Below are 66,826 nucleotides of genomic sequence, written 5' to 3'. Positions count from 1 at the left end.
GTCCCTTAAGAACTGAGTCACCCTACAAAGAGAATCTGCTTCAGTCGCTGCCTAGGGAAACAAAAGTCTCAGTACAGTTCAAGATACACATTTTGGATAATGTCCTTGGTACTATTCTGTGTGGCACCCTGTATATCCATCCACACACCCACATTCCCTCAGGCACTGAAATGCCACTGTATAGTTTGGGCAGAGTAGAGATGTAATGGAGAAGGGGTAGCATGGTGGAAAATGAACAACATTCCCTCTGGGAGAATCTGTCATGGTTTAGGATGAAGGGAGAGAGGGAATGTTTCATATCTCATAACTAGGTATGTGCAGCTGACTGGAAAGTATCTAACTGAGGTCAGGAGTGTTACAAAAGCTGGTCTCGCATATGGAGCCCTGTGGACCTTCAAAAATGGGAGGTAAGATCAACCGTCTAGTCCAAGACAGTCCATCCCAGCAGAATCCTTCTAAAGAATTTTGTTCCACAGATGCTCTCTTCAAGAAATAGAGATACGGTTCCCTGGGTAAAATTCTCCTCCTTACACATTTATTCTTCTAAACATCTGTCTAGAAACTGACTTCAGCTTATCACTTGGTGTAATATCCAAGTTCTGTGGCACACTCCCCATCAGCAAGCGATGTTCTTGTTCTGCAGTAAAAGATTCATTCCGTGGTTTCTGCATTGGAGTTTATTGCTTTATTAATTGTATAATGTCTCTGCAAAGTGTACAGGGGAAGACAGCTGAATTCTCAGCAATGTTGTGTGATGGAGACAACAATCTAAGCCCAAGGATATGTTGCTGTTCCTTGGAAGGACTGGGAACCCTGTGGGAGCCCTCACTGTCCCCTCCTTTATCCCAGCACCTCAGGGTGTAGCTCCAGCCTGTGCATCATGTCCATTAGTAACAGTAGGGCGTGGGCTGCGTCTTCCTCCATCTCTTGCACCACTTTTTTTCCCAGGAATATTTCCCAAGGGCCTTTTTCATCATTCTTCTACTTGATAGATAAACTAAGGCACCTCACCAATTAGTATATTGTGTGACTAATATTCAAAGGCAGCTGGGAGCCTCAAGTAAAAGGAGTGAGCAAAATCAGTATCCCAAGCCAAGTAAGTCCAACATTCTGATATGTTTATAGAATTAATGTCATGGCTGAATCAGGGGTCGACGAGGACAGTGAACTGTTAAAGCCCAGGCTTATGTATCTCTACACACGCAGCGATTACGCTTCTTGCAGGAGCTGTTCGTAAGGGTATTGATTTACAGGAACCTTCAAAACAGAAAGTATGTTCTGGAGCCTGGGATAATTTTCACATGAATAGGGAACCAGAAAGGAGAACAGAAAGGAAAAAGCCCATTTGTTAAGGAAGCAACAGAAAATCCTTTTTCAGATCCAAACCTCTTCTTTTGCAGCAGTGTTACACCATCACAAAAAAGGTTTCACATCTATATGTGGCTAAAATCCCACTTGATGTACTGTAGCTTCAAAAAGCTTCCAGTTGGTTTGACTCGTTCCCCACAAAAATGTGGTCTGTATTACATCCACATGATTTTCAGATGCAGGTATATAGGGAAGATCTTTTCTATATTCAGATTATGGTTCATGTGAGGCACACTGTAAATTGCAGTCTTATTTGTGGATGTGTCATGTAGATGAGGGCTGCTAACAAAGCTGGATTTTGCCTCTTAGGTTCACAATGAAGGTTATGGTTTGTCTGGATCCAAGTTAGCGTGGATTCCTTTTTTTGCATTTTCTGTGAGTCTAATGAAGAAGCAAAGTGCTTACTGCGTACTTACCCACACACAAAAGTATTCATTCCAGGAATAGACTGGGTCCAATTCAGCTATTTATCTATTAATTTATTTTGGGTTTTTTTAGGTCAGATTTAAAATGATTATATTTTTAAAAGTTAATTTTAGCCTCCAAAGCTAAAAAAATCAACAGAAAGGCAAAGTCAAGCTTCCCAGAACAGAGATCAATTGTTATACCTCCAGAGAGCTTATTAGAAAGTCTTGCTCTTTCCCGCTGATATTTTACATTCATGCCTGTGAACATTTTTTAAGTGTCTTCATGTACTCATCCAGACTCTTGCTAAAAGTACATCTTTTAAAAAACAAATTTAAACCAGCCTATTCTATACACTTTCTGTTCTTTGCCCTGGTACCAGTTACTGTAATTTAGTGCTCCTTCTGTAGTGCCTCTTGAGCTCATCTGCATTTGGTACTTGCACCAGCCTTTGTATTCTCATTATTTCAAATGCCACTTCTTTTTTCTTCTTCCTGTTTCCTTCTGTTTCTACACAGCTTGCTGACATCACTTAATGGAGTCAGTATTGGAGGATCAAGGCTAATCTGCAGGGCCATCTAGGAATTGCACTTCACTAGTATACTCTGTATATGATTAAAGGCTTGGATGTGTGCCTTGTTTTGTCACTCGAGTATTAGGGAAGGTATCTGTGCAGTCTTTTTAAATGTACTGAAAAGTGGCATAACCTTTACTGTAGCCTATCAAACCCATACTGTTTCCTGTCCATAGATGAATGCTTTGCTGCATGGCATTTGAGGTTTCCATCTGTGAATCAGTCTAGAATTTCTGTCTCAGTGAAAGTGATAGATAAAACAACCATTAAAAAAAATCCCTTTTCTCTTCTTCCCATCAGTGATATAATTCCTGTTACAGGAAGGAAGCATGTCTGATAAGCAGGAGAAGTAGTGGGCTTATTTACTGTCACAAAGACTAAATGTTATTCTCTTTATAGGAGGGTAGGAATTTTCTGTTTGTAAATGCTAGGTTACCATCAAGTGGTCACTGGAGAAACATCTTACACGTACATACAGCATGTGGTGTGGGCACACATCCATAAGGGAATGAAAGAATTTGGATTCTTTCTTTGCGGAAACGTGGGACTTACATTGATTCACTGGAAGTTGAAACAGTCCTACAGCTGCCTCAGAGGACAAGCAGCACTTTACTTACTCACTTGGGTAATATTTAACTCAAGAGCAGCCACAAGCTCACTGGAAGTGGGTAATTCTTACTAAAGAAACCATAGTAACAATCATCCCTGGGATTGCATGCTCCATTTCTGGCATTCATTCAGGTATTTTTTTCCTACACAGCTCCTATGGAAAAAACTGTAATGATAGAGTAGGAATTTTTTTTCACTGCAGAATTTTGAAATCATGACATCAAATTTATTGTGAAAATAGCTGGTGTAGCTTTTGCAAAAACCTGTTTCCTGCTAATTATGTGTTTGGTCTGCTGTAAGGGAATCATTACTGTTCTCCTTAGAAGAGGAAAAGCTAAACCACAAAGGTCTTGGTGCAGAATGAAAACATTTATTCGTGGAGTTAGTACTGAATGGCTACCATGCTTCAGTGTCACAGCTTATCTCATGTGAAGCAGCTTCCTCATGTAGCCAAAGAGAAAATGACATCTGTAAAAGATGTGTTTGCTTTAAGCCTGCAGTAGGAGAGCTTTTATTGTATGTGTTCAGTAGGTTCTACAGAGTGCCAGTAGAGCTTGCTACACCCATCTGGGTGCAGTCCAATTAAACCTACCCCAGACCATTCCCCTCAGAGCACAGTGTGGATAGATGTCTCTAGTCAGGTGGAGAACTTTCTCCTTCAACTGTCTCATAATGAGCTTGTTGTCATGTTTTCATTATTCTAAATTACTAAAATATCGAAGGTCTTGAAATTCTAAGCAAGGGTTATAAGTAGTCTCTCCTGAGATAAGCAGATTATTAAAATTTGTCTAAACTAAATCTTGAGAGTACTAATTTATTATCTATCTTAGGTAAATAATTGACAATAAGGAATAAGCAACAAGACTCTGCTTAAATATTTGATACAATGCCATACAAGATACAATTGCTTCAGCTGGAGATGTTGTGCAAGAACTGGAAAATAGAACTGGCTATTGAAGCTGTAGAATTAGCTGAAGGAAAATGGCAAGTTATTTTTGAAAAGGGAGTTATCAGGCTAACAAATTGTTTATAAGTCTCGAGGACTGATCACAGACCTCTCTTGTTCAGTATCTTTGGTAAAGACTTTGGATACAAAGGGACCATTACTACAGAAGAAGACTGAAATATCCTGCAAAAGAGACTGCCTGGCCTTGCAGATGAGAATACAAATGCCATTATTCATAGAATCGTGGAGTCACGGGACAGCCCATGTTGGAAGGAATCCTGAAAGATCATCTGCTCCAGCATGTTGGGAACAAGGGAACCCAGATGAGATTATCTAGCGTCCTGCCACGATGCAAAGTGTACAGTCACAAACTTGAAGAACAATTCACAAGAATTTCTGTCACAAGGTGGAGATTCCTGAGTCAGAAATGCCAATGGAATGAATGAGGAAAAGCATGTTAGCAACTGATGCTGAGGTGCCAATGCAGAGGGGCAAAAAGGAAGACAAACAGGCACTCAGATGCATAGTGATGGGCTTATTTCTTTATTTGTGTTCTTAAAGAGAGAAATATCAATGTAATTATGCAAGAGTCTGGCCAAACCTCATCTGAAATACTGCATACATTTCTGCTCAACCATGATAAGGAAAGATGAACCAAAACTAGTACAGGTACATAGAAGGGCTACTGGGAAGGTTAGGGAGAATAAGAATCTTTTTTGGTTTTTTGGTTTTGTTTTTTTTTTTTTTTTTTTTGGTTGGTTGGGGTTTTTTTTTTTGAGACTTCAGAGACAAAGTCTGAAAAGTGGTGGGATCATTGTCTATGTAATAACATCAGAGTAAAGATCATGTTAGGGAAAGAGCTGTCATAGAGAAGTAGTAGTGTTAGTAGAAGAATAATAAATAGGTATCATTTGTACTTGGTTTTAAGCTATAAATGTGAAGAAGTTTCTATCTGTCAGAAGAAAGACATCAGAAAGGCTTCCAGCAGAAATGATGTATATGAGCAATTTTGTAGGTTGGCATGTGTGCGTGCAACCCACTTAGTTTTGGGATGAAGGTCGTGTATTTCACGTGGGACAAATTGAATACAGTGGTGATCCAAAATATTTCCTCCTGTCCCAATGTCCTTATTCTCTTTGGAGAAGGCTTGCAATTGAAAGAAAGCAGATCTTAAAACAAACAAAGCAATCGCCTGAGATTTCATTATCCGGAAACTTGTTTTGATAGGAGGTCAGATGTCAGATTTTGTCTGAGGCAGGAGTCTCTTATCAAATTGAATCACTTGATTAGATCCGTGTAAGGAATGAGCAGAAAAGAAAGGGAGTTTTCTTTTCTAAATGCCTAGCATTTAACCATGGTATGTTCCCAGAAAAAAAATCAGAACACTGTTCACAGAGAAACAGAAACAAAATCTAACAGGAATTTGGGGAATTTCCCAAGCTGTTTAGCTGTTTACTTTAAAAGCTGAGTTACTCCAACTTTGCAAATATGCATTTCACAGAAGATTGCAGGCCATTTTTGTTTGTCTTACATCAGTTCATTGATTAAATATATAAACAGGATGTCTTTAAGAGCAGAAAGTTTTAAAACAGGATTTGATACTAAGCAAGAGCTCTTTTAGTTCCCTTTTAGCTATTTGAGTTTCATCTTTGCTTATCAGAGCTGTTTTAGGGTACAGTAATTTCCAAGTGCACTATTGGGTTGTGAGGTAAATAATCTCTAGAGATGAATATTTTTTCTTTCTTTCTTACTGTAAATGACAATAGTACACAAGCTAGAAATTTCCCTTGTAAATTCTGGTCATCCCATTTGTTTGCTAAGTCCCAGTGTGGACTCAGGACCTCTTCTGTCAGTGCACTGAGAGGTTATGCACCCTCGATCATGCCTTTCTAGGGGTAGGTGATTCATCAGCTCTCTTTAAGGACTTGATTAATAGCCAAGAGCAATCAAATATGAAAGAATCTTTTTGATCATACAGGTGAGGAAATTACTGACCACAACTTAGGTATTGTTTATATAAGAACAGAAGTCCTGTTTTCCAGGTGAATAAAATGTTGAGGGAGCCTTCCTGTGTTTGAACCTTTGTCCTGCTGGTACTTCCACGCTTCTTCCGTCTGGAGTTTCAGATCAAAGAGGCAGTGAAGTCGGCCCACGCAGAGCAGCTTGCAGCAAGGACAGGATCTTCCTGTGGACACAATTCAATAGAGGAGCAGAAATGGGAATATGGGTGACTGAGGGCTGTAATATAAAGTTACATAACCAGTCAGGCTTTTCATGAGAAATGCTAAATGAGACTTACATGTGAACTCACCTGTATTTTTACCATCGTGTTAAGAGGCTGTGTAATCAAAACATTTTCTCCATAAATTATTAGATTACCAGCTTTTTACATAATTTTGATTGATATTTTGCAAAGCTCAAAATACTGTATTTAATTCACATGAAAAACAATTCCCACAGTTTTAATTAATTGGTTTTCCATCTTTTCTTTTTTCTGTACATGTCCAAATTCACGAAACACGTATTTGTAGAGAATTACTTTGATACTAAGTTATACATTTTAAAATGTTCAGGAAAATTAAAATAAGGAAAATTAAATTATTTTACTTTTCAAGTACCAGCTGTATACATTCAAAAGAAAAGCCAGATGATGAGTTTTCAATTTCACTTTTATCTCAGTATCTGACATCAGATGCATATGCAGAGACTCTTGGCTGTCGTTTTCCTGGGTTGCTCTCAAAAACTTGAGGAATATACTATTACAAATGATAACACAAGGATATTAAACTGTTGCATTAATAAATTAGGATTTGTTAATTATTAATACATAATATTTCTTAATACAAATCTAATTACATGTCTGCTGCTTGTTTTATACCGAAACAGTGTTTTATATGACTAACATTTCAAGAGCAGTGATTCAGTTACTGAATGTAAATTGAAAATACCAGTGAGTGAGAAAGCAAAAATCTATCCCAAGTCAATATGCAGAGCCTCTACTTTTTGTGCTTAGGAACATTCCAATTTCCCTAACATTACTGACTTTTTTTTTTTCTTCTATGCTATGCATTTTCAACTCCTGTTTAATGAGCAAATGTTCTTCATTTAGGTCCATCGTGCTTTGCAAGGTACATTTCTGTTTGTCATTTATCAGGTTAAATATATATCTTCCCAGCACCATCTGCCTATATTTTTTTGTGTGTATTTTACCTACTAATACAAGTTCTTCAAGGCAGGAGATTTGTTGCACTGAGTAGCAATTCAGGGAAATGTTCCAGTACTTTCCTGGTCTTTCCATGCCCTGATACACCTGAACAAAACTCCTCTGCTCTTACTCATGCTTTCTCATGCAATAACGATGGCTGTGGGAACATCAGGCTGTGTCATGTAACCTGGAATGGTTGGTTCTGTGTTTCATGGACTGAGGCTTCCTAATAATTCAGTGATGCTTTCCAAAGCTTCCTGTCTTTTTATCAGCCATATGCCCTGCCTGTGACAGCTGATCCCCTGTATGAGTGTGCTTTGATTTGTTTTTCCTTACCATCCCTTAAGAATACGTAGTGTCTGTTCATGCTTGGCTCAGGTTGTGATATATCAACCATAATAATTCATTGGGATTTCATTTTCACTGCACTGAGATATTTTCTTAGCTACAACAGAATCACGTCCATGTTATGCTCAAATAGTGCAAACTTCCTCAAATAACCTCTGCCCTTGCTTCATCCCCTTCACCACTGCATTCAGCAAGACTCTCATCAGCCACATGGCACCCAAAAGGCAGGCCATGGAATATGGCATCTCATTTATAGATATTACTGTGTGTTAAAAAATGTGTCCATTCCTGCAGCACATTCAAGAAACTCGGCACATCCATAAGATATTGGCAGAACCTACTGCTCTGTTGTAGGAGCAGAGCCTGGAGGACTATGCCTTAATGTGAGAAACAAAAAAATGTAATTTTCTGCTTTGGGGCTCCTTTTTGTTGTTTAGAGGTTGGATTCCTGCATTATATCTGTTCTCTCTAAAATGGTTTTATTGCATGCAATGTTTGCCAGCACGATATTAAATGGTCCCCAGACACCGTTTAAACTCGCTCGTCATGTTTTCTACACTATACCTCTCTGTGTAATTACTGCCTCCCATTGCCAATAATTCATGCCCTCCAGAAGGCCCTGTTTAGGTCTGAGTAATAAAATACTGAGAGATTAATATTCAGTTGATGACAGATCATTTAATGCAACTCTTGACAAAGCTCTCCAGCATCTAGGAAATTGGCAGAACACAGCTGATGTCTGCTTTCTGATGTCATGCAATTAGCAACCCAGGGTTAATTCTCTGGGGTTATTCTCTCGAGTTTATCGGAGCAGACTTCTTGTCAACCTTCAGTCCACACAGGGAATTGTATGAGGAAAGTTTAATTCATGTGTATTTGGCCTGAAAGTGGACTTCTTAGATTGCAAAAAAAGATCTGCATTACAGCACTGCAGTTAGCAAATTTAAATATTATAATTTAATTGTGTGCTGATACTCCCTGTGAGGGCAAAAGAGTTTTGCATGCACAGATCCATATCCAGGCTGTGAAGCTGCACATTGCAGTCTAGATTTTCTCAAAATCTTAGGGAAAATTGCAAACAGCTGTGTATGTTGTTAAGTGCTTGGATGATTCACCTTGCTTTTCTCAAAATCGTGGTCCTACCAACCTAACTAATAAAAGAAAACATCAAACCTGCTTCTTTCCCTATACCCCACCTTTATGCCATCTTGGCAGTACAAAGGAGTTTTAAAATGGGTGTGGATGACAGCTAGTTTACAAATTGATCTCAGTAGGGGTGTTTATGTGGGTACATTCCAGCTGAGTAAGAGCACAGATAAATAGCTTCTGGTAAATGTAGCAGCCACAGTTTTGACTGCATGGATGTCACTCTGCTCCTCTGCCCATTGCTTACCAGAACTGACAGAAAGGGACATACCTCTGCTTAACCCACTTCAGTTCTCACTCAGATGTCTTGGTTCTTTGAAAGGCCACTGAGGCTTTAAGGTAAGACATCAAGTATGCTTACTTGTGGTTTATTTCTGGTGGAGTCAAAGAGTGAGAAGTTTTGGTTTTAATCTTGTGAGAAGAGCCAGGGTGAAACCTACTCCTCTCCACCCTTCAGGCCAGTGGTATTTGTCATCAGGGAATGCCTTTCTGCCAGGGTTTCAACCAAGGTGCTCTGCTCCTACTCAGTGGGGAGAGAGAAAGGGAAAGGGCAGAGACTTCAGCCATCCAGAGGAAAAAATGACCTTTGGTTGTCTCTGAAAACTACCTAGGCTAGAATTTCAATCCTTTGCATGAGAGAGTAGGTGCACATACAGTTTTCTAGGTGGCAACACCAGCTAAAGCAGGTTTTAACCTCTCGCTCCCACCCTTCTCCCATATTGCTGCTCTCCCTCTGTTGGCAGCACAATGTTTATAGGCTGTGTAAGAAACTCAGCCATTGAACTGTAGATGGCTGAAAAGAAATCTTGTGTGAAAAAAGAGCTTTTTTTTGAGCAACAGTTGCCTGATACTGTTTGGAATGACTTGGCAAACAGCAGAAATGGCACAGCTGAAGGAGGGGAGCTAGCTATGTCAGAGAGACAGAAGTAAAGGCTGGGGAATGCCTTGAATTAGGAGGTCATGCTTGCTACTGAGCACATTGTGTTATGAACCCCTTCACCCTCATTTGGCATCCAACATTTGTATGCATAAACTGGACAGATCATCTGTCATTTGATAGCTGCATAAATATCTCAGCTGGCTTGTTAACATGCTTTGGTAATAGCTGGACTCTTGGATGCTTGTGGGCGGTGGTGGTGCTGTCACCGATCTCCTGAACTGACCACTTTGACACAGATCACAGAATCACAGAATATCCTGAGCTGGAAGGGACCCATCAGGATCAGCAAGTCCAATCCCTGGCCCTGCACAGGACACCCCCAGGAGTCACACCATGTGCCTGAGAGCATTGTCCAAACACTCCCTGAGCTCTGCCAGGCTTGGTGATGTGACCAACTCCCTGGGGAGCCTGTTCCAGCACCCGGCCACCTTCGTGTGAAAAGCCTTGTCCTGATACCCAAACTAAACCTCCCCAGACATGTTTTCTTGAGTCCTGTCACTGGTCAGGAGAGTGAAGGGATCGATGCCTGCCCCTCCACTTCCCCTCATGAGGATGTTGAAGACCACGATGGGCTCTCCCCTCAGTCTCCTCTCCTCCAGGCTGAACTAGCTGGTTACTCAGAGCTATGTCCTTAATGGCCCATGTTCCTCTGGAGCTTTTGTGATTCAGATGTAATAACCTGAAAAAATTCCTTTCCTTCTCCACTTTCCTTTGGGAATAAGCCAGGTGGAGAAATCCTTGGAAGAATTAATGAGTGATTTGGAAGTTTTCCTCTGATTAGAATGGTGACTGCTTTATTTCATACATGAAGATATTTTTTATGGTCACATCTTCTTGGGTATGTTGTGGACCTCTGGATGTCACACACAGCTTTATTTTCAAAGAAATTTGTGCCTTCAAGAGAAGGCATTAAGTGATAAACCCTTTTCACCTCTATCTTAATACTTGCTAAAGCAGTACTATCATAATACTCAGTAAGAGATTACCCTTCATAATTGTTCTCAGCATTTCAAAACCCTAAAGTAGCCTTTGCAGTAGTGTGATCACAATTTACACACTGCATCTCAATCCCATGAATCAAGCAGGATAGGCAGTCCATCCATATGCCACTCTGCAGAAAGGTTTGCCAGCACCAATAAAATGGAATAAGCTCATTTGGAAATGAGAGCTTCTTGTAGTTTCCTCATGCAGTTTTTATTGCAGAAGAAGTTGCATAATGTACAGTGGAAAAATCATGTCTTACACAGCATCTGATGTACAGAACAGTGTACCCAAGCAATGAGTCAGGGCTCCCAGGTGAGACATGAATCTATGACGTGCAGGAATATGTTCCACACTATTCCCTTAGGAGCTGCAAAACATTAACAGTTTTCTCAGGGGATGTTTAGCTCCCAAAAAGGCACTCAGAATACTAAGTGTTTTTACAGAATCATGTGTACTTTCCCCTAAATATCCCATATTTCAGTTCTTTCTGATTTTTTTCAGGGATATTCATATACAAAATAAACCAATTAGCAGTATAAATTCCTTTATGACTTGTCCTCTATAATATTGTGTAAGGGTCTGAAACAATCGTATGAAAAGCAATGCCTAGGGAATCCTTCCAGAGTTTACACCAAGCTTGCTGCCTTGGGGGACAGTGCTTTAGCCCCTGAGTGTGTGTTATTCTTGCTGAGTAGGCATGATCAGTGCACTCCCGGATTTATGCGTCTCTCTAAGGGAGCTCCAAGTGTTGACTGAAAAGGAGTGAATGAAATGTTGGCTGCAGATTGTACAAGTAGCTGTACAAGTAAAATTCTATAAAAGCATTAAGATAAAGCTGTTAAAAAGAGAAATTGCACTTGATATGAAATACATTCTGCTCCCAAATGGGAGAGAATGACTGCGGGTAATGTTTTTCCATTTAACCATTTTGTTACCGAGTTTACATGCTTGCTTTTAAGGAGCAGTTACATATTCCTTTGGTCATCATTTCAAAGACAATGTGGCTTAAGTTGTAGGGGGCCACTCCTGTCAAGATGACCTTAGAGAAATTTGTTGCTCCCTTCTTGCCAGAAGTTTCCAGTTCTCTAGCAGAATCAGCAGACCAGATTATTGTTTAATAATGATCAAACTATTCCTTGAGCTGCCTCCCAATCCTTGTACTAAAAGTGGCTACCAAAAGATGATGTGATTTGTTACACGTACTCTCTTCTGAGTTGCTTACAGAATCACTGTGCATGCTTGCTCCCCGAGTGCACCTATAAACCGAAGATCAAGTGTGTGTGGCACAGCTCAGTGTGCAATAAATGAAAAACCTCTGTGTGGGAAGCAATGCAGATGAATTGACAGGATGGGATAGTTAGCCTTGCTGAGCAACAGAGCCAATAATAAAGGCTTTTTATTATTCAGGACTACACTGGAACAGTGCTGGTGGGGAAACTGCACAACTGTGAAGTGTTTTCAGTTTTGTGACTTTGGCAAGATCGATGTATAGCAATTCTTGTGCTACAAAAGTCCGTGTTTGCTCTGATGGCCATCCCACTCGGGGGATTTGAGCTACTGCTTCTGTGTGTGCTCTGAGGACACCTGTTAAAGCTGTTGGCTCAGGATTAGCAGTTAGTCTGTAATTCTGGTCCACAGCTCCTGTTCAGTGTGGGCACACAGCAGTGGCTGTGCAGCTATCACTGGAGATGCTTGGTATCTCACGAGTCGTTTTGGTATCTTATCCGTGCAGTGGAATGGGCTCCATGCACATAGAGTGTTTTGCTGCCTGTCACCGCTGTCATCTTCATGCTCCACTCTAGTTAAGGCAGCTTGCTGGGCAATACCTGAAAGCTTTCAGAAAATCCCACTGACCCGATGATCGTTAGTCACAAAACACAGTCTATAAATTGCCGTCAGGGACTCTCCATCCAGATAACTAGCACGGTCAGAATTTTCATTTACTGGATCCGGGCTCGCTGAGATGAGGGGAAGTCCCCGTGCGTGCCATAGAGCGGCGCAGGTTTGACATGGCTGGAAGTCACACGCTGGGACGTGCAGCCCGTGCGCTCCCGCCCCGCTCGCACGGGTGTTCCCCGGGCAGGATCTGCACACCAGCCTCCGGACCCCCGGCCAGAGTCCCCGGGGAGGCACAGCCGAGCGCTGCCGGGTGACCGGACAGGGTGTCCCAGGGCAGGAGGCGAGTGGGGCCGGCAGCAGCGGCTCCCGCGCCCGCTCTCCCCTCGGGCCGATGGAGGGGCTGCAGCCCCTTTCCCCGGGCTGCCGGGGCTGTGCGGGGCCGGCCCGGGCACTCGGCCCCGCCTTCGGCCGCGGTCCCGCAGTGTCCCCAGGCCGTGCCCGCAGTGTCCCCAGGCCGTGCCCGCAGTGTCCCCAGGCCGTGCCCGCAGTATCCCCTGGCCATTCCCGCAGTGTCCCCTGGCCATGCCCGCAGTGTCCCCAGGCCGTGCCCGCAGTATCCCCAGGCCGTGCCCGCAGTGTCCCCAGGCCATGCCCGCAGTGTCCCCAGGCCATTCCCGCAGTATCCCCAGCCCGTGCCCGCAGTGTCCCCTGGCCATGCCCGCAGTGTCCCCAAGCCGTGCCCGCAGTATCCCCAGGCCATTCCCGCAGTATCCCCAGGCCGTGCCCGCAGTGTCCCCAGGCCATTCCCGCAGTGTCCCCAGGCCGTGCCCGCAGTATCCCCTGGCCATGCCCGCAGTGTCCCCAGGCCGTGCCCGCAGTGTCCCCAGGCCGTGCCCGCAGTATCCCCTGGCCGTGCCGGCAGTGTCCCCAGGCCGTGCCCGCAGTGTCCCCAGGCCATGCCCGCAGTGTCCCCAAGCCGTGCCCGCAGTATCCCCAGGCCATTCCCGCAGTGTCCCCAGGCCATGCCCGCAGTGTCCCCAAGCCGTGCCCGCAGTGTCCCCTGGCCATGCCCGCAGTGTCCCCAGCCCGTGCCCGCAGTGTCCCCTGGCCATTCCCGCAGTGTCCCCAGCCCGTGCCCGCAGTGTCCCCTGGCCATGCCCGCAGTGTCCCCAAGCCGTGCCCGCAGTATCCCCAGGCCGTGCCCGCAGTATCCCCAGGCCATGCCCGCAGTATCCCCAGGCCATTCCCGCAGTGTCCCCTGGCCATGCCCGCAGTGTCCCCAGCCCGTGCCCGCAGTATCCCCAGGCCGTGCCCGCAGTGTCCCCTGGCCATGCCCGCAGTGTCCCCAAGCCGTGCCCGCAGTGTCCCCAGGCCGTGCCCGCAGTGTCCCCAGGCCATTCCCGCAGTGTCCCCAGGCCGTGCCCGCAGTATCCCCTGGCCATTCCCGCAGTGTCCCCAGGCCGTGCCCGCAGTATCCCCTGGCCATTCCCGCAGTGTCCCCTGGCCGTGCCCGCAGTGTCCCCAAGCCGTGCCCGCAGTATCCCCTGGCCATTCCCACAGTGTCCCCAGGCCGTGCCCGCAGTGTCCCCAGGCCGTGCCCGCAGTGTCCCCAGCCCGTGCCCGCAGTGTCCCCTGGCCGTGCCCGCAGTGTCCCCAAGCCGTGCCCGCAGTGTCCCCTGGCCATTCCCGCAGTGTCCCCAGGCCGTGCCCGCAGTGTCCCCAGCCCGTGCCCGCAGTGTCCCCTGGCCATGCCCGCAGTATCCCCAAGCCGTGCCCGCAGTATCCCCAGGCCGTGCCCGCAGTGTCCCCTGGCCGTGCCCGCAGTATCCCCAGGCCGTGCCCGCAGTGTCCCCAGGCCGTGCCCGCAGTGTCCCCAGGCCGTGCTCGCAGTATCCCCTGGCCATGCCCGCAGTGTCCCCAGCCCGTGCCCGCAGTGTCCCCTGGCCATGCCCGCAGTGTCCCCAAGCCGTGCCCGCAGTGTCCCCTGGCCGTGCCCGCAGTATCCCCAGGCCGTGCCCGCAGTGTCCCCTGGCCGTGCCCGCAGTATCCCCAAGCCGTGCCCGCAGTATCCCCAGGCCGTGCCCGCAGTGTCCCCAGCCCGTGCCCGCAGTATCCCCAGGCCATTCCCGCAGTGTCCCCAGGCCGTGCCCGCAGTGTCCCCAAGCCGTGCCCGCAGTGTCCCCAGGCCATTCCCGCAGTGTCCCCAGGCCATGCCCGCAGTGTCCCCAAGCCGTGCCCGCAGTGTCCCCTGGCGGCGGCGCGCCCGCCCGGCCCCGCGGCAGCAGAAAGCGAAAGGCTTTCGGCGCACGGAGGGAGTTTCGGGACCACGGTGAGGCACTCGACACCGATGCCGGGCAGCATCCAAAGCCGTGAGGGCAGCGGGGCGAGAGAGGAGATTCTGCCCCTCTGTCTGCTCCACCTGGACCCCTCCTGCCGTGCTGCATCCCGCTCTGGAGTCCCCAGCACAGGGAGAACACGGACCTGTGGGAGCGAGTCCAGCGGAGGCCAGCAAGTGGGTTAGAGGGATGGAGCACCTCTTTTATGAGGAAAGGCTGAGAGCATTGGGATTGTTCAGCCTAGGAGAAAAGCGGCTGCGGGGTAACCTAATTGCAGCCTTCTGGTACCTGAAGGGAAACTACAAGAAAGATGCAGAGGGACTTTTTACAAGAGCATGCAGTGACAGGACAAGGGGCAGTGGCTTCGAACTAAAACAAGGGGGAATGGATTCAAACTAAAAGGCAGTAGGTTTAGATTAGATATCAGGAGGAAGTTCTTTGCTGTGAGAGTGGTGAGGCACTGGAACAGGTTGCCCAGAGCAGTTGTGGATGCCCCATCCCTGGAAGTGTCCAAGGCCAGGTTGGATGGGGCTTTGAGCAACCTGTCTGGTGGAAGGTGTCCCTGTCCATGGCAGAGGGTTGGAATCAGATGATCTTTAAGGTCCCTTCCAGCCCAAACCATTCCATGATTCTATGATCCAAGTGCCTCTTCCTGGTGAAGCACCAAGGGAAAGCTTGGGCCAAGCCCTGGCCCACCCCAGCTTACCGGCAGAGGGTGTCCCTGGCAATGGGAGAGGTTGGCACATCCCTCAGCTGCTGTAAGGAAACCTGCTGTGGGATTCGGGCCAAAGTAACCAAGTTTTTATTATTGGATAAAAATAGAAAATGTGTAAACTGTCTTCCAGCTCAGCCAATTCAGTCTGACTTTTGAGAATGTGTTGAGCTTTAATGATCTGCTTCTAATGATTCTGCCCAGCCTGCTGCAAGCAGCCAAAACCAGCACTGTTACAAGAGAATAATCCTCATTCCAATAGAAATTCCAGCAGCCTTGGTGTGGGTAGACTGAGTATCTGCTTAATGTTGGCTTACCATTAAAGAGCCAAACTCTGTGCAGCGTACTGCGTGCAGTGCTGTTTCAAATTAGCTAAAATACTAGAATCACATCCAGCTGACGCAAAACAGACTTATATTTTAGTGCCAGAAACATGTAAAGGTCCTGCACAAGCCGTACATAATAACTGCATCTTTTTGGTGCCAGCACTTGTACTTGTCATTTGCTGACACGGGGCTGAGTTCATCTAAGAAGCAAAATACGTAACGTTTCAAAGAATTGTGCTTGTTGTTTGGGGGATGGGAGAGGAAACAGAAAGGCTACTTACACTGGGATATTAAGTGCTAATGTGCTGTCCTATCTTTAGTCAGTGGGGGAGAAGGAATGGGGCTGCTGTGAGTAAAGTGCATTTGAAAGCTTGTTTCGCTTCTGCTTGGTGTTGCCTACTATGCAACCAGCTAGTATCTGATTACTGTCCTTGAGCTGTTCACGTGAGCTGATCTGCCAATGGTTTGATTGAGAAACACATGCTGGAAATACCACATTTCATAGAAGGAGACTGTGAGAGAAACCCTACGTTTGGGTTCTATCTTATGTCTCACTCTCCTTACTAGAAATGAAATAGCTCATGTCTTCATGACTCAGTGTTGTGCTGCTCACTGCATGCCCGCAGCTTGTGTTGAAGCGGTGGAAGTGCTATGCGTACATGTGAGTTAAAAGGCCTCCATATGAACCAGGCATTTCTGGGTTTGGGTGACCAAATCATGTACCAGAACCAAGCCACCTGTTAGAGGATTAGTAGAGGACTAGATTGCAAGAACTGAATTTTGCCTTTTGTTGTATCTCTTGAAATCAGGCATCAGTGTCATTTATGAAATCTGTCTTCATCACTCGTTGCCTATGAAAAGAAGTGATTCCACATTATCTTCTTTCCCTTTAATTGCCCACAGTCCCTAATACTTCTTTTCACTATCTTCATTCCTGTGGATGGTGAGTGTTTTCCTTAAAAAAGTCAAAGGAGATGCAAGAAACTGTCTTCTTCTACAGACTGTATATTCTGATCTGTGATTTATCAGAAATGAGGGTATTTCATGGAAGTATTACAGAATCATCTTCTGGGAATGTTAATTTCTGAGGGGGGCCTGTAATAATTTTTCTCTTTTAATACTTTTCTCTCATATTTCTGTTGGCTGATTACATGGCCATTTATGTCTGTTCCTATTTAAAAAACAGATGAATGTATTTTCTTCTGGCTTAAATAGTCTCATAGCTTTTTGGCACAATTTCCCATCTTCACCAGCTTAGGACTGTAGGATATAAACCCCAGAGCCAAACTTCAGTTTCTTGAATCATTCAATCTAGTCAGTATTTCTGGCATGTCTCTGCAGGGGATGTTTGCCATCATTTGTCTTGGTTTTTATTCTGGTAAAAGAATGTTCTTTGGTTTGCTGTATTAGGTGAATGGAGATTCACAAGAGTAGAGTCAGAGAGAATCCTCTTGCCTTGCTTTATGAAGAAATGTCTACCTCTGAGCTTTTTATGGAAAACTAATCCAGGTTTTCAGGTACTGGGAGAATGAGGAACTGCCTGCTCTTGGAGAAGTTCTGGTTCAAGACCATCTCAGGAACCTGAAGGTGCACAAGTCCAGGGGAGCTGATGAGATGCATCTGCACATCCTGAAGGAAGTGCTTAAGCACTATCCATCATACTTGAGAAATCATGGCAGTCCAGTCAAGTTCCCACTGGCTGGAAAAGGGGAAACATAACCCTGATTTATAAAAGGGAATATCCAGGGGACTACAGGCTAGTCTGTCTGACCTCTGTGCCTGACAATAAGATGGAGCAGATCCTCCTGGAAGCTGTGCTAGAGCACATGGAAAATAAGGTGATTTGCAACAGCCAGCATGGCTTCGCTAAGGGCAAATTGTGCCTGGCAAATCTGGGATCCTCTGCTATGCAGACAGGCTGAGAGAGGTGGGGCTGTTCAGCCTGGAGAAGAGAAGGCCCTGCCTCTTACATTCCAGTACCTAAAGGGGTGCTACAAGACAGCTGGAAAGGGATGTTGTACTGGGGCTGGTAGTAAAAGGACATGGGGCAATGGCTTTAAACTCGAGTACAGCGTTCAGTAAAGGAGGGTATGCTGAGGTGGGGATTAGCCTCTTCTGCTGTACCTACACTGAGAGGACAAGAAGGAGTGGCCTTAAACTTAAAAAATGGGAGATTCATATTAAATATTAGAAAAAAATTTCGCTGTTAGGGTGGTCAGGCACTGGAATAGGTTTCCCAGGGAGGTGCTGGAGTCACCATGCCTGGAAGTGTTCAGGAGTGTCTGGATTTGGCACTGTGGTTTACTGGTTACAGTGGTGGTGCTGGGTGGACTGGATGACCTTGAAAGTCTCTTTCACCCTTGACGAGTTTACGATTCCATGAAGGAAGATAGCATTAGATGAGACATTAGAAGGAAGCTCTTTGCTGTGAGGGTGGTGAGGCACTGGAACAGATTGCCCAGAGAAGCTGTGGATGCCCCATCCCTGGAAGTGTTCGAAGCCAGGCTGGATGGGGCACTGAGCAACCTGGTCTAGTGGGAAGTGTCTCTGCCCATGGCAGGGGGTTTAGAATGAGATGGTCTTTAAGGTCCCTTCCAACCCAAGCCATTCTATGGTTCTATGAAGCAACTGTTTACTGATCAAAAGCTGTGATTTGGGCTCTCTAGCTGCGTGTAACCATCTAAAAACTTAGAGCCAAGAGAAAGGTTCTGATACACATTAGCAAGAGAATGACACCTTCTTCTGGGAGATGAACTAAACCACAAATGCTCCAATTAAAGCCAGGACTGGTCAGAATTTGAAAGGCTGAATGGCACAACTTTGCTTTGGTTTGTTTCTTAACAGACTGATGAAAGATGAGGTAATAGGAAGCTTTCTGTCTTTTCCAAGGCTCAAGAAGCTGAGCTCGAGCTCAATGGGCTGCTTGCTCCTGGTGAAGCCTTACATCACAGGGGTTTGTTCACCCATGTCCAGTGGGAACAGTTATGTGGCAGTTGGAGTTTACTGAAAACTAAAACTGGTGTTGTGAAACAATAGCAATAGGTTTTTAGTGCCAGAAGTTTGAAACAGACTCTCTTACTAATTACTTTTTTTAAAGGGTTTTTTTTTTTCTATTTAAAAACAAAACAGTTTTCACTCTTAGTTATGAAATGTTCCACTGAATGAGACTGTGTGGAATACTATAGATCTCCCAACAAGCTTCATGGGCTGGGCTTCCTGTTCATTTAAGATGGGAAAACCACCTTGTGATTGAACTCCTTGGTCCTCACTCATAGATTGGGAATTGAAGCAACTCTTTGTACCATGTCTGTTTTTTTCTTGACAGGATTTTAGCACTTCAAAGAGTGGCCCATTACTTTGTATTTGTCTGCTGTTTGGTGGCATAAGAAAGCCACAAATTTATGTGTGGTTTCCAAGCAGTGCTTATTACAATGAAGACTGAGACAAGCTTAACAATGACTTATATCATGGTGTTTCTCATTGTGTGTAAATTATTCCTAAAAGAGAAACATGTGATAAAATGCTATAACTGTAGCTAATTCAGCCCTTAGGAAGCATGCAAACAAGTGTATTGGAGATGCTTAAGAGGAAGAAGTGAGGGAAGATAACCTATCTTTTTGGGGAGAACTGTTACATCTTAAACTCTTCTGTTAGTTATCCACGTCACCACATGCTGGATGTTAGGTGCTTTTGGAATAATTGCTGGTAACCATGCACTCAGCCTTCCTGCAGAACCTATGGAGCACGTGCTGAGGGCAGCACCACTGGGAAATGTGCCCGGGTTTGGAGGAACTGGTTACGCACTAGGCTGAGCTGAGAGTCTGCAGGAAAGAGCTGGTTGATAGATGTGCAGGTGGTTTGTGTTTTGAGTAGGGGGATAGGGGCCCAGAGTAGGAGGGGAGGCTACAGTAAAGCTAGGGCTGAAAAAGAGCCCTAGCTGAAAAAGAGTAGTTTTCTAATTTCTCTCACCCTTTACTCTAATACTTCCAAGTTCTGCTTATCCAGAAAGACAGAATGCAAAAGAAATGTTTTATTTCCCTCTTGGCCTTCATCTTTCTCTGCCAGAACAGTTTTTGTGACACTGTTGGGATGAGAGAGAATTTGTTTTTCAGCTTAGAACTGTAGTTTACCTGCTGAGGAGGGTAGAGATATACAATAGAGAGTGTGAAAGAAAAAACTTGCAGCCCACTGTCACAATGCTTATTATGGAGGCTGCTATTGCCATGGATATTGTTGCTCTTTGCCATCAGGCAGATAATACTGTATTCATTTTATAAGCCTGTACATGTTAAATTCATGCAGGTCACTCTGCTCAGCGCCTATCTGTGAACAGTTTGTTACCTTATGTTGATTCCCATCTTATATACTCTGAAGAGTAACCACTGAAGTTGATGATTTACGTCTCTTGGACACCAGCCTTGTAGTTTGTACCAATATTTAGTCACTGTTAAATTTGACCCACACAGTTTTTGGAGATGCATATGCCCACCCTGCTTCTGAATTTAGCTCACTGCACTCTTACTAAGTAAAAGCCTGGAAGGGACAAAAAGAGACCTCCCTCTGAAATTTAATCCAGATCACACATGTGGTGTGGTACAGAACAAGAAATACAGAGTCCTCTGCCTGTCCTAGATCTTATAAAATCTAAACACACCAATAATCACTGAGGTTATTTTTAGTTGTTTAACATGACTCTCCAAGGCACATACACATTTAACATCTGTACCTCTTTAAAGACTTATTTATTCTAATATATCACAGCTCTGGCAGTAATTTTGTGTTAATTGCTCAGAACAGGCTGAACTTTGGAGGGTTATAAATTTATGTATGACGTGTACTGTGGGTTTGGTTTTGGGTTTTTTTTCTAAATTTACATATACTGAATAGCCAGCTAACCTGACATCATTGGGAGCTCAGGATGGTTGGTGTCTCTCCATTTCACTCCACAAGTGTGGATTTATGGCCATGAGTCATAGAAGTAGAATTACCTTTTCATGAGGTTAGAGTGATCTGTCTTTCCATATAAGATGCTTCTATGGTAATGTTGATCACGTTACTAGGGTGATGTAAAAACATTAACCAAGTGTTTTACACAGAATTCATTTTAAAGGAAACTGGGCATTAACTTCTGTTCCCTTACTAATGCATATGCTTATCCATACTTAGAAATACTCTTTAGTTCTTGAATTTTAGTCTAAGCACTAAAGCACCTTGGTGGCACTTAAATCCCCAGAAGGACTTAAGCCATAATTCCAACTCCCTGCTGCCTAACCCCAAATTTCTGTTCTGTTTCTGCCCATGCACAAACATCAGGATTCATCACTTGCATTTTCATTCTGTGTGGTTGCACACACCCATAGCTCTAGTCATGTGCTGTGAGTGGGACACTGCCTTCCTGTCTGACCATCAGGATCTAACTTGCCTTTTATTTTGACCACACACACATTTCACAGAACCATAGAATGGTTTGGATTGGAAGGGGCCTTAAAGACCACCTAGTTTCAGTCCCCCTGTCATGGACAGGGATACCTTCCACTTCAGGTTGCTGAAGGACTCAGCCAGCCTGGCCTTGAATGCTTCCAGAGAGGGGCATGGAGCTATGCCTTGGGAGCTCTGTGTTTATTTAGAAGGCTTGCTTAAAAAATTCCCACTCCAACAGTTTTTCCACAATGACTACGTAAGATGGTGGTAGTGTGGGGGCTGTGCATGCTGAATCTCTCTTTAAAACTCAAGGTTCTTTATCAACTCTGGCAGGGTTTTTTTTGGTAGGATGTCTTGTCCAGCCCTTGCATTCATATCCTTCTTTCATTTGCGTGCACAGGAGTAGTACACTAATGCTTTACTACTTAAGGAGCAGTCTGGAATGCCAGACATAACTGGATAGCCTCTCGGCAGCTACGACACTGATTAAATGTCTGTGAGCAGCAGAACTAGAGGCTTGGCAAAGAGAATAGGACCCTACAGGGCATTCAGTGGCTGTGAATATTCTGAGTGAAGGGGTCAGTTGTGCAATAATTTAATTTTGTCCACTTTTGCTTGTGACAGGTCGGCTTCCAGAGGGAATCCATTTCCCAGGATATAATATTTGCGTTACTGTTTCTGAGCTATTAGTGCCCAGAATGATCTTTCCTGTACTTTAGGAAATTGTTAAACAACTTCCCCAACAATTGTGAATGCTGGTGGGGCACTATGCAAGCAATTTGGATAATGAGACAATTAAATGCATCTTAAAGTGCTTGAAAAAAACCCCACCGATTTCTGAATGCCTTTAAATGGCACTAGATTTTTGGGAAGAGATAGAAAATGGTCCTCTGTCTATATTCTATGTCCTTCTCTGATGTACTTATTGCTGTCCATGGACAGTGTACTAGGTTTGTGTGGCCAGGTTTTGGTGGCATTTCCTCCTTTTGAATAAGTGTTTGTGCAATATTTGCTTTAGCTTCCTATAGAATAGTTACCCTTCTCTTTAAGGGAACTATTTTGCTGTGTGCTATAAACCAGTTCTATAACATTCTGTTCATCTGAGGAGGGTCAAGAATGCTTTGAAGTAACTTGGATAAAAGTAACAGCAGATAAATGTGAAATAGAGTGCTTCTTGGTGTTTTTGGCTAGATGTAGAGAAGCATGGTATTAATTGAAAGGTGGGTAAATTTTTAAAAATTAATCTCTCCTTTCTTTTGTTTCTAATTTTAAGGATTTTTTTCTTTGAACCCAGTATTGGTAAACTCTTCAGAATTAGCATAGATAACTGGTTTCTCTAACCACCCTTTCCTCTGTCCATAGACAGTTTTACTGCCAACAGGGAAATGTGGTATGGCCAAACCCAGACATTCAAACAAAGACACCCCCCACACACCCACACAAAAAAAGCAGAACATTTGTTTCTAAACATGAAATGCAAACAATCTAATACGCGAAATTTATTCTATTTTCTATTGGTTTCCGAAATTAGTATACACAAGTAATTTTTCTAAGTCTTTTTTGACAGTCATGAGGAATGAGGATCCCACATCATCAGATCTGAGGCTTGGAGAATGTGTGATAAACCCATGAGGGTTAGCTACAAGTGTGGGAGTTACAAGCCCTGTGTGATCCAGTTTCAATGGTTGTAGCAAAATACGAGGGGAAGTTCTCACCATGCCAGCATCAGAGGGCTGTGCTTCTCCAAGCCAGGTGAGAAAGGATCTCTGGTTTTAGCCAGTGAAAGGTAGTTGTGCTTCATTCAGCAGAGGGATTATTGTATAGTTACTTTTTCTCAACCAATTTATCCTGTTCTCACACCTCATCTCAACCAAGCAATTGTCAATGGATTGAGAGTTTGGACTGTGGCAGTGGTTTGGATAACAGCATCCAAGGCACAGTGCTCTTCCCTCACAGAAAACTGTCTTCTGGGTGTTCAGGAGAACTCTGGCTGAACTCTTTTAGTTCTACACGTGGGCAATTCTGCAGGTAAAATAAATCCTTTGGAGGCAGGAAAATTGGCCAAATGCACATTTTCCAATTAGGTTACAAAATTGCCTGTAACTGTACTGTAACCTGGGTAACTGATGTTCTATTTGTTTTATACAGAGGATTCTTTTATCTTTTAATCCGTATTTGATTCATAGATTATTTACACTTGCGGTGTCAATATCACTGCTAGAGATAAAAAGTGTAAAACACATAACAAAAAAGCACCTGCACCCTAAGCTCCAAACTTAAACTAATAATAACAATAACAACCAAATCTAACCAAAAAGACCCCAAAACACTGTATGTTTTCTTGGGCTTGAGTGGAGTACCATTAATTACTGGTGTTTTGGATGATTTCACTTGGCTGTAAGTGGTAATCACATGGCAATAAAATTCACTCTTCTGTTCAGGAGCTTTCTAATGACTTAACACAATTTGTGAATCTTCATAAGTCTTGTTCAAAAGACCCAGTCTTCAAAAGTAAGGGATTTTATATTTCTTGGGATGAAAGAAGGGCAGAAAGGATGGTACTGGTTATTATCATTGTCTTTCAGATGGAGGAATTGAGGCATTGGGTAGTTTGTGTATTTAAGTCACATTGCATGGCAGGAATTAAAATCTGATAATTAGATGTGTAATGACTCTTTAATGCCACAGAAAATCTTGGAGTAGCTGACAGACTCTAAAAGCCTCAAATGTGGTTGAGGGTGATGAAGACCCTATTGCAGGGGACATTCAGGAGATGGCACTTAGGGCAGGAGCCTGTCAGAGGGAAGTTGGGGGAATAAAGTGGCTAAAGGAACTGAAAAGAATACTAAATCACCCTTCAGATGTATTAATAACTAACCTGTTAGAAAGTCTAGTGAGAACTGATGATGCTGTGAAGATTTTTTGCCTTTTCTTTATACCCCTGTTATACCTTTTTGCAACTTCTATATTCTTAGTGCATTTTGCCTACACTCTTGGACTTGTTTGTTCAGCTAGGAGACTAAACATTTTAGAAGCTTCGTAGCTAGGGATCAGTGTGCCCCAGACCCCAAGGTCCTCTCCAGAACACATTCTGTAAACTAAGATAGAACCATCCAGGAGAAGGCTCCTTGGGGAGGGGGGGCTCACTCGAGCCTCTCATTGGGAAATTTTTGATAGATATGCTAATTAGTAAGACCTAGAATGTTATGCCAGATCTATTGTGTGTGCGCACTGTGGTGCATTCCACCTGGACGTGTGCACCTAAGGATCCCTAAAACAAATACCAAGGTAAAATCCCTTTTTCCCTTCTAACCGTGTTTGACTCTTGATTTTAAGAGCAGGAAAAGGTATCACTGATGATCAGGGTACAAAGGGAACACTCAGAGGGCTGAGAAGCTGAAGAAACAGAGCTCATTCCCCAGCCAGAACCCTCTCCAGGACAGGGCAAAGCGAAGTAAATGAGCAGAGGATCTCTCTGAAACTGAAGTGACTATGGGTCGAGTTTTAGAGAAGAATCAGCACTAACCAAGTGTGTTTCCAGTAAAAGGCTCAAACAAAATGGAAAAAGAAAACTGCTGAAATACTAAAAACGATGCGTAACTCCCTCACTGTCACTCTGGCTTAATCTTTCTTGGAATCTGAGCACTGGAGTGTGGCAGATGTGTCACCAAACTTTATGAAAGGTTCCAGGAGAATCCAAGGAGCTACAGGCCTGTAATCTGAACAGGCAAGTTAATGGAAATTAAGATAAAGGAACTATCAATCAGTAAGTACCTAGATAAACACAGTCTTCTTGAAGAGAGTCAGAATGCATTTTTTAAAATTAAATTCCAGCTAACAGACACATCTGGAGTTCTTGGAAGGGGCTGGCAGATGTGTGGATCAGGGAGATTCAGTAAGTGTATTTTATGACACCTCTAAAGAGATTTCAGTAAATTCCTTCAACAAATAATTATTTGAAGAAACTGAATAAATAGAGAAAATACATATGTATGCATAAAAACTTGATTAAAAGATAGAAAAGAGAGTAAAACTAAGCTATGAACTCTCCCATGAGGGGCAGGTCATCCAGTGATGTTCCACAGGAACCTTTACTGGGACCTGCACAGCTCAACACTTTCATAAATGATCTGGTAAGAGTGTGAGTAATGTAGCAAGAAGGTTGGTGATGGTATAATTTTCCTCAGGACACACAGGAGAAAGGCAGTTTCAGAAGACTGGCAGGAAGACTTTATATTTACATTTTGGAAATTAAAGTGACAGATAAAATTCAATGTAAGTAAACATGAGGTAGTGTATATGGGAAAAATCAATCCTGGTATCATCTATGATACATTGGGCTTGAGTTTATCATTGCTACTCAGGAAAGAGGTCTTTGGATTATGATAGATTGTGGCATTGTGTGAGACCTAATTCTTGGCAGTCATCAAAACTGCAAACCTCACTTCTGGAGCTCTTAGGAAAGGGACAGTGAACATCAAGATCCTTCTGTATCAATCCATGGCTTGACCACAACTTGAATACTACATGTAGTTACTGTTCCTTTATGTTAAAGGGTGAGGAAAGGGTTAGGGAAAGGGTTTCTTTTATGTTATGAAAAGCCACAATTTTCCCAGGAAAACTGGGTAACAGGAATAATCAAGGATGTAAAATGGCTGCCAAAATAAAAAAATTTAAAAAAAAAAAAAAAAAGAAGGACAAAAAGAGTGCATAGGCTAGGACAAGTAGTGTCACTGGGAACAGAGTCAAACAAAAAGGAACTGTTTTCTTCTTCTAAGTGGTGATAGCCCTATGGTACTTGCTGCCAGAGGTTACTGCAGATGCTGGTACTGTGGATGAGAAACTGGTCAAACACTTGACAGAAAGATTTGTGGAAGGGTACTACCTAAAGAATTCGTGGAAAGCTTGTGTGACTCACCAGCTGAAAATAGTTGGTGTGGGAAAGCACCCAGGGGAAGCATACTTGCCCTGTTCTTATTCTTCCTTGGACAGCTGCTTTTGATCAGGGCTGTAGGAAGAGAACTGGGCTGGGTGGGCCCTTGGAGTGAGCTGGTGGAGCTGTTGAGCTGGAATGCAGGCAGCTACGTGATGTGCTAACCTGGGCCACAGAACGAGACCCGAGCTGGCTCTCATGAACCACCTCATGCCAGTAGCACCCAAGCTCCGGCCGCACGGAGAGCTCATCCTCCCGCTGGCATCAATCAGCCTGTGCTGAGATTCTTGCTGTCATCACTGGGATGTTCCCAGCACTGAGCTAGTTTATATAAAATATTGCTATTCCACACTGCTATTTGCTGCGCTGTCATTCCCACTAAGTGGGCGTGGTTGTGCACCCACTATTTCGGCAGAGTTTACAAATATAAAGATGTTAAATTCTCAAAAGAAGATAAGTGTTCCAGCTTTACTTCTCAGTTTGTTCCCATTTTCTATTTACGCATTTCATATATCTAATTTTTTTTCTGAGTGTCAGCTCTAGTACACTTACATGGGAGTCTGAAAATCATTAGGTTGCAGGTTTTTTGGTTCATGGATCACTGTCAGCAATAGTAAGTATTTGCAGCGAGTTGATGCTGTATTAAGAATAGATTCCAGTGTATTCTCTTTTTAACTGTGATGGCTTTGAAGATCTAATAGCACTGAAAATTAGCAAATAACTATTTTTAACCCTAGAGTCAGCGGTTCTGACTCAGAGTGTCCTTTAAGGAAATGAATGTTAAACAACAGGATTTAAAAAAAATATTGTCACTCATCATCTTAACTACACTTAAGAAGAAAGGCATCTATTATAGAAATGAAAATATTGTATTGGTGTCATTACAAACTAATGAAGACTGTTAGAAAGTAATTGTGTTAATTAACGTTATTGCACATTTAATCCCGGGATGATTCTCAGGGTCTCCAGCTGGGGGCACTGGGCAAACATGGAAACGTGGCAATGGCCAGCATGAGTGAGACTGGTACCTAGACCAGGACTCTGCTGACGGGGAGGAGGCAGGGGAACCAAAACCGCCAAGGAAAGTGGATGTGAGACGCAGTCATCATCCTGGATTTGAGAATTTCCTAAGACCAAGTAGATTCTGTTTTCAAAACTCTTTTGCTGCTGAGAAACAATTGTATGCTTTTATTTTCATTACTATAAATCATCCAGTTTCTTTAGCAAAACTATCCCTTTAATCAATTACTTCAAATCCTAATGGACACAGGTAAAAGGTTATTGTAAATTTAAATTTGTTGCTGCTCAGTTTCATTAAACATTTCCAGCCTTGTATGAATCATTGTCTCTACCTACCTTCAAAATTGCTATTTATTCATTTATATCCGGGAGAGAGCTATAAAAGAAATAGAAGATTCTCCTTGTCAAAGTACAGTGTAAATCCCAGTATGCTTTAAGGTCTACATGGGCATGTAAACAGAGATTTAGCATCTAGAACAAGACCTGAGGAGAAGGTATGGCATGTAATTGCTCAAGGACTACCAACTGTGCTATTAGGAATGGTGGTTTCATAGTTTCAACACATGCCATTTAAAAAAGATATACAATACCAGTTCAGGAAATCACAGCCCTAATTTTGTTGATGAGGTTTTCTAAATCAGGCCAGGCAAATGATTTTAAAGTGTGCCAATTTAGTGTTGAACTGGGTATTCAAAAGCAAAGTTTGATAGCAGGTATAGGAGAATGCATGAAAGGGTGAATGTACTTATGGGGGCTGCACAAGTGTAAGTGGATGGACCAATAAGGAAAGTAAGTATCCAGCATTGCCAAGCTCATAGTAGCCTAGATCTTCCTTCCAGATGATGTTTTTAACTGGATTTTGCAATAGAGCAATGGATTTCCTGATCCCTGGAGCTCCTGGCCTTCTATCTGGCCTGTGTATTACAAGTTATGACTGCTTGCAATGGATTGAAGCCAAAAGTTTTTGTCCACATCACTGGCTGTCAAAACACAGGGACTTCTGTCTGGGTGTGTAGATACTCAGTTTTGGAAAAGCAAGAGGGAACATTTTGTTCATCTTTTCTCATGTTTCTCCCCAGACACATCAATACATAGACACAGAGAAAAAAACCAAAGCCCTGATCATGCCATACTTCTTTAGTATCTGCCATGTAATTATAGAAAGCAGTCTAGAAGTATTAAAGCTTCACAGTAGCAAAACCATTAAACTCATTAGGGAATCAGAAAGTTGAAATAACTATCAGCTGGTAGGTTGCAAGGTTAGGAAAGGTTTAGGAGTTCTATTTTCCAGTCCTTTAATCTAAGCTGTAGGCCACAAATAAGAAGTTTGCCTGGAATTCACAATCAACCTTGCAATAACAAAATTTTGTTTACACCTTGACAAGCAGTGAACAGTACCAGTTTCACTTCATAAGACACTTATTGCTGCAAAGCTGTAAAGAGTGTTTGCTTTTTAATATCTCAGTGTTGTTTTAAGAAAATGAGGTTGCTCTTGGACCTTGAAATGTAGAACGAATTAAATGACACATGAATAAATATATATTATTTCTTTTTTATTAAAGTATCAAAACAAACTTGAGAATAGAAAACAAACTGCTTTTTAATGCATTTCAAGGGCTCTCCCGAATAAAATATACTCTGAGAAAACTCATGCAACATACCATTCCTGTCTAGCTGTTCAAACACTCTTTTCCTGGGCACAGCAAAGTGACCCTGAGTACCATCATTTCCAGAGCAGCGTGCAGGAGCACGCGCACACACACACACACATACAAAAGCAGTACAGAGCAGCTATGACTGCACATGTAAAGAAATAAAAATAGATTATCTTCTGACAATAGTAGGGGTACCATATTAACATTTGGCATGCCGAGTAAATAAGATCAAGCAACAAAAGCATGACGCCTGCGTCACCGGTGATATGGTTAAAAGCGACCATACAAATTCCCTAAGGGAGACACATGAATTCTGTCACTATAGTCTCTGTGGTAACACTTTATAACCAATTATGAGACAAACAGCCTTGTCTGCTGGTATTTGAGAGGCAAAAAGCAAAGCCAAGGCGTACGATGCCAGGATGATGCCTTGGTTTTGTATTTCCACGTTACAGAAGTCAAATAATGAACATTGTTTGACAAGTTTACTGTAGCACACTTCATGTATATCTGTTGACTGGTAAACAGCTGGCCCAATTACATGTAGAATTTGTCCTTTAAGCCAGAGAAGTTGCCACAGAGGCTCCACACTCTGCTTACAAGACATGAACAAAACTCTCACTGAAGTCAATGGAACCTCCTTCCAATATACAGAAAGATCATGGATTCTTAAGACAGAATTGGACCTAGTATGTCATCTTTGTAATACATTCACTTTTCAGATACATGAAGTCATACCTTTAACATGTGATATAGGACATTACAATATATCCAGACCTTAGGAAATGGTACTAAGTAGTTCTGTTGCAGAATATAACAATCATTATAAGGACCAGGTACAATTTGTGATGCACTCATGCGAGACTTGCGGGGTAAGAAGCTCATGGCTGAGGTATCTTCAAGTTTAGCCTTTAGAACAAACACACCATTTCAACACTGCAGAACTGGTGTAAAATATTATGCACTGTAAGCTTCACTTGTATTCTGCTTTGCTTAAATTGTGACATTGAACAGACACCACCAATGGAGATACAGAATTTTGGAAGGTACAATACCTGCACCCAATCATTCAAGACACTCAGTGCCTCATCTTCAAAAAAGATGAAGGATAAGTGTTTTTAAGTGGTGTCCCAAATACAACTGGTGAAGTTTAGGAATATATAATATTAAACACCAAGAGATAAAAGTAAAAAGACAGCGCAACACTTGTGTTCTCAGTTTTATCTTGCTCGCAGTATTTATTAGCTCTACTCATTATGATATTAGTGATAAATAAGGATAATATTTTCTTTTACAAAAAATTGTTAGGGTATACTTTATAGAAATAAACAATCTGAGAATTTCACAGAAACATCAGAATTTAAACATTCATAGCTCCAACTGTTTCATCCAGCAGCTCTTCTACCAGTTCAAAAACATCCAAGGTTAGTATTTAATAAAAAATAAAAACAATTATTCACTGCATCAAAACTCTTGCCTCCTTTAGATTCTAAGTAACACTTTTGATTGACTGTAGTTGCCACTCAAAGGTAAAACAAAAGTAGCTGCAATCATAATTTTTCCCTCTGAATCCCCTGGCAAAAGGAGGTAATTCTGACCAGGATGGAAAAAGCTTTGTCAAGCTCTTATGCCTGTAAGAGCTATCTGCATGAGCAGACCCACTGAAATCCATGGAACCTCTTCTGTGACTGAGGGGTAATAGCATGAATTAAGGCTTGTAGGATTAGATCCTAGATGAATTTAAAAAATATTTATTTTCTTCAAGGTTCAGGAGTCTGGGATTCACTCCTGCAGTTCTTTACTTGAGAAAAACCTCTATCAATACCCCTGCACAGTTAGTTTCCTCTTTCCAGTGGATCCAATTCACCAAGTCACTAAGTGATGGTACAAGCTGCTCTTCAGCAATTCAAGAAAAAACTGTAGTCCCCAAGGGGTAGTATCTGGGGTGACAGCTCATAAAATACAAGCTAGGCTACACAGATGTTTTGCAAGAAACATTTGTCACACTTTCTAGACTCTTCAAATTCAGTCACTGAGATGAGTCACAGAAAAAACCCACGAGTGTTGAGAAAAAAATGACAAAGCTTAGTTGGAACTACAGGGACTTTTTGTGTGTGTGTGTGCTAGGTTAGAATGCAACAATACACATCAGGACATTCTGCCAGAAACCATCCTCCTGGAAATTCAAAAATACTCAGTCTTCTTTCCCTACCAGCAACAAGGAAAAGTAGTGTCCATCCAGTACAGCTGTCTGTACCACGTGCATCACTGGAAGTCATAGTGTTCTAGCACAAACCTCGTGAGTGCAGATTCTGTATACTAGCAGAGAGCTAAAACTTCGGAAGCTGTTGTCTGTAGCTCCTAGGAACAGCAAGTATGACAGGTGCAAACCCTATATTTGAGGCAGAAGGCTCTTCAATTTGATTGAGACCAGATCTTCCAAGGGCAAAAATCGCTGTCAAGCCAAAATGATTCTTTCCGCTTACGAAAGCAATCTGCCCTTCCTAAAGGCTCTTGACTAATAGAATCCTACACATTATGACAGACTCCCCCATGGATTCTGGTAGCTGTTAAAAACATTATAAATTGCCGTATCACTTAACCTTGTAATGTGCCTTCTTTGATCTGTTGAATAAAAAGATTTCTTTCATCTTCAGGTGTCCTTCCGTTCTGTGCACGGACTATACACGTGGGCCTGTGCAGATTTAGCATGTATATCAAATGCTGCTTCTCGTTCTTCAGCTCCTCGATCTGGGCTTTCAATTCTGCATTGATCGTTTCCAGCTTCTCTGATTCCTAGCAAAAAGGACACACACAGTTTTTACACTGACAAGTTCAAATAGTTAGTCACAGTTTTTTCTAATAGTCGAGGTCTTTTATTGGTGGGAAAGCATATGGCTGGCAGAGAAGGGAATCACATGTACTTAGTGTGCTGTAATGATGAAACTATACATTCCCCAGTCAGTAATAATCCAAAAACCAGATTGAGAGTTACCTCCTTTGGCCTCTAGAGAATGTAATGGAAGTTGAAAAGCCAAATTCAAACGTATTCACTCACAGTATACGTACCCAAAGCATTATTGCTATCTTCTGCAAAAATATTCTGAGCTTTTTGGGTCAAAAATTGACCCAAAATTAACTACGCTGCTTCTTAACTCCCTGGAACATCAGGTCACATCTCTGTAAACACGTTAAGCTAACAAAGTACAAACATAGCTTTTTTCCCCTGACCCTAGATACAGGAATATACAGGCCTGTATACCTAGACACAGGCCTGGTGCTGCTGAAATATGGTTGTTTATCACAGCACAGGAGGTGAAGGTCTGACTGGGGTTCTAGGACAGAGAATTCAAGGTACCATACCACTCTGTTCATAAAGTAGTCAGAAATTACTGCACTGTGCAGGCTCTTCACAGTGAATATTTTACAAAATATGATTTTACTTCTTTTTGTGTTCAGGGTACACATTCAAATTAACATTATCCCCATAGACAAGATTGGTCACTGAAACAGTAATCTCTTTCCACTCCTACCATGCTTTCACTTTATGCCAGTTTCAACCAGGTTTGGATTTAATATATGGCATGTTTATTTTTTATAACTAATGTTTTGAAGGGTTTACAGAGTTTTGGGTGACATCTTTCTGTATTTCCTACTATGACAGTACCCTATGCTATCTGTTTGGATCCTGGCAGGATGACAGATTAAGAATTCTAGCCAGTCACTTACTTTTTGCAAACATTCTGTTTTTTCCTTCTTTTTGTTTCGGCACTTTGCCGCGGCAATTTTATTCCTTTCCCTTCTTCTCTTTTTTCTTTCGTCTTCTTCAGGAGAAAACTGTCCCACAAAAACAGATACACACAATCTATAGGATGTTGTAAATAGGAGACCTGTATTTCAATAACTTCTGGGTTTTTTAAATCAACATGGACAGTGCTGTCAGTGCTCACATCATGAGTTACACAAAAATGTGATTCTGACCTTGTCTTCCTTAGAGTACAAGGGTTGCAACTTCATTAGAATCGTCAGTAAAATCCAGACTGGAGTTGGGTTGTATGTAATCTATATGGTGGCTCATTTTAAATCAGTGGTACTCAAAAAACTTGCTGAATGTCTCCCCAGGCTGACTCCCAAAGCTCCATCTCTCCTCCATTTCCCAGGGAGGAAAAGGAGGAGGGGCACAGGGAGCAGAGTGGAGGATGTGTCATGAGCGAGGCAGCGAGAGTAAGTGAATTAAAGGCAGCACCAAAAAGGGAGTATTAATACACTTCCTTCTGCTTCCTGTGGAGGCTCAGACCAAGGTATAACTCTTTCCTTAACCAAAGCTATTTCTCCACTTTCAAAGAGTAATGTTTTTCAAGGATAGTATCATCTTTAAGCAAAAATATAGCATGGACATAGTAGATCCATGTCTTAGTCCAACCCCCATGGGTTCTGCTGTCCTCAGGGAAACAAAACTTCAGCAGTGACTTATTCCAAGTTCAGCTACCACTAGGCACACTAGCACTTGCTCCAATCACTGTAAAACATTGTCTGTAGTCCACAATTGAAAATAAAATATCCAACTATGAGAAATACCCAAGGGTATCCCTGAAGAACTCAGAGAGCCAAGCAGTTGGCTTGAAGGAAACAAGTATGGTACAGAAGATTGTCTATAGTTGATGCAATTACTGGTCTTTTGGCAAAACTTCGTTAGAGAATTAATCATTCACACCAAAATTCTATTTAAAGAGCCCTACCTCTGTTTTCATCATTGATGTTTCAACTGGCCTTTCAGCAACAGTCACTGTGTCCAATGTTGAAGACATCCTGTGGAACTGACGCTTGTTCTGAATGGCAAACCTCAGTTCCTCCTTCACCAGGGGGGTTAAATTTGTGAAATCATCAAACCCCAGTGACCCTGCGGGGGACAAAGTGGGAACAATTGCGGAGGCGCTGACTTCTAATGCAGATACCTGGCCTGAGTGTTGGACCATCATTTTGCTGAAAGATAAAAAGAGATAATAATAATAGTCTTTCAACAACTTTAGAAAGGCAAATAATATCTCTTAGAGGTATATTTCACACTGTGAATAATACTGTAGTTCTTATATTGCTTCAGTCCCCATTCCTCATCTACCCCAATCTCTCAACAGAGACAAGCAGTTAAGAATTTAGACACTCAAAAAACCCTCAATTTTATGTTAATTCAAAGTTAGTATTTAAAAGTAAGAATAATATCAGCACATGACATGATTTCTAGGTCTTTCTGAGACTTAATACTTGAAAAAAATTGTGTAAGAGTGTGTATACTGTTAAGTTTTAAACTGGTAGTGTGTGGCAAACGAGAATTGAGTGAATAGGAAAAGAAAGAAAATAAGAACAAAAATCAGAAAGCACATAAGTAGTATTATTATTTAAAGCATAGAAGGAGAGTAAGAGCATCTTCAGAGCTTTATCACCACAAATTCCATCTTCAAATGGACATAGCATACCTTGATCTCAGCTACACTTAGCTCAATGTGTTCTACTAGAAGCTGAAACTCGCTAACCACAAGAGGATCTGTCGCAAAATTATCACACTCAGTTTTACACACAGTTGTAGATCTGCCTATAAACTCCTGAAAAATAGTTAACGATAAGAGCTGGCACAAAGGCAAAAGTCTTTACATGCTCTGGGGCTCCACAGCACAGGCTGAGTTGGAGGGATTGACTCATGAAAAATGTGAAGCCATTTGTTTCATTCCTTTGCTCTTGTAGAATTCGAAACTGTCCTTATGTGCCCTCTACGAGAGGCTTGAAGTTCTTAAATATTTATGGCTGGATCTTCTGCTGACATAAAACAGTGTGATTGAAGAGACTTTAGGGGAATTATGCAAATGTAAACCCATGGAGAAACTTCATTTCTAGTAGATTTCTGAAGAAAATGAACCTATCCAACAGTGCTCTCTACTTCTCTCTTTTTAGTCATTCTTCTTATTTTTTTTAGCCAGTTTTGAAGGCAGAGAGGTCCTATGTGCTTTGTGAAAACTGGCGGCTCCACCGAGGGAGAAGGAGGCAAAACTCAGCAGTTAGTCATTGAAACACGGTGGGCTAGCTGATGCACACATCCCTGCAAGTCACAGCCCATCTCTCCCCCAGCAGAGGTGAGATAAGAGGGAAGAAAACTTTCTGGAAGAACACTGAGTGCCTTTTGTGTGTGGCCCAAGGGACAAAAGGTGCAAATCCACAGGAAAACAGGTTGTAATAGTTCCTTTGTTCATAAAGCGACTCGGGTTAAATTGGATTTTACTACGTTGGTTTTCCAGCTTTCTTTGGTGTGTAGATTTTGTTGTTGTAGTTGTTGTTTTGGTTTTTTTTAATAGCTGTATGGATAATTACAGTACGTGTTATCTACTCTGGATTAGAACCACAATAATTACAGAAAAGTCAGTTGTCATTAACTTAGTGCAGGTAAGCAAACAGTTGCCTCAGGGTAGCAGTGTGGGTAAGCTAAATTTCCACATGGTAGACCCAGAACTGCACAGTTCCCTGTACGTTACTTCTGGAACCCAGCAAGAAATGTCTGGGGTCATGTGCCTTGACAAGAAGATAGAATTTGCTCAGAGATATCTAAAAATACACTGTAAATCCATACTGGTGCAAATGAGAATAGAACCTAGTTCATTGCTAAGTGAGGTAAACATAAAAATCAGAGGAGAGTGAATTGCCTGTTGCTGGAAAATACCACGTCCAACTGCAGAGTCTTCCTCACTTCTTCCTCACCCAGTCACCACAGGGGAGTTGAATATTTCCCAGTCTCAGGGTGAAATCCTGACCCCAGTGAAATCAAAAGGACTTTTTCTGTTGACCTCAATGGGGCCAGGATTTCACCCATAGTTATTCAAGATGGGGAAATTGTTTGGAACAATTTGTTATTCAGAAAGACCTTGGGAAATTTATGTAATTCTCTTCAGAAAGCCCCTGCTCATGAGTCATATTTAAAGTACTGATACAGTTTAATCCTATAATCTCAGAAAGCTAGCAGTTACTCTTTTCCAGCAAGTCAGAAATGGCCCTATTAATTTCCAGCTGAAGTCCTCCCAGTATTATTTACTATTTACCAACATTCAACCATTCAACTAATTTAAACAGGCCAATTCCAGATGACACTGAACCCCTCACTGCCAGCAGAAATTTCAGTTATTTTCACTGACTCAGTCTCCTTGTATCCTGGTGACGGCTTCATTCAACAAAGTTAATTCTGTATAATTCAATCCAACCAGGAGTCTTAAAGTAACAGTAAAACTGTTTTTCCAGCCTCCAAAATAATTAGTTGGGCTAATAATTTTCAAGCTCTGGTGGTTTATTCAATTATTTTTCAGTTTAGGTGAACTTTTAATTAAGGTCAGCAGCAGCACCAGAGGAAACCAAGAATGTGCCTGAGAAATTGTGTTAATTGTAGATTTCTAGTAGTTACTGCTAAGTGTTCCACGAGCACCAACAAAACCCTACAATAACGGCTTCAGGTCCTCTCACCCACCTGTCACTACTGTGAAAAAGAGAAGTGGTTGGGTGCCCAGAGCAGGAGAAAGTGTCCTTGACCGTCGAAACTTGCTGCCCTCCTCCCCAGACAGCTCACTGCCCTCCCAATCATCCTGAAAGGCACCTCTGACTGGGGAGGGAAGGCCCACCAGGGGGCTGAGGCTTCTGTAAAGATTTCTGCTGTGAGCTGAGTCCCATTTTGCAGAGCTGTTTGCCACTGGTTTGCTTTTCTGGGACTCTTTCCTGGGGCAGTGCTTCTGAACCGTGCCTGGTAGGGCGGCTTCCAGTCTGCCTCTAGGATTGTTAGGAGCCACCACCATACAAATGACAGAAATAATCAGCCTTATATCAAAGCTCCTCAGTAAGCTGAATATGTCCTCTTTTCATAACAACAAGGTAGATGTTTTCCAGTTTCTGGGGAACAAATCTGCTTTTAGAAATCTTTTATAAATAGGAAAATCAGATTTTACAATTTTAAAAAATGCAACGAGTTGCCCTTTCTTGTCCCAGTTTTTGTACAAATTGTCCCTCTGTCTATAAGCCATCCAGAGCACTATCTCATTTCCCCTGGATTTGTAAAGGCTGGGGAAACAGTAGGAATAAGACTATCAGGCATTAAAGCGTGGTTCCATCGTGGCCTTTCTGATACAATCTCTGTTTACTTCGATAGAGCACGCACGTGGACCTGTTCTGGAGTTACTGCCACTGGAGGTGCTGAACACTTCTCAGCCCTGCACTGTTACCGGCACAGCTCGTTCCCGGGCTGAGTTAATGCTTCGTTCCTTTAACCTTGCTTTTGGAATTCTCCAAAAAGCACAGTTTTACTATTCATGGTACCCTCCCAATTCAGGTAGGTTCAAACAACTGTTCATTCGTTCTCCCCCTGCTTTTTGTTTGTTGTTTAGCAGACGATCCTTTTCATCTACAGTGAGATTTTACATCTCATCTGCCAAGATTTTAAAATCGGAACATGCTTCCTAGCTGCGCACGTCCATTATTTAAGGATATTCTTGTTTAATATTAATATTGAAAGTGACTACTTTCAGTTTTTTCTTGCTTAACAGCAGACGGCTGACTGTGCTTCTTGGTCTTATTTCTTCATACGAATTCCTTTTCCCCTGGTGCTGATGCAATAAACCCTGATAACCACTGAGGTTAATCTTAAACAGCATTAAGAGCAATTACAGTTCACAACCTCTGTGCACGCTAGTTGACCTTAAGCTTTCTGACATCCCACATCGCTCCCGAACCATTTTCTGCTGCCTTCCAGCTTCTCAAATGCTTGTTACTAGGAGGAGAATAGATTTCCAACAGGAAACTCGTTCTCTGAAACAAATTGGCTGTTGTGTCACGCCTGATTTGCTTAGGCAACAGTTTAGCAACTGCTCTACTTTCGGTCAAGACACCGAGACAGAAAGGAAAGCGAATATCCCTGGCTGTCACGAGAAGTTCTCCCTCGGTTTATGGGAATATCAGCGATAAGTCTCTGCGCGTCAGCGCGGGTTTGCCATCACCTGGGCTGTCCCGCTCCAGGACCCCCGTCCCCGCGGTGCCGCCGCCGGCTGTCCGGAGCTCCGGGCGCGGCCGCGCCGCTCGGGCATCCCGCGGCTCCCGGGGTGCCGGTGCCGTGGCTCCGCCGCGGCCGCCACCGCGCGGTGCCGAGCGGCGCTGCCGGCCGGGGGACAGCCGGGGCTGGGCGGGCTCCCCGCGGCGCTCACATCTGGCGGCAGCCTGGGCAGGGGGTTCCCCCAGATGTGAGCGCCGGCACCGAGAGCCGGCGCCGCCGGGCGGGCGAGGGGCTCCGGCGGAGCTCGGCGGGGCCGGGGGCTCTCCCGGCGCTCACGGCCGGCGGCGGCCGACTTCGCCCGGAGCGGCGAAACTTTTGCCGGGGGCGTGCCGCTGGTCCGCCGGCGGGCATCCATCCCTCCGCGGCGGGACAGCCTCCCCGGAGCTCAGCCCGTCGTCCCGCCGGCCCGGGCAGTCCCGGCCGCTCCTCTCCTGCTTCCACCTACCTTCCTCCCACCGCTGCCGCTCTCCCGGCCGGAGGGAAGGGGCTCCGCAGCCGCCCCGCCGCTGCCGTCCGCGCTGCTCCGCCGCCTCCTGCGGGAGAGCAGCTTCCTCGGCTCCCCGCTCCTCTGCCGCTCGCCCGGGTTGCATCACCCCCCTTTTATAGCCGAGCGGGCAGCGCTGGTATTTACTCTGGCGGCGAGTCCCTGGCTGATGTCATGCTATTAATAGCCTCTCCGAAAGAGAGGGAGGAGGGAAACGGGCTCGTGGCGGTGATGCAAGGCTTCCCCGCCGGCACGGCTCGGCACCGCACGGCACGGAGCGGCACCGCCGGGCCGGGTCGGGCCGGGCCGGGCCGGGCCGGGCCGAGCAGCATCCCTCGGCACCCCGACAGACCCCTTCTCCTTCCCTCTTCACCACTCTCCCTTTTATTTATTTATTATTTTTCCTGTTAAGACTCCGAGAGTTTCTTTCTCCGGGCCATTTTGCGTCTGACAATAAATCAAAGTCCCTCTCGCGACCAAAAAAAAAAAAAAAAAAGAAAAAAAAGAAAAAAAGAGAAAAAAAGTGGCAACTGTGTATTTTTCGAAAGGACTGAAACGTGTGATCTTTCTCTGGAGGGAAAAAATGCTTAATGCCGCCCCCCCCCGCCCCCCCGTTCCTGCCATCCTCCCCCCTCCTCCCCTGCTACTTTAGATGACAGCTAAAAGTTCATTTCACATATAGAAGAAAGCTTCAGTTTTTACTCTGAGGAGGAAAGGCCCGTTTAATGAAATTATAGAAAGCTAAAAATAATACGGTTTGGGATTTTTGTTTGTTTTGTTGGGGTATTTTTTAAACTTTTCTTAAAACACAGCAGCACGCTATTTCCTTATGATCTCATGAAAAAAACAGGGAGTTCCTACAGCAGAGAGGGAAATACGATTGTGGCTGTGGTGAAGGGGTTTTTGTTTAGTTCTTTTTTCCCCCCTGGTTTGTTAACAGACAGAAATTACCTTCTAACAGGCTTCAAAGTGCTAGAAGATCAGATGCTAAAGAAAAAAAACAAACCACAAAAAAACCCGTTTACCCAGGGGAGATACAGAAAGCTTACAAAGACAGATGCACGGGATTATCCAGTACAATAATATTTCATATATAATACATGCAAACTTGTTATTAAGACAGTCTTCAAGTCTCTGTACTTGGCATGGAAAGACCAGGACATTTCATGCTTGAGGATATTGTAAACAAACCAACATAAAATGTATACCTTCATATATGAAATGTATATCCCAATCAATTGCTCCAAAAGCTTCATTAATTTTATAGTGTTCAATAGGTCAGTTTTGATAATAGGTAATATGGCTCGAGTGGTATATTCTGGGGTATTTTAATTACTTGGAGCATTTTGTCAAGGATACCGACTTTGAATAGTTTGAAAGTCCCTCTGTGTCTCCCTTCTGTGTGAATGTGTATACATACAGATATGTACTTATACATATGTGTGTATATATATATATATATATATATATACATACATATATATTTACATATTGGCCACACAGACAAGAGTAGTAAACTTAGCTTTTTTAATGTCCCAGTGCCAGCAACTTTGCAAAATTAGCACTCCTATTTTGCATTTAGTTGCCTGCTCATGAAAGAAAAACACTGATCTGGTGGGGAAGGGAAGGAGTCTGGAGCAGTGACGTTGGCTTCCCTCCTGTGGAAGGTGCAGTCGCACCCTGTTCTCTGCAAACAATGAAGTGCACTTTGTGAGGGCAGGAGCGAACTCCTCTGACCTACCTGGCAGCTCTCCATTTACAGCTCCTGTGGGCTGCAGGCTTTTATTTTCCACTCACCTATAGATAAATCATTCTTAGCTCTATCAAAACATATTTATTGCTGCATTTTTATTAATCTAAGTAAATCAGTGTCAGGCAAGAACTTTGCTCTTCAGAAGGGTCTAGAGCAAGCTTTTTATTTTGCCTTGGTACAGCCTAAGAGTTCTTTTTACTTCAGAGGCATAATTTTATAATTCATACTGTGCTCAAGGACAGCTGGCATCATTTTTCTCAAGCCTAGAAGAAAAAAAAATTTCCTCTCAAGCAGAAGCCAAATGTGGAAAATTTCTTCCTAAAAGATAGCTGGCTGGAAAATTTTAATCACAAAGTTACTGTGGAAATGTGTTAGCAACACCAGTTTTAGTGGCCAAGAACAGGTGCCTGCTGTAATTATGACAGAAATTTAGCATTTGTCTGTCCTTATTTAGGTAGCTGTATCAGAAGTGGGAATGTATTTAGAGTATTTTCAGCCAAGCAGAGCAGTGTTGCAGAATAATGGGAAAAAAGCAGCTCTCTCCTTCCATGTGCGCAGAAGTACCTTGGAAATCCAAGTGTGGTTACCCAGCTGTTGATGGTCACTGACATCTACATCTTTGCTACACAATGCTGCTTCACCACTGCTGGTCCCATTAGTGCCCATGAGCTGCAGCCAGCACTAAAAACCGACAGCAAATCAGTTGTGTTCATTCTTGAACTTCTCCTGAAGTGAGCCAGCTCCTCCCTGCAAAGCAAACAGAGAAACTGTTCCTGTGCGCATTTGCGATTAGGCCACTGAAACATGTCCTGGCTTGAAATTCTTCAGTGAAAAAAGAAAATGAAACCACAATGAAAAATAAACCCAGCTCCACTGTGTTGTATAGGTTTTATCCTGGTAGCTTTTGAAACCAAAGCTAAATCAATCTCGGTAAAGACATAGGATCACACTCCAGTTAAAAAAAAATTAAAAACAAAAATTAATAATTAAGACTAGCAGGAAGTTAAAGTAAAACCCAGTACAGCCACCAGATGCTCTGATGTTCTTGCCAGTTTAATTTTCCATCTCACAAAATAGCTTTCATTTGCCTCCCCCTGAACATTTACTGGTCCTTTTCCAATCCATTCTCTCTTTTGTCACAGACTGAAGGGAACAGTCCCCCGAACAGCATTATTTCAACAGAGGCAACATCCATGTTGTTAATTTCTGTTTTCCCTTAAGCCAGGTACAGCAGCTCATCACCCAAACTGACATGTACTGGGTTCTTTTCCCTCTGCAGAGAAATCAGGCTGGTCCTTGCAGCCCTTCAGGAGTCTCCAGAACAGAGAAAAGAATTTTTTCCTTTACCTCTTTCTGAGAAAGTCCTGCCTCCACATCCCTTGACACTACTTTATGCACTGTGAATATTTGATTAAAACTAAAATATGGCTGTCTCATTACTAAAGAGAGCTATAGACACCATCATACAGGGGAACAGACTCCCAATCTCACAGCAGAAGCTTTCTTCTGTCCTAACATTTATGCCACTGCAGGACGTAAGTCAGAGCAGCACAATTAAAATCTCCATGTCCCATCCAGATCCTATGTTGGTTTATGGTCAAGCAGCTCCATTAAAGCTGTTTGGTCTGATGAAAATATAATCAGATGTAAATAAGTCAAATGTGCAGTGACAACATGAGTAAAACCTGCCTCTCTGTGTGTTTTGTGGTTTGAATTGTTTTAAGTTTTGAAATTACTGTAACCCTGACAAGACATATTTTTCCCTGCATGGCACACATAAGAGAAAGAGGTTTCCATAATTCAGAATTATCATGTAGTAAAATCAGGATAGAATCAGGTTTTCTGGCTCTGCCTAAAATATTATTCTCTACTTCTGCAATAGGAACTAACCTTCATCATAATTTTTGATATGTGGTACATTCAGGTCTGAAACTATGTGGTAAGACTCCACTGTTCACCAAAACATGCACTAATTTTGAGATAATTTTCCCATCTGACTAGACTAACACCAAGGTTAAAGCTTGGGACTAGTTTTTCCAGCATGTAGGTTGCTACTGCTTGAACTATGGGAGCTTGAATCAGTGGTAGAAGTAGCATCAGCCATCCCCACCCTGTGCAGAGATTTTCAGCTGCTGTCTGGGGACTCTTTGGGCACCTGTGGGCTACTTCCAAGGGTTTCTCCTAAAAGTGAATAAAAACCCTCCAAATCTACAGTAGCAAGGACAAAATTCACTCTGGAAGGGTTGAATCTCCATGGACCTAAAAGGTTCAAAAATGGGAGTTAAAAACCACAGGGTTAGAGGACTGACTCTCACTGAGACTGTATTGCAAACCCTCCTACTCTCTTACATTTAATACCTCTCAAGCAGATGGGTATATGTTTTGTGGAGGGAAATAAGTGCTCTGTTTTAACTGCTTTTATTCTTTAACACTGAGGATAAAATTTATTTTTTCCATGTTTTTCTCTTGTCAGCTTACCTTTCTTTCCTTACTGCCTTTTCCCATCACAATCCCTCTAAAGCCATTTACTCTTCATTTCTCCCCTTTTAAAATCCCGTTCCCTACTCTCTTTTGCTTTGTTTCTGTAAGTCACCTTTCCCATTTCTTTAAAACAGCAGCTTCTCCTTTTCTTTTGCCACTTCCCTGTTTCTACTCTTCTCACTTCTCTCTTTTCCCTCCCTGTATCCTTGGATTTCATCACCCCCTTTTTTCTGTTCCTTTATTTCCAGCAATTTTTCTCCCATTGGTCCTTCTGTTTCTGCCTGGAAGCTTCTTACATTTAAATGAGTCATTTTCAATTTCTCTTTTGCTTTCTGTCATTTTCCTTTTTGTTTCTCCCTTAATGAGATGGAGGCACTGATAACAAAATTATCACTGGGTTCAACACATACATTTCAGGACCAGATTCTGGTGCACAACATTACCACAAATTTTACTGCAACTTTACTAAATTAAAGTTCCAGAGGTTGTCAGTCATTATTATAGGCAGTGTTTCAGAAGTGTGGAGTGGAGGGGCAAATTATACAAACATCCCTTCTCTCTAGCTGAGAGACAGCCCTGACACTGGCCCAGCCAAGTATATCTTCAGATCCCCTTTTGCTGAAGATTTTCAAGGCTTTTTTTTATCAGATGGACTTTGTGCACCAGCCTAGAAGCTGGCCAAGCACAATAACCTGCAATTAAAATTTCTTATCTCCTTGGATGCATCCAGGTAATAAACAAAGAGAAAAAGAGATCCCACATATGGGAGAATCACATCTTAAACCAGACTGAAAAAAGCAAACTCACTGGTTTCACTGAACAAGCAAAATGATAGGTCAGGTATATTAACTGTCCTCAGGCAAGTGTAAATTACATCTCCTTAAAGTGCCTTTATAGTCCCATCCATTTAATGGCAAGAACAGTTACATGTTCACAGATCCTGCCCTTTACCTCCCTCTCCCCACCCTTTCCACCTTGTAAAAACATCCTAGATTTTTATTGAGATCAGTTACAGGCTCATTCTGAACTTCATCCATGTCCTTACATGTAAAAAAAAATGATTACTGATGGAAGTACCAAGACCTGATCCAACCGTTATTTATGTCAGTGGAAAAATTCCCATTGACTTCAATGAGAGAGAAATTTAGCCCCCAGGGACTATGAAAAATCAGCATTTAGTCACACTGGTTCCCAGCATACAAAACTCTCCTCTTGGAGTAACTTGGAAGAAAGGCTGGGAATTACTTGCTGAAGGTGTAGGCTCCCCTTGGGTGGACTAATGTAATTATGGTCTGTGTCCTTGTTGTCTTCCAGGTGAACACCAAGGATGAGAGGAAGCAAGAGAGAGAATATATGTATTTTTACCGTGCTAAGTTACAAACATTTTGGACACATTTATGGAATTAATCATGCTACTACACACAAACACACACACACACATACTTCCTATAAAAACCAGCTGTTCCTATTGATTGTCTTTGGAACTGTGCATATATATATATATATATATATATATATATAAAGAATAATCTGGAATTTAATATCATTTATGATAATTTAAACAGCTCTTCTAATCTGTCTGGTAAATTTGTAAATTACAATTTGTCATAATAATTACAAATGCACATTTTTAATTATTAAACATTGATTCCTACATAAATACCATTTCAAAGAAAAACACTGTATGGCACAGACTGCAACCTACAGAAGATTAGAACAAGGCTGCCACTGCAGCTTTCACTGTGCTTATCATTTGTCCTCTCACCTACTTCACATGTGCCTTGCCATGAAAAGAGCACATGAATGATCATAATGTTGATTCAGCCTCTTATCTTCCTTGGTTTATTTTTTTGGCTTTGACTGTACAGTACCTTGCCCAGATAATGAGAACAAAGTGTAAATAAAATGAAACCAATAGAGCTGCACACAGTTTCAAAATGAGACTGCCTTGACTGCAATCACAAAAGCACCTCCTGAACCAAAATCCTAATTGCTCTGTGGGCACGTGAGGCTGCTGCTGAGGCCACCTCAGCAATGGGAGAAGATGCAGGGTGTCCCTACACCCACCTGGGCTTCCCAGGTGACGTCAGTCCCTTGGGGAATGCTATCCGTGGTGGGGTAGGGCCCATCTTCTCTGCAGTGACTCTTTGAAGCAGAATGGCTACAGAGAGAGAAAAGCAGACTGTAGGATGCACCTTGTCCATGGCATGTCCTCACCACAGGGCTGAAAAGTCAGGCACCATCTGGTTTACCGTCTAATTGGCTCAAAACCTCAGGATAGCACAGCCTGAGTGAGAGACATGGAGAGTAAGACTCCCCAAACAGCACAGATGATCAGTGTGTGGTTAGATAATTTCTCCTCAGAAAGGGGAGGCACGAGTTTCACCCCACTCAGCCAGATGTAAGAACCTAATTCAGGTCTTTGTCTCCAGACCAAGTGTTCTTGCTGATGAGGTATTATTAAAAGAGCAGCCCACGTTTAGACGGGAAGTTTGGGGCACGCCTGTCCTGATCACAGCAGTGCTCAACTCCACGTTGCAGGTTAGATGATTAAGTAGAAGAGATGGGAATTTATTTTCACCATGCACAGCCTCCTTCTGTGAAGCTGGGCTTTAGTCTTACACTGGAAATAACATCTAGATGAGGATCGTTGGGAAATGAAAGTTCTCCTTATTCACCATCTTTGTGAGTTCAGAAAACCTGATCATCTTCCTTTTGTTCTGTTTCCCAGTCTAGTGAAATGGATAATATTTTATGGCTTGGGGTAAAGTAGCTGAGATTCCCAAATGGAAATGATGGATAAGGCTGTATTTTATTGTCATGTCTAATTCTAATTAGCACTCCAACAGGCCTTTTTATGCTGGATGCTCTGTTGGTGCATTATTATCTATTCTTACTAGTGAATCTGTGTGTGGCAGTAGTATTTAGCAGCCCCAGTAAAGACTCTGCGTGTGTTTTTATTATATATACAAGAGTTTTATTTACAAGAGTTTCACACTGAGGTCTAAAAAAGATGACAATATTTCAACTGCCAAATAGAAGCCCAGATTCAGCACAGCAATTAAATACATGGCTAAATATTCTCTGTCCAAAAGCCTTACCTAACTTAAGACTTGCTATTAAAGAAGAACTCAAGTAGCATCTATAAGTATTATTTCTTGTTTCTGTGGAATTGTATTTCCTCTAACACATTTGGGATGAGAGCACCTGGCAAGGTATAATATTGTAGTCTCTTGTCAGAGAGACAAGACATTTTCTTAAATGTATGGGCTAATCAATTAATTAATTGCAGATTTTTGATGAAGAACAATTACTGTTATTTTTCTAAAAAAATGCAAATGTTTAGAATTTTGGTAGATCTTGAATTATTTCCCACAAAGAAAAAGTGCAGTTCAATACTATATAAATGTATTGGATTTTTTCCCACATAAATCAAAGCTGATCAAAGGAAAACATGCTCTACCATCCCATTTTGAGGGGAACGTAGTTTCCTTGTTAGTGAAGAAACATTTCTTGCCCTTGCATAAGCCAAGATGTCCCACATTGTATCACAAAAAAAGTCAGATAAATCATCAGTTTCGTGGCTGGAGCAAAAAGTACAGATATGATAGAGTGCCCAAAACAAGCGTGAATCCCTCACAGATATAAATTGGCATAACTAATTTAATTTTATCACCCAAAGATTTGACTTGGGATGGTCTAGCTTGATATTTTTTTGCTGATGATTTATTTTTTAGTTAAAGTATCTGTATGAAGCAGAGAGAACACATAACCTACCAGGCAACACTTAAATCACCAGGTCTTTTTTCACAGGTGATCTTTGCTTTGTGCAAAAGTGGATGTTTAGGTTCCAAAATCTTCTCCAAAATTTCCTTAGTGGTCTGTGCAATCCCTTGAACTTAGGCTGTAAATCAGCCACACATTATGCAACGAGTGCTTGCAGGGAAAAAAGGCTCTCACTGCAAGTGTGAGGTGCACTCTGTTTTCTTTGCAGAGCAGGGGCATTAACCCCCAAGTTGCTGAGGGTTGGTTTGCAATTATTAAAGGTCACTAGAAATATAATATAATATAATATAATATAATATAATATAATATAATATAATATAATATAATATAAATTATGCTATGGGTAATGTAATGTAATGTAATACATAAATTCATTTTTCCATAAATACTTAAAGTATTCATGCAGATGTCTAAGCATTTGTAGGTTTCACCACCAACTTGAATATATTTTCAAACAGCTGCCCTTTTCTATTTTAAAATGCCTGTTGCACATATTTTTACAAATAAATAAGGTGGTGTAAAAGCAGCATTGCTGGCCACAGTCCTGCCTCTCAGGATGTCCCAGAACACTGATGCAGCTTCTCCCCCATCATGGGTGTTCCTACCACAGGGTACCAGTAGGACAGACCTCTAATGGATCTTCTCTCAAAACTCATTCCTGTGAACTGTGTAACAAAGGGACTTCAGCATCCTTTGGTTTCCTGACAAAATCTATTCATTGAGTCTTACCTATTTGTGAATGTGCCTGCCCTAGAAGGACTCTTGCAAAACCCAGGGGGTTATGATCACCCTTCTTCTATGATCTACCCTAGCCAAGACCCGTCTTGCTGCATATCTCCCAGAGCTCACCAGGAGTTTTGTTGGGTGAAATTCAGCAGACACAGGAGACGAGACGAAATGAGCTAATGGTCACCAGCTATTATCATCATGGTGACTGTTGATTGCCTATCAGGATAGTCATCACCTGTTTTCCAAATCCCCTCTTTGGTCAGTACTAGAGTCTTTGCCCTCAACTCTCAATTTCAGTTAATTTTGCCCCCAATTCTCTTTTCACTTCCTTCTGTGAATTCTTGGACTCCAGTTCAGTTGCAGTTCTCCTGCACTAATGAAAAGAGTTGAGCTTTGAGTACAAGCTCTCAAAGACCTTTGGCCTAACATCCATATACACTTATGTGATAAGACATCTAAATATGCTGCCAGGTAGGAGAGAGAAGCATTTTCTCTTGGCTATCCTTCCTTTTATGTGGCCTGGATTATTTTAGACTTTACATGTATACCTTTTCTCACTGTGGTCTCTGAGGCCACATTTCCATCGATGTAAGCATTAAATCAGTGGCAGGGTTAGAGCAAGCCCTAATTATATTACAGTTTAATAGGGAAACAGATCATGTCAAGTGGGAGGTCAGCAGCATATTTTTGGAGCAAGTCTCAAAGTTCACCCAGTACACATCCCTTCCTTATACTGGAATATTTATAGTTTGTTTGGTTTACGCTGGAAATATGCCTTCTGTGAGCTACTCCTGAGAGACTCCTCCTCCTCCTATTCAAACTCTCCCATAATGGGTTAGAATGGGAGCTTTAGAATGGACAAGCTGTAGTAACCCAAGGCAAGCAAATCCCAAGCTCCTTTATACAAAACCCTTTCCCAGTGGTTCAAACACCCTGGCACCCAGATCCCATATGTGCTGCAATGAGCAACCTTTGCGTTCCTATGAACTCAAAGTTTCATTTCTGCCTGGGTGCTCAAATACACCTGCTACCCAGTTAGGAGCCTTCCTCAGGACAATGTCCAGTGGGTTCCTGACACTAAATCTTTCCCTAGGTCCTCTGAAGTACATGTTTTCTGATGGTGCCTATCCTATGCAGTGGGAGTGAGCAACTACATGGTGTAGTCATGCCTGTCTTTCAAAGACCACGTGCCTTTTCAGGCACTTGCTTTAAAGGATTGACAACAGGCTATGTTTCTGCTCTTAAAAAATGCTTGTGTAAAATCTTGGAGCAGTCCTGGGAGCAAGAACCAGAAAGAAGAGTCTCCTTCTCCTGAGCCAACTGTTCTCTTTCTATTTTCTGTATGGCCTCAGAAAGGAGCATGGAGGGTGCTCCTGTCCCCATTTAGAGCCTGATAGCTCAGGTAACCTCCCAGATCAATGGAAGTAAGAGATTAAACCTCGTCCGGCAGCCACTGGAATTGTACCTGGCTTATACGTATCCCTACCGGATGCTTAAAGGAAGCAGCACCACCTCATTCTTCCACCAGCATTTGCAAGAGAGGAATGATGTCTAAACTAAAAAGAAGAGGCCAAAGCACAGGAAGAGATCTCAGGTTTGTGTCTCTCAAGAGGACAGAGATGCCTCCCTACAACACGAGGGACAAGTGGTCTCCCATTTCCTGCTGGGGAGGATGAGCTGCTCCCTGCACACCTTGGTGGTTGACTTGGGAGCCACTTCAAGGGACTGAAGTCTCCCAGCTGAGAATCAAGCTATGTAAGACAAAGGATGTAGAATCAGGTATTGCTGTGACTGGATTTTGGGTGGCTGAGGTTTTATGGGAACTCCACTGGCTCCTAAGCCTCTTCAGTAAGTTTATATTATATAGTTAAGAGCAGAAAACCACCTATTTTGGACTTGTAATGTGACAGAACTCTCATGTGAACATTTTAATGAGTGATTTAGCAAAGTTCAGTATCACTTGTAAAGAAAATGCATATTTCCATACCACATGAAATACTGTTTAGAGTTTTTCTGAAAACATCATATACTCGCGTTGACAGAAAAATAAAATGTACACAGTAAAAAAAACTTCAGCTTTTCTTTGAAACCTGCCACCTTATTTTAAAATAACTATATTCATCCGAGCTGATGCTCAAAGTGTTACGAAAGGAATTTCTCTTCCCTACTAGAAAAGACAGCCACTCAGGCAGGTAATCACAGTGTTGGAGGGTTTCATTTTGTTGAGTATAAATTTCTTTTATAAGCTACTTTGCCTATCAAATGACAGTGAGTCCCTTAACATAAATACCAGTGCAATTTTGTTACGTGAATGAGTGGTTACTAGTTCGGTTTTTCTCTTTAATCTAATCAAGTGAAAGAATTTGGAAATCCTGACCTGAAAGTGTTTCACACATGCTTAATTTTAATTGTGCACGTAATCCCAGTGAGTCCAGTACTACTCATATGCTTAAATTTAAGCACATGCATAGGTGTCAGCAGGACTGGGCTTTAACATAGCACAAAATCCAGTGTCTAGTTTTTCAGTCTTAAAATTTATGCCTCGACAGATTAATTTTTCCTAAGAGAAGTTGTTCTATGAAACAATTGATAAAAAAAACCCTGTATCTAAAATATATTTAAATGGAGACATTAATATTAATATGTTAATGTATTTGATACTTTAAAGTATATCTATAACAATATATAACATTTCTAAAAAGTACTGAGTCACCTGAGGGACCTGACATGTGACATCGTAGAAGAAACTGAGAGCCAGGTAAGAACGGGATGAAATTATTTTCATTGCTGTTGGCATGGGTATGTATTTCCAACTGTTTTCTGCTGCTGCTTCAGAGTAACATACTAACAGCTATCACCAAAATGGCTATTTTCATTATAGGAATATTGGGCCTTGTTACAATATATAAATATACTCCGAAAACTCATAAAAAAATTACTATCGCCTAATTTTCCTATATTTTAGAAAATAAGCCAAGTCTTGATAGATCTGTTTACTTTTATATGCTTTCTACAACCATAACAAGTTTCTGTACTGAATAATTGTCTGTGAACATTTTGCTTTGGGAGCTCAGTTTGAGCAACAAGCTAACAACAAGAAAACCCAACCAACCAGTAAGGGCAAGCAGTACTTGCAGGATGTTATCAGTTACTTCCAGAAAATGCCCCTTGGTGCCTATTTCACTCTGCTATTTTAAGTTAATTTGCAAAGCTTTGACAAGGAACAAAGGTTAAATACTTGGAATTTGCACAGGTTGTATGCTCACTGCAGAATGCGAAATAAATGTTACAAATAAATGGTAGTTCCCCCAAGAAGAAAAAAGGTGGGGCATGGGTACAGCTGCTCTGAACATCATTAAAAGAAGACAATTCTTCCAGAGCCAAGTGGGAAAGGCAGAGGTAAAAATGCAGAGTATTGCAGAGGTGTTGCTTTCAAGACTGCTTTTTTAGAGGACTCCAGGTAGGTATGGAGCTGAGCAGAACTGTGTTACAAACACCTCCTGTTATGTGTTACTCTAAGGAATGACACCTGAAGTACAGGAACCTGCTCTGGTAATACTAGAATACATTTTAGCAACCTGAGCTGAGGGCTGAGCTTTGGTAGTTAGGGATGTCAGTAAATAAAGCTGTGAAAACAGATGTAAATCCAGTGGCACAGCATGCTACAGAGATGGATATTTGTAGTTATAAAACTGCAGTTCTGGATGAGCTTATAGCAAATCAGATTAAATTTAAGACTGCTAAATTTTGCTGTGGGAATTTATTTCTGTTGATAGGGCTTGGACTGTTCTGTTTATGTTTTGTTTGGGTTCTGCTGGCTGATTTTATCAACATGTGTTAAATACATTCATGCTGGTCATTGTAGTAGCAGCTGGAATGCAAAGCCATCTCCACCAAGCCATCCCTTAGTAAGTAAGAGGTGGCCAAACTGAAGGAAACAGATTTAGAGTTTGCCCATTGTCATGCAGCATGAAAACCATAGCAGAGAAAACAGAAAACCTTCAAGTCCTAACTCTCCTGGTAAGTGGGGAATGTTGTAAGTACAAGGTACTGTGGCAAACTTTTCCTCCTCCAGCCTTCCTCAGCCATGAAAAACTTTTTTTCCCATTTCTGGTCCTCATCCAGCTCTGAGAGTCAGTGACGATAATCAGAGCATGCCAAGTGTCTGACCTCAGCAGATTTTCTTGTGAAATAAAGAACGCAGTGTGACATGTAATTTTTTTCTGAATTCTTCAAATATGTCTCCTGGAATACATTCTTTCTGCTAACACTTCTGCTATCAGCACTGTTTTCTGCATTTGACCCTCTTCCCTACTGGTATTACTGTGGTATTTTATAAGGAAGTTGTTAACAGGTTATTTTTCATTCTACTACTCTAGCAAATTGTAGTAGGTTTGAGTTGGTATTTCAAAATTAGCTTTCTACCTTCACAGCTAATCCTCGTGGGACGTTTAAAACCAGTGATGTTCTGAGTGCTCAGCACATTACTGAATTAGGCCTCATTGGAAGGATATCCAGCCAAAGTTGACAAATTTATAAATACAAAGTGACACAGTTTCACTCAAGAATCTACTTGTACACAAACAAACAAACCAAGTCAGAAAAAAATAACCTATTTCTCAAATTACTTTTAAAAAGCCTGAGAAGTCAGTAATTTCTAAAGATCTCAGGAAACACTCGAAACAAGTCTTGAGCACTAAGATTTTGTTTTATTTTTAGTTTTTTCACATAGCTAGTATGTTCTATAGTTACTGTTTCTGCTATCTATCCAGAACATACTCATTGTAGTTCTCCTCTGTACTTTTTACCACTAGCCTGCACAGATACTTTAATTACAGAGAAAAGATATCTCATTGTGGTAACAGCACTTAATTCTGCCTTATCCTTATTGGTTTTCTTGTTTTGTGCTATTCCCAGACACATGGTTCAAAGCACTTGCGAGACGATTTCATTTTTTTTGTTGTTGTTGTTTCATTTTGATCTTGTTTTCCTGGCTGAGAGGATGTGTGTCACTTGTGTTTTGAAATGAACTCTGGTAAATACAGCCGCTTCTTGAAAAGATCACTGGTCCCCTTTGAGCACGACTCTGCCATAAATATGCAAGTGGGAAGAAAACTATGAAGAACTTGTTGTGTGAACTACCCACGGGCTCGGTCTTCTCCTCGTTACAGCCCTGCTTCTGGACCCTTCCCCGCAGGGCACACGACACCTCCCAGCCGTGCGTGACACCGAGTGCCAAAGAAGGGTAACTGTGTTATAAGGCTTTTTAATTCCCACTTACTTCAATTCCAACTTACTTCAGCTGTTATCAGCAGCTGGTTACTTCAGCTGGCTGATATGCCTCGGTGTCTTGTAAACATTCGGTCTAGCACTGTGCATTACTCATAGTTGGAAAATCACTTTGACTCCTGTAGCATAATTATGTTAATGTCAAATGAGTCACAGGGAAACAGAAAACTTTTATCAGTGCCAGTTTCAGAATGCTCCCGTTGGCATGATAGAAGTAGGTTAGGGGATTTAGGGGAAAAAACAATTTTCATTTAATGAGTGATATGAAATTATGATAATAATTACTCAAAAGGAAGCTTATGTGACAATCGAACTCAGATTCACTGGAACACAAAATTAGTAAGAAAATACCAGCCTGATTATTTATAAGAGCAAGAATGAAAAACACTGAATTTTTAAACAATCACTTTTCCAAGAAAACTTCAGATATCTTTCGCACATAAACAGCTTTTCACATTCATTATTTAGTTTCAACAGCAGTAAGTGATTTATTTAAATTGACATCCTAATTAGATTGCATTTCAGAGCCAACCTCCTCTGATATTTCATGAATTTTACCTCTTTCTTGGTTCAGTTAATGCTAGTGATCAGCTAAGAAAAAAAACCCAGCTCATATGTGGATCATAACGCAAAAAGCCAAAAGCCCTTCAACAAGCTGAAAGTTCTTATAACATATCTTGTCCCAGCTTAAAGCAGACAGGGCCAATGAGAGCAGAATTCGTTCCAGAGTTTAAAGACAAGGGGACAAACATCTGTGACACACTGGCTATCTCAGGGCTAAGCTGCAGCACTTCTTTTTTTCTGGAACATACAGAGGCAAGTTCCTCTGGTATTTCCCTACCAGGATTTTACATGCTCAAACATATATCAATATTCCCGCATGCCATCCTGATGAATAGGATATACCACCTGAATGTGAAGGGAAGCTTTTTTTTTTCCCCAGATGGCTGAAACATCATTCTCAGAACACAAGAGTTTTAGTATTCTGACAGATTCCACTGTGCTATTTAATAAAAAGGCTCAAAAGTAAGCAAAAGGCAAAAGCTGAATTGAAAATCATATATTATATCTATATAATTTTAGTCGGGAAAAAAATCACCTAGGGCAATGTAATAAAAATCTCTTATTGATAACTAACTGCATTTACATCAATGTTCTATTTGAGAGGGAGACAAGACTTACATTTCTCTGGGAGCTCCATCCCTCTGAGCATTTCCCCTTCATCTGCTGACTTCTCATCTCATGCCTTTTCTGACTTCTCTCCACTTATCCTAGAAACTGTCAATAAATTAAATCTGCCATGTCCTATAAGAAACCAACTGTTGTTACTAAATTGAGTGGGAATATAAGGTCATGCCATAGGTGACTAAGTACCCCCCAGATTTCCCTACGAGCCATGATCTAAATATGATGGTACAGCATCATCTCGACCTTATAATGAGTGAGGGGCTTTATTTCAGAGCACACCCCCGACCCAGAGATAACCTACTTTGGACAACACCTGTAGTTTGAAGCCCTCAGCTCTTGGCTGAGTTGAAATTGTGTTTTATTATGTAAAATAGTTCATGCCTAACACATCAGTAGAAATCCTCTACTTGTAGCATTTGGTTCTTTTGTGTTTCGCGTGGGAACATACAGGAAATACACCAAGGCATTCTTTCTTTGTAAATTAGCATCGTTTTATTAGTGATGTGCGTTTGTGGATTGCCCCACGGAGGCGACCAGACGCCAGAAGGAGTTTCCCTTCTCCCCGTGCCCGCCCCGGGACAGCGCTCCGGGGAAGCGCAGCGACAGAGCCGGGAGCAGTGATGGAGAGAACCGCTCCGGACCACACGCGGGGAGCATCACCCGGGGCAGCACCGCGCGGGAGAGCCGGGGCAGGCACACCCGGACTGCGGCTGAGACCCGGGGAGCTGGGGCCCGGCCCGGCGGAGCCGCTCTCCCCGGCAGCCCCTCACTCGGGCCGGCACCGGGCGGCGTGCGGGGCTCAGCGCGGCCGCCCCGCGCCCCCCCGGCCCCGCAGCTGCGCCCGTCCGTCAGCGCCGCCCCCCCGGGCGCGGCCGCCGGGCGCTGCCCCTTTAAGGCAGCGCAGCCCCGCGCGCATTCCAGCGGCCGCGTCACCGTTCCGGGAAGCGGGTGGCGTCATCCCGCCATCCCTCCCGCCGGCCATCCCGCGGCGGCGGGGCGGGCCCTGGGGAACAAAGGCGGGATAAAAATAGAAGGTGAGAGAGCGCGGGGAGCGCCGTGCCCGGCGGGCGGGGCCGCGCTCACGTCGCCGGTGACGTCACGGCGGGCGCGCGCCTGCGCGGCCCCGCGCGGCTATTGATAGGCGCTGCCGGGTGGGAGCCGGGCGTGGTGGCGTCATGCGGGGCCGCGCGTGCCGCGTCATGTCGCGGCCCGTCGCGTGCGCGGCGTTGGTAGCGGCCGCGCGCGGCTCGGGCTCCGCGTCCCCCTCAGCATTCCGGGGGTGAGGAGCCGCCTCCCTCAGGGAACAGCGCGGACCCTGCGGATGGGCTTGCCTTGAAGGCACGGCGGGCGGCAGCTCCCGGGGGACTGATGGCTCTTGAGACAGCGAGAGCGTTCTTTGTGCCGTGCCGTGGATTCGCTTTGATTTGGCACCAGCAAGGGCGCCAGTGCTAAACTTCCCTTTGCGGGGTGCTGAGTGAAAGAGTAACTCTGTATCGCACTGCGAGCGAGGGCAAACAGCGAAGCGTTCTCCTCTTGCTCCGTGCTGTGCTCTCCCAGTAAAGAAAAGCAATGCATTACCCCGGGGGATGGTTTCTACGCCCACTGGAACGTGACATTCCCCACAATTAATTATTACATAAGTACCATGTCAAGGATGCCATTGATATTACGGTCGTTCTCTCAACTACAGCAATGACAGCAGTAGCTCATATCTAGAGTCTTAAAAGGATGCTGGTTCATTTCTGTTCCAGCTGCCAAGTCCGTCTCTCAAGAGCAGCCTGAGGATGTTCCGTAGCCTTGGTGGTCGTGGACTCTCTGTGAAGAAAGACTGAAGCCTGGGACTGTTTACACTCTCCTGCTGCAGCTGGCCTTGTCTTTTTTCTAAGAATCAGATAATGTGAAAGGATATTGGGCCACATGTGTAAGCTTTTAATAGTAGTATTTGGTAGACAAGGCTTACACTCTTTACTGTAGCTCTTTGTATTTCAGTACTGAGTATTAAAAAGCTACTGCGTCCTCTTTGATCCCTTCTGAATGGCGTGTGGGATGGTTTGTGGTTGGTTGGTTTGGCTGGGGTTTTTTTGTGAAGTTGTTCATAAAAGTCAGTGTCTGTGTGTCTGTCTCCCAAAGCTGTTGCTTTCTCTAGACAGACCAGATAGCAAATAGATCTCTAATTTGGGATGGCATCTTGCCAGACTGTTCACATTCAATGAAAATGTGGTGGACCATCTGAAACTAGGAACTATATCATCAACAAGTAACTCCTGGTACCCTAGTCACTGTGAGCAGGTGAAAGATCTAGAAAAAAATCACTAAGCATTACACAGTAAGCACTAAATAAAGCACTTGTAAAGGACCTGTAAAGTAGGTTGAAATTTCCAGATGGCAGAACTGAGTGTGCCAAGTTCTGTCCCCATAGGGCTGATGTGTCTGCATCAGTGTGCTCTCACCCTTAAGTTCGGAGGTTTTTTATTTGAAAGATAAAAATATTGAACTAAATATAGACTAAACTAATCTGACCTAAATCTAAACAAGGGATATGTTCATTCCATAGCTTAACCAAATAGTTAATTTGGGATTATTCCCTAGTGGTTTTGAGTAGGCTTAACCAAAGCCTCGACTGGAAAATTGAAGGAAGTTGAGGTTCAGCCCTTTTTGTGTGCCAGTGCACTTGAAAAGGTAGTTCAATGCTGGCAGTCCTTCTTTTTCAGCCTTGCTTTGTGATACAGTGGCATCTGCTTGTGAAGGTTGCATGTGCCATTTGAAGGGCTTCGTTGTGCAGCGTAGCGATGGCGTGGTGCAGTGCAAACCTGAGCGAAATTGTACTGTCCCAGAGCATTCCGAAGGAGGCTGGTGTAGTTATTAGAGAGTGGCTGTGTCTTTTATTAGATTGAGCCATACAGAGGAAGAAAGGAGAGAAGTGGGCAAGCTTTCAGGAGCACAAGCCTTTCTCCGTCAGCTGCTTTAAAAAAGAAATTCTGGAAAACTGTATCAGTAAATTTGACCTGTTCCTGATATTGTGTTCTCTACCAAAAGCCCGAATTACTTCATTAGCTTCTAGAAATGTAACAGCTGCTAGTTTTCCATTTAACTGTTCCTGGTTACATGCTGCTAGGGACACACCTGTCAAACAGAATGGTGTTTGGGCCCAGAAATGTGCAGTTGCACAGTTAATTGCTCAAATTGCAGCAAAGCAACCCTGGGATATATTGTCTGGAGATAACACTGCATCTCCTCTGAAGGGGGAATTTGCAATGCTTACCTCACCATTTAGTCACCTGGATGACTGTATGCTGAGAAGAAAACAGGCTTCTGAATGAGCCACCAGAATATCATTGCAAAGTGTACTGTAACCTGAAGAGAAAATCTGCACTGATTGTACATCTCTGCAGTGATGTCCTGCACTATGCTAGAACCTCCCTGCAAAATAGTAAAATAATCTTCTTAACCTAGAAAAAAAAGTCCTGTGATTTGAAGTGAAGCTTTCCTGGAATTTTCCATGGCTTTGAGGTGGTGTCCCCTATCAGAAACAACCTTCCAGGAAGTCTGTGAGCACTGAGCAGTATCAGTCTGTGCATGAGTCTTGCATAATAAATGCCCTGGGCTGCAGAGCTATGGATTCTACTCATTCCCATCCCAGAATGTGAGGTATTTGCTCAATGTACTGAGTGTCCTCATGGAAGTTTTTGGGATGAACCCAAACAGCTACCAGGCATAGAATGGCTCCCACAAGTTGAAGGACAGAAATGGACTGTCAGCAGCTGGAGAATATTTTCACAAAGCAATCCAACTACTAATAGAGTACCTTAAAACATAAGCTCAGAGCTTAACTTTTTTAACCCAGGTGGACACTTAAAAACTGTGGTTTCAGCAGAAACATAAATTTGGCACCTAATTTTGTCCTTATTCTTCCTGTCAGCCCTTTGCTTTCACACAGGTAATAATTAACAGCTGTTCTTCAAGTTCCGTGATGGCCCCATCTCACTTCTAAGTGTCAGTTACTCTGTTACCTGAAAACATCTAGCTTTTTAGCATAATTAAGGCATTCTAAGTCTTATGAGACTTATGATGGTCCACATACATTTAACAGCTTAGATCTATTGAGCTTATTTTTGAAAAGGCACCATGTATTTTCTATTGCCTTCTATGTCTGGAAATCATTTTCAGGGCAGACTAGAAGTTGTTTCTGGTGGAAGCTGTGTTCCCTGACTCAACAGGGCTCTTTGTTTTCAAGGAATAGAAATAAAGAGGATCTCTTTTGAGTTTCCTTTAATTATAAGCCTGAGGGCACAGGGGAAGGAGGAGCGATTTCTGTTTCTCAGTAAGATGTTTGTGATTTAGTTCTGCCTGGAGGAGTTGCTGTTTTGTTGCTAAATGATAATTGCACCTTTCCTGTGGCAGTAGAGGAGATTTGGCAGTGTTGCTCTCGTGATTTGTGGAGCTCTCCAAAAAGTTAATTGGGAGTTTCTTCTGTGACTTGAACATGATACTCTCCTTCACAATCATAAGGATTTCCTTGTGGTATGAACCAGGGCTGAATGTCAAGTCAGTTCTTGCAGTCTGGCTTTTTCATTCTGGAGAGAACATGATGCATTTGAAATGTATTCGAGATACCATTTTCTCATTAGATGGTTACGTTACGCAAGGTGGAGAACGGCAGTTACCCTTAAAGCTATTTATTACACTCGTGGCTGTGAATCTAATGAGGGAAGATGGGATTCAAGAAGGGACATGATAGAAGTTTTTGTAGAAGTGGGGATAGTCTGGATGATGAAGGTATATGAGAACATTAATGTTTAAAAGAAGATTATAAATCCCTCAGTGTGTGCAGTTCTGCTGTTACTTATGAACAGCCCTGGATCAGGCATAGGCACTAAGTCGGGATCCTGTAGTCTTCTTCATGGGAGTCTCCTGTGTTTCTAGCAGCACCAAAGTAAAGGATTCATGACTTTTTGGGAAATAAAGGAATTACTTGGTCTTATTCCTTGGGTGATAACTTCCTTTCTCTGAGGGAAGCAGAATTGTCAGTGATCATGATGACTCCTCTTTTCAGATAGAAAAGAGGAGTAAAGATGTGAGCAAGAAATTTAGGATATGTGCAGTCTGCCACAGGGTGCTTTGGGTAAGTTGTTCAGTGCTTTCTGACAAAGAAGGTGTATCATGCCCACCAGGGCAACATGGTGAGCATGATGTTAAGGCTGTTTATCATGTAAGTACCTGAGAGAATTAGAAATTGCACACTAAAGGCTTTACGTGTTTCTGTGACCATTTACTGCATTCTGCAGAACAGCTACTGCAGCATCTGTATGAACTGAAACAAGGTAGCTTTTCACAGATTCTCCTGTAGTCTAATAGTCTCACAAATGTATTTATTCCATTTGTGGCATTTCTTACTTGATTGAAAATTTGAATAACTTATCAAAAAAGATGCCTTTTTATTTCTTTCTTAAATCTTGATAAGAGTTCAAAGCATTCAGTTGTAACAAATTTTCTGATGGTTTACTAAGAATTAATCAAAGTTTAATTCATATAATAATGCTATCATAGCCTTTAATTTAATATGAAACTACTTCATAAGCCTATTAATTTCTAATTGACATTTTGTCAATTGACCTAGTCCCTGCTCAAGGTCAGTGCAGGATTGTTACCTGGTAGTGTTTGTCATGACAGAATCAATTATGGAATTTATGAACTTTTTGTTCTTGCCACAGCTGCCAACAGTGCAACTTGAAAGTTTACATTAAATGTGGCTCTCAAAATTCAGAAATAGATTAAGCCTTATTGCTGTGTTCTCCATTCTAATCCTTCCTGTCCTCACCCACCTCACTCTCCACCCTTAGATCAAAGTTTCCTAGAGTGTAAGGTCAAAATGTTTCACATAAATCTCCTCGATGGAGCTCAGCCTCTTTGAAACTTTTGTTCTCTTCTGTTTGTTTCTTCCAAAACTTCTTGTTGCTTCCTCTGTATCCACTGGGTCCTTTTTTTTTTCCTTTGCTCTGTTACTTGCCTTTATCTAGGACTGTCAGTGGTCTGGAACTCTGGTGTTCAACTGTTATTTGAAAAATGTGGATAACTTTATTAGGTTCACAAAGTGGTATACTGTAAATCACAATGAGAAATACATTTTGCAAAGCAGGCACTGTTGTGTAAAGAAGTTAAAACAAGCTAAAACCTCATTGGTTTCCCCAAAGGCTCCTGTTTTTATAACTGTTTAGGTTTGTAAATTCTTTGGAATTTCTCTTTTGCTTTGGAATGCCTGACTAAATGTGAGATGTTGAAAATGGACTCAGTAGATCATGACTACCATTTTGAAGCTTCCATGGAGAACGGGTCACTGTGGAACATTTCTCTAGTGAGCACAATGCTTAGCAGAAATCCTAAATCCGTTACTCATTCAGCTGAAAGCACAGCAGAGGCAAAAGCGATGCATGAACACGTGTCAAGGCAATAGACTTAAATGTTATCACAAGTTGCCCCGTGAGAATTTAATCTTTAGTTTTGTTGGCTTTTCTGCAGTTTAGATCTTAAAATATTTTTTAAATGAATGATTCTGCGATGGTATCTTTTTTCTGCCCTACGTTTAGAAGTAATGAAGGTAAGGAAAAGTCATTTTCCAAATGGGGCATGACCCTCTCCCTGTCGAGCTCAGTGTCATTTCTTGCTAACTGAAGGGATGCACGACTGGGTGGGTAGGTTTTTGGGTGGCAGAGTTTGTTCCTTCTTGGTTTCCTTTCTTCCCACAGATTGGTTGTTATGTCTATGTTGTTGCAAAATCAGGGTGTTCTAAGGCTTTCTAATTAGCTTTTGTCTAATTGGCATACTTTCTGGAACTGGAGAGATTTCCTACAAAAGCTTGGTTCCTCCCTCATCCCAGTAACATCACTAAATTAGTTTTGAAAAAGCATTTCAGTGCTACCATATGCCTAATTATAAGTTGATTTTTTTAGGCTTTTAAATTTGATTTGTGTTACCAAAAGTGAAATGATTTTTAAGGATTGAGTTGCATACTGCTTGAATGTTGCTCAAAAATCCACAAAAAACTTACTTTTATTTAATTTTCATATGAACTATCATTGTTTTATTAGCACTTTAGAAACATGAATTACAATAACTTGTCGTGGTAGTTATGTCCTAAAAGCCCTTTGTAATCTGGAAAAAACCCAATTTTTTAAACCTTTGTGCTACACTAAACAGAGTACTTAAAACTAAGCCTGATTTTGCTTTAACTTCTCTGATTCAGATTGCTTTTAATAGCTGTGGTTACAGTGTAGTGCTCTGCCTACCCCAAGGTAGTTATGCTGTCTTTAGTGCAATCTTTGTAAGGTCTTGAAAATGCAGATGAAGAAAGCCAGGTTTTATTATTTTGCTTCTTGAGAACTGCTGCAGAGTTTTGTTGTTTCATGATTGCTGTTCTGCTTAAATGCTAAGTTATTTTGCACTGAAAAGAAACACTTTTCAGCTGTTGAAAGTCAGAGTGCATCTGTAATAATGTTATTATGATTAATTTTTATGCTTGTTGTCAGTTCTCTGAAAAATATAATTTCAAATCTAGAAAGGCACAGGCTTGTTTACTTAATGATCCCTTAGAATGTATTCCTGTGTCGCTGAGATCGGTGATAACAGGATGAGGTAAGAATTGATTATTTAAGGTAAGATTTTGAAGTTCATTGAGAGTTTTAGCACTAGTGGATTATATTCTGCACCAAATAAAGTAGAAATTATCACTTACTTCAGAATGAGTTTGGGTGAGGCCGAATTAGCTGAAAAGGTCTGTTTTCACTTCACTTGGAATATGAGGATTATCTGTTGACATACGTATTTAAACCAAACTGGTGTGAATACAAACCAGATGTTTCTTGGGAACATTTTTGTAGTACATTTGAACCATAAAACAAGGTGACACATTTTTTAAATGAATATTCCTGATTGCGTGTTGAGGAAACGTGTGTTCTAAGTGTTACTTTGCTATTTCTAAGTGGTTAAGAATCTGCAATCTCGTATAATATTAAGTGCTGTAATGAAAATCTAGATACAAAATAGAATGACCTTCTGTGTAAAAGCAAATAAATCATGTTTGATTTAGATCTTTAAAACAAATAAAACTCTTTTAAAATTTTTTTCAGCAATCATTATAAAGGCTTGGTTAAATCTTGATTTCCATACCCATTCTCACTGAGCACAAGGGAGGCTGTCAGCAAGTAACTGGTGATGTGTAACGAAGAATCTAGGACTGAAAAACACATTAGTATTGTGGAAGTGTTCCACACTTAGTTTCATTGATACAGGGGTACCTTCACGTTATAAAACTTTCACTGTCTTATTAATTTCTTCCTGCAAGCCCTCCAAGTGGAGATAACCTCTGTCCCCAATCTTACAGTCTCTTCTCCCCTCATGAACCTGTGTCACAAGGCCAAGGCAGAGGTGGGACATAGTGGTATTGGAATGTGTTATTGCCATAGGTGTAGACTGATATAGTTCCTAATAACAGGAGCAAGGAGTGTTACTTGGAGTTGTTTCTACTTTTTTATTTCCCCCTCACACACACACACTTAATGTTTCTCAAAGATGAGCTTGGCAGTTTCTGGTTAATTGTGTTCTTTAGCATTTTTTAACTAATATTCTATTATGATGATACTCTAATTAAAAGTAAGACAATTTGGACAGTTAATTCCTGTAAACTGTCCCTTTAATGTGTTGTAACGTTAGCTCTTGAATCATGCAGTCACAGGAGTTTGGTGTTTATATGATTGGGAAGATGACTCACATGGTCTTTCCCTGGTTTTGCTAAATACTCAGATTCATCAAAGAGCATTTCTCTCAGAACTGAAGCAAATTAAAGGAGAGTTGTCGCACAGAGGAAGAAGTACTTTCTACCCCTTCTTCAAGGTCTCCTTTTGTTTCCATTGTGGGAAACAATATACAGAGAACATGCTGAAAGCCACTAGTACCCTTTTTGGGTATCTTCAGATACCTTTTCTCAAAATCTTAACTGTTTACGAAAACCCTTATTACATCTGACACTGTAAATCAAATCAGTCCTTTTCTGCAGTACACTGTGGATGCCTATTTCATCTCATTGTGCACATGGAGAGATCCCAAAGTTATAAATAAACTCGTGGTAGCCATATGTCATGGCAGTGTGTCTAGTTTGGATTTTTGAGGCACAGTTGGAATATACAGACAATATACAGGCTCATATTGCGTAGTATAAACTTAAACATTTTTGAAACTGGGAAGTTCTGGTTCTTTGACTCCATCCTTTTCTAAACATGTACAATAGGCTTACCCTATTCCATTTAGCTAAATTTGGTAAGAATATAAACTGGCCATAAAAATGTAATAACAACTTGATCCTGTACACTGAACTAGAGATACAGTAGTTCAAAATGCAGTTGGCATTTAGGTGCTTGTATAGCTTTGTCAGTCCACTTCAGCTGCACAAAGAGTGTGTTCACTTAGCAAAACGTTGAGGCTGCTTCTTGTTTAGGTTTGTTCACACATTTTTTTCCCTCTCTTTGGTGATGTTAACTCTGCAGAAAGGCAAGAGCATGTTAAACATCATCAGTTTATTGGGTGAATAGACCATAGGTATTAGCAGATGCACTAACAGGTCTCCAACAGTGACAAGGGTTTCTAGCGCTGTTTGCAAAGCCTGGGTCTATAAATTCTGACCAACACGAAGCTGAAACAGCTGCCAGATTTACTGGCAGTTAACTCTGTGAGTGCTCACAAGTCTGGGAATCTGGCTATTCACAGACAATGTGTCCGTTTGGGAACTTCAGTCATACTCATTTAGCATGTAGCCGAGGGTTTGGTATCAATTGTTTTGGGGTTGGGCTGTTTTTACATCGTGGCTTGTTTGATCCAAGTGCTATTGAAAGCAGCACAAGTCTCTCCATTGACTTGGATTAATTGGTCACTCTGTGACATATAAGCCAGTGTTGATTAATTCCCTGCAGTTCCTACTATGAGCCCACACAAAATAATGGAGAACCATCAGTGGCCGTTGTCACTGTTAGTCAGTTCCCATGAATACCTCATTTTTATTTTCAGGCTGAACTCCTTAATCCTACACAGTATTATAAATAAGCCATGTAAACAAGAACTTCTTGTCACATTATTAGAATAGTAGATGCAATGTTTGCTAAACTTGGAACTTTCCCAAAGTCATGGTCACAGGTTCATGTGACATGTTACAAAAGTTGCTGATTTCATTGTTTGGTTTTTGAACATGACTTTTGACTTGTAGCCCGCTGAATGTTGCTGCAGCCTGTAAGCAGGAGAGCACAAAGGGTGGGGTATTTCATGAAGGTCTGTAACTGTGGCTCGGCTTTTGCAGAAAGGTGTACTCATTTCGTTTCTCCTGCTTCCTCCTGCTTATCAGGAAGTGCCCTACAGCGCTGCAGTAAGAGAGCACTGCCTGTTTAAGGAACACCTTCAAAACTTACTAGAAATAGTGAACTGTAGAAAAATAAAGCAGTAACCAGAAGTGTTCTTTTCTTAGCTCTGAAATTTGGGGGAAGTACCCATGCTACAGTGTTATTTCTTGTTTTAGGAGCAAAATGTCTATCACTTCTCGTATATAAATGTCATAAAACATTGGACAAAGTTGAAAAATTTTAACAAATATTTGCTGGATAGTATTGTCTTACTGAGGAGATAAAGTGCCAGCTTGTCATGTGTTTTTAGACTACCTTACTATTACATTACTTACATTACCTTAAAATTTTTGAATAGCATGCACAATACAGGGGGGAAGTCACCCTTTTTTATAATTCTGCAAACTAATTACTTGGTCACCCCTTTGTATCATTGCAAAGCACTGTCACTTTGAGGGTTGGTGCAGGTTTGGTTAGGTTCATACCTCCTAATATAGACTGTGATTCTCAGGATGGATGAAGTATGTTTTGAAAGTCATATAAAGAAGAATTATGGACAGAGAGTATAATTTTTTCCTTTTTAGAGTTTTTCATTCTGTGAGGTGCCTTCTGCTTTTTCTCCCATTTTGCCTTGTGTATCCATCCATAATTTCACATGATGGAATAGAGAACAGGTCAGAGTAGTATACAAATAAAAGTCAGTATAAGGAACCATTATATAAATGTGCATCTCTTAGGGAGGATGGGCTGCTTTTTCTGTAGCGGAAATACTTACAATCTCTTTGATTAATGTTGCTGTTGTCTTTAAGCCTAGGAAAAGAAATGTATTAAAGTAGATTGTAGAGTGCATTTTTGTTCTGAGAAGTAATGTTGCTTTAATTCTTTATAAGAGGCAATTTAGGTAACAAAGCACGTCTTAGTATATTGTATTGATGTCTCTACTCACAGGTTAAGTTCTTAGAAGGAAAATTTTGATGGAATGTCTTTAATCTTCTTAGGTATCAGAGTTTTTCTTGCTTGAAATCTCATTTCCTCCCTGAGGAAAAAAAGAAATAGAAAAATGCTTTGTTTTTTTGGTTTATTTGGGTTTTTTTGTTGTTTTTATTAACATGTAAGCATGATCTTGTACTGATTCTACATTTAGGAGCCTTTTTTTGGTCTGCCTTGTCCTCTGATACCTGCACATGAGACAAGAAAGCAAAAAGGTCTTGTCTTCCTCCCTGTGCACTGTTCCTGTGTCTCATCTCTTCATAGCCACCACAGCACCCTCTGTGTTCCTGGCTCCTGTACAAGGCCTGAGCACAAGAGTCATTTGAGCAGTCAGAATGCTTTTGTGCACAGACAGCCAGCTCTCCTGGAATCATTTAAAAGGACTGCATCAGGACCAAAATCAGGGAATTTGGAGGACTGCCCTGAGTTGTGCTGATGGTTGTACATGACCCTGACCCTCACTGGGAAAGGTACAGGCCACTTCCCTTACATTGTTCTACCGCTGCTGGCATAGGAGAGCAGTGGATCTGAGTTGATGTGGGCAGTCTGTAGGCGTTGAGAGAAACCACAGGGTAAGGATGACAACCACTGTGAACTTCACTCCAGACAATATTGCTGAGGTTTTTTTCTGCTGTGTAACTCATGTCCTCCTGTTAGCCCAAAGAGGCACCACAGTGCAAGGTGGTGGTGGGATAATGTATCCGTACAAGAAATCCACTCATTTTTGTGTGGCAGGGTGAGCACAGGTGCACATTTCCTGGTTCTTTTATTACAGTGGATTTTGATGCTGTCTGAATTATTAGTGGATTGTTTATTCTCGAGAGGTGAAAGTAATTGTGAATATTGGTGAAACACTAATAGCATATGAGTATTGTAAGCAAGTAGCCACACTAGGAATTGGTGGTGTGAGCAACTGATGAGTTGTGTAAATTGATCTTTACCTGTCCTTTAATTTTCCAGTGCCATATCAAGCTAGGTTGTTAGGTTTTTTTAATGTATAGATAGGACTTAAATTCATGTCAATATTTAACTTGCAACTTGAGCTGAGATTACAACAAAGCCAAATCTAACATGGAATTTCAAAGGAGCCTGTAAGAGAGTGTGTCTCTTAGATCAAATAGTAAAGGTTGATCTGACATTCCAGTCTCATCCATGTATGGGCCTTTTGAAGAATTAAAGTATTAATTCCAGTAAACATAAAGGCAAAACCTAGGGAACTGAGGGCACTGATCATCCAAGCATGTTGAAGACTACAAGGAAGTGTAGTTACACATTTGATTTGTTAATCTTGTGTAAGGATTCAAATTGTATTGTTGTTGTAAAGAATTGTTGTTGTAAAAGTTTCAATTCCATTGAGCTTCCGACCGCCCAAAATAGACCATTTTGCCAGCCACCTCTGAGCTGTGTGCTGCCCCACCTAGATCTCTGCAAATATCCCAGGAAATTATTCCAAAACTAGAACAGGCATGTCTAGATTATATTGCAGCCAGTGTTATGACTGCATTTATAATTACTGTGAGTTAACATAATTCTTTCCTTTATGAGGACAGCTCTTGGAGAAACTTCTCTTTGATTTTATTGTTTCTGTTGGTGTAAGATAAAAGCCACTTAGACTGAAGGAGTATAAAAGCTTTTTCTCATGAAAAAGAATGGTATGCCAGTATGAACACATCTTACATGAAACTAAAAAGTAAGTCGGTTGCAATTCACGCTTTTAAAATTCTAAGCGATGATGTATACAAGAGGTTGTAAAGTAACTTTTAAAAGGACCTTATGATGCATGCATCTTGTGTAATTCTGGACATTCTAATTACAGAATTATTTTTGCACATACCCAGATTTAGTCATGTGTGGATCAACTGTAGATAGCTTTGTAGATGTTTTGTGGTAGGGAAGTGACATAGCAAGCA

At 42.1% G+C, this 66,826-nt stretch overlaps 1 protein-coding gene and 1 long non-coding RNA gene across 3 annotated transcripts; one reads left to right on the top strand and one right to left on the bottom strand.

Moving 5' to 3' along the window:
• Positions 1–28,644: 28,644 nt before the first annotated feature.
• ATF3 (activating transcription factor 3) lies at positions 28,645–38,432 on the bottom strand. Of its 2 annotated transcripts, none has more exons than XM_048298959.1 (4): positions 38,283–38,432; positions 33,507–33,750; positions 32,497–32,604; positions 28,645–31,563 (listed from the first exon to the last, which is right to left on the bottom strand). In XM_048298959.1, exons 2-4 carry the CDS (start codon positions 33,744–33,746, stop codon positions 31,366–31,368), a joined length of 546 nt encoding a protein of 181 aa, XP_048154916.1. In that variant the 5' UTR covers positions 33,747–33,750; positions 38,283–38,432; the 3' UTR covers positions 28,645–31,365. The 2 variants fall into 2 exon arrangements, with proteins under 2 accessions (XP_048154916.1, XP_048154917.1); XM_048298960.1 differs by lacking the exon at positions 38,283–38,432 and adding an exon at positions 34,417–37,823.
• A 15,878-nt stretch (positions 38,433–54,310) lies between these two features.
• Positions 54,311–55,578, top strand: LOC125323122. The gene is made up of 2 exons (XR_007202391.1): positions 54,311–54,581; positions 55,299–55,578. It is a non-coding gene; the product is annotated as an uncharacterized LOC125323122 (long non-coding RNA).
• The last annotated feature ends 11,248 nt before the right edge of the window (positions 55,579–66,826 follow it).

The sequence above is a fragment of the Corvus hawaiiensis genome, chromosome 3 (genome assembly GCF_020740725.1).
Source record: "Corvus hawaiiensis isolate bCorHaw1 chromosome 3, bCorHaw1.pri.cur, whole genome shotgun sequence".
Taxonomy (NCBI): Eukaryota; Metazoa; Chordata; class Aves; order Passeriformes; family Corvidae; genus Corvus; species Corvus hawaiiensis.
This window is presented reverse-complemented; position numbering and strand designations above follow the sequence as displayed.

Coding starts and splice junctions, on each gene's coding strand:
- ATF3 (XM_048298959.1), bottom strand. CDS start 33,746: ATGATGGTCCAACACTCAGGCCAGGTATCTGCATTAGAAGTCAGCGCC. Junction 32,605..33,506: donor CATCAATGATGAAAACAGAG/GTAGGGCTCTTT, acceptor TTTGTGGGACAG/TTTTCTCCTGAAGAAGACGA. Junction 31,564..32,496: donor AAACAGAATGTTTGCAAAAA/GTAAGTGACTGG, acceptor CCTTTTTGCTAG/GAATCAGAGAAGCTGGAAAC.